Source organism: Schistocerca serialis, chromosome 5 (genome assembly GCF_023864345.2).
Source record: "Schistocerca serialis cubense isolate TAMUIC-IGC-003099 chromosome 5, iqSchSeri2.2, whole genome shotgun sequence".
Classification (NCBI taxonomy): domain Eukaryota; kingdom Metazoa; phylum Arthropoda; class Insecta; order Orthoptera; family Acrididae; genus Schistocerca; species Schistocerca serialis.
The window spans coordinates 827,932,571-828,004,659 of NC_064642.1; the positions used below are offsets into that span (position 1 = coordinate 827,932,571).

General features: G+C 45.3%; 1 protein-coding gene across 1 annotated transcript; it reads left to right on the top strand.

The window, feature by feature from the left end:
• Positions 1 to 1,548: 1,548 nt before the first annotated feature.
• On the top strand, positions 1,549 to 57,528 carry LOC126481616 (uncharacterized). The gene is made up of 4 exons (XM_050105495.1): positions 1,549 to 1,595; positions 20,245 to 20,478; positions 47,589 to 47,822; positions 57,345 to 57,528. The coding sequence occupies exons 2-4, from the start codon at positions 20,268 to 20,270 to the stop codon at positions 57,428 to 57,430; spliced, it is 531 nt and encodes a 176-aa protein (XP_049961452.1). The 5' UTR covers positions 1,549 to 1,595; positions 20,245 to 20,267; the 3' UTR covers positions 57,431 to 57,528.
• The last annotated feature ends 14,561 nt before the right edge of the window (positions 57,529 to 72,089 follow it).

Genomic DNA, 72,089 nt, shown 5'->3' on the forward strand with positions numbered 1-72,089 from the left:
TTCGAACCTGCGACCGGAGCGGTGTGACTGTAGCGCCTAGAACCGCTCGGCCACCCCGGCCGGCGAAGATTAAGGGACGCGTAACTTACAACAATCTAATTCCACGAAGAGGGAGATAAAATTTTATGAATTGTGTGAGTCGGCACTGCGATACTGCTAAAATTTTAAAACATGTAAGGGAAGCGATAAAACGGATCGTGAGTACAATACTGCTGAAACCTGTGATGGAGTTATCGAGGTCAATAATACATGAAGGATACACTTTGTATATGGATAATTGGTAGCATATTCCTCGTGAAAACTGTTTGTAAATTTAATTTAAAATGAAACAAATGTTGTTGGGACAATAAATTTAAAATATTTTGTTAATGTGAAATCTAAAAAAAATAGAATGCATAATGGGAAGTTGTAATGGTATGTAGCACTGAAGTGTAATAAAAGGGACGTTTATATTATTTCTACTTAGTACGAAACTGCAGAAGTAAGTAAAAAAGCGGAAGTCAACGAAATCCAACGTTCAAACCAGGATGTATTGTAGGGCAATCATTCCTATTTGCGCCAAGATTAGAGATTCGGGGGCTTCCCCGTTATTAGGAAACACCTTTCTTTGCATATTTATTATGACTGCAGTTTAGGGAACGGTGTCAGTTTCCGACGAGAGAACCGCTTAAGAATCTCATTGCTCGGCAATCGTGTCAGCTCAAGTAATTAATGAGGTGACAGCTACAAGGTACGACTGCAGTAGAACTGTGAAATCAGCCTTGCTGCCACCCAGACGACCCTCTTCTCAGAGAGTCTCTCTTCATTTCCTCGTGCACCGCACCACTGTCCGTGATTCAGTTTTGTAGCATTTGGACATGGTAAGCACGATTTGACACTCGTTTTTGTGCTATCACGTTCGCTTATGAAGTGAGCTTTTCCTTTCACTCATTCAGGATGCAGTACCGGTACGTCTGTTCCGTCGATTCTGCCAACGATTCTTATTTACATAGATTTTTAATCTCCCCACATATTCTTAATTTATGTTAGCAGACTGGCCATAATCGTAGCAATAAAGGGAGAGTCTACGTTTTCCTACGACGGTAAGTGCGAGAGCGAGCTGGCGCCTGTATCACGACCGGCGCAGGAAACTGCAAAGCTCATTGCAGCCAGAGCAGGCAGTATCAGTTATTGTAACACGTTCTCTGCATCAGAAAAATAGTTAGTTTGGTAATACAGGGAATTATGAGGGGGTGGGTAAAAATTGTAGAGCAAGTCCAAGTCTCGACTACAAGAAGCATGTTTAGTATATGTAGGTTCCAGTAGTTACGAAGACACGATGAGGCCTGTTAATGATAGACTAGTGTCTGAACAACGCCAGAAGCAGCTGGTACCGGGATTCATTAGATCTGTGGACAGAACTAGAGTGAGGGTCAGTTTTTGGATTGACGACGTAAGAGGAAGTTTTCGCTGTATTGCGCAATCGTGCGACAGGCGCCAGGCGCGCCCGGCGAAACCCGGCCGGCGTATAAGAGCGCCGTTGCCGCCGCCGCGTCACTACACTACACCGCACTCCGCTACACGGCCGTGCCGGTCCGCCGCTGGCGCAACCGCAAGTAAGTTCCGCTGCTCGCGCACTCACTGTGCCAAACTGCACCCTGTTCGCTAGCTCGCAAATTTGTCTCCTTTATTCGCACGTACGTGTGCAAAGTGCTTCATCGTTGCGGGAAAATCTGCGCTTTCGAAACGATAGTGCAAGTTATGTTTTAGGAGGTTACTTTAACAAATAAAAATAAAATAATGGCTCTGAGCACTATGGGACTCAACTGCTCAGGTCATTAGTCCCCTAGAACTTAGAACTAGTTAAACCTAACTAACCTAAGCACATCACACACATCCACGCCCGAGGCAGGATTCGAACCTGCGACCGTAGCGGTCTCGCGGTTCCAGACTGCAGCGCCTAGAACCGCACGACCACTTCGGCCGGCAAAAATAAAATAAACTAATAATATAATAATAATAATTATTATAAATCGTACTAATAGTAATTGTTTGGATAAGAAATTGAGAGATTAAAGTTTGTTTCGCTTTCAAGATTGGAATTGAATTTCTTAATGTTTCATAAAATCTTACGTAGCATTATTCATTGACGTCGCACAATAAAGTAAATGCAATTTACGCCGTGAATTTATCGAGCTTCGCACGTCCGAAGATGTACGGAACGTAGCCAGGGCTCATTATACATTTTTTGTAGACAAAGTCATATCTGACCTCAGCTTCAATCATGACAATGGAGTGACTAAAACTACTAAAGCAGAGAAAAGCGTACGATTAAATAAAACATGTATTCATTTCAACATATACATTACGATATGAATGACAGTTACGTAAAATTCTAGGTAGATAATTGCAGATAATTCTCAAATGAGAGCGACTTGTTAATTCTGCGCCTCTTTTCTGCAAATAAGTATCAGTATGGCTAACTGTGGAGACACACAAAATATTACGTCCTTCTAGGACAACGAATGACATAAGAGTGCCGATGACTACTGGCTGCGACAAGAGAGCAGTGTTAATTCCTTTGCTTTGCTTTGCTTTTTCTTGTCTTAAAAAATCGATACATATAACCTAAGTTCAGTAAATTAAATATTCTCTGTGCTCGAGTGCAAATGGTTCCTTAAATTACCTACCAGCAAAACCCCCGACTCAAACGCGTTGGTTGCCGGCGGCCACAACAATCAGTCGCGCTCTTCAGTACATACACATTCTCGCGCCATGCAACGCTCATAACGTTGAAGAAGGTATTGTACCTGATTTCCTGTCCACCGACGTCAGCTCAATCGAGAAATACAAATGAACGCATAGTACTGCAGTACGCTGTGTATTAAGTAGAACGGCACGCTTTTTATTAAAGAATCCAACTCCCATGCGTAAAATATCTCCAAAACGTCGGATTACTTTACAGATTAATTAATCTCTCGGATATCTGACTTTATACGTTTGAAATTGTGTTTAAACTCCGCTGCACGTCGCTAAGTGCTCACATTCTCACAAATACTGGACCACTAAAGTGAAAGTATTTCCGAGATGTCCGCTAAGCTGCCCCCACACAACACGCTGATTCTAACTGTAGTACTTCTCCTTACTTGTTAAACTTCGTGTTATAACATTATATCCCTTAATGAGCAGATTGTGACAACATTTAAAATTTCTTGATTTGATCAATAACTACGCGAAATACTTAGAATCAGATTTTTGTTGCTTCCGGAAGCCGTTAGTTAACTGGTATCAGGACGGCTGCTTAGTGATACACTACAGTACACTACTGTGTCGATCTCTCCCAGAAAGTAACGCAAATGGAGTTACCGAACAGTGGAACAGTGGTGTAGAGGCGAAAAAAGGTGATGGCAGCAGCGAGTCACCGATACGCAACCTAGTGATCGGCGATCATAGTCTAAAGTTTTAACGAGAATTAAAGAAAAAGTAAGTGTGCCATAAATCAAGATGCGCGGTTACCAGCCTGTAAACAGATTCCAACCAATCTGATTTGTCTTCTGAAGAAACGTGCCCCGTGTTTCTTACAGGTATTTCTTGCGTGATTTCGACTGAATTAAACGCCGCATTGTTTGAAACGACGTGTGTCAAACAGGCTAACTTGACAGCACAAGAGGAAGATATACAAGCCGGCCTCCCGTGGCCGTTATCGGAAACACACGGTGACGTCACAGCAAACAAGTACAGCGGTGACTAAGGAAGGCTCATCGCACTGTGAATGATTTCGAGACACATATTTGGTGTCTCCGGAAGGGTACGGAGGAACAGGCAAGACTTATGTAACTGCGGCGAGGCTGGCCAGTGGTACCTTCATTGCAGATGCACACCACGCTCCGACTATTACGGGAATCGGCGAAACGCTGCGAGTAACGGGGGTAACGGGAAAGGGGCACTACGTCAGCAAGTTGAGAATTTTGGTCTGGCGGGAGGTGTTCCAGGGTAGGCCGGGCAGCTGCCAAGACCACTGTGTCTGGACGGCTCGGTAGTCACAGTGTCTGCCTTGTAAGCAGGAAGCACGGTTTCTAATTCTGGTGCGACACAAATTTTCATTTTCCCAATTGACGTTAATGAATGACCACTAGCAGCTACATTGTATTTTCATTTCAAGAAAGTTGTGCACATACGATCAAGCGGTTCAGCATGTCGTCGGAAAATATCGCGATAAAAAATCACGAAGCCGACCGCAGCGCCATCACGCCCAGGTGCAATAATGTTGTGGTCGTCCAATACTGGAAACGAAAATTTTATTTTTATTTGATCGTGTTTCCGAAACTCAATTAGTTAGGGAGCTAACATTCTAATCTTTGTCATTAAGGTATGCACTATGTACCATTACACCATATCATTCCAAGACAGAAACATTAGAGCATATGTTGACATATGCCGTTGAGCCAAATGCGATATACTGATACTACGCCACTAGCTTCAAAATAAATATATAAGTAAAAACAGAACTCGTTGCGCCGCTAAACGCCGGCATTCCCTTCCCGCGGTGTCACGTCCCTCTAAAGCAGAAACCTGACACGTTCCTGTGGCCTTCATTTCCTACTGGCAGTCGTAGCTCGCCCCAGACGTTTGTGTCGTCCACAGTGTGATTCAACCTACTGCCGAAATGCGTGCTGGTCTCTCGAAGACTGGCTTTCCTCAGCTCCTTTTCACACTGAAGCGCCAAAGAAACTGTTATATGCATGCGTATACAGATACAGAGACATGTAAACAGGCAAAATATGGCGCTGCGGTCGGCAACGCCTACATAAGACATCAAGTGTCTGGCGCAGTTGTTAGATCGGTTACTGCTGCTACAGTGGCAGGTTATCAAGATTTAAGTGAGTTTGAATGAGGTGTTACAGACGCCTCACGAAAGATGGGACACAGCATCTCACAAGAGTACCATGAATATTAGGAATCTGGAAAACATCAAATCTCCGACATCGCTGCGGCCGGAAAAACATCCTGCAACAACGGGACCAACAACGACTACTTAAGAGAATCCTTCAACATGACAGAATTCCAGCCCTTCCTCAAACTGCGCCGGCCGAAGTGGCCGTGCGGTTAAAGGCGCTGCAGTCTGGAACCGCAAGACCGCTACGGTCGCAGTTTCGAATCCTGCCTCGGGCATGGATGTTCGTGATATCCTTAGGTTAGTTAGGTTTAACTAGTTCAAAGTTCTAGGGGCCTAATGACCTCAGCAGTTGAGTCCCATAGTGCTCAGAGCCATTTGAACCTCAAACTGCTGCAGATTTCGATACTGGGCCATCAACAAGTGTCAGCGTGCGAACCAGTCAACGAAACATCATCGATATGGCCTTTCGGAGCCGAAGGCCCACTGGTGTACCCTTGGTGACTGCACGACACAAAGCTTTACGCCACGCATGTTTTTTAACACTGACATTGGATTGTTGATAGCTGGAAACATTTTGCCTGGTCGGACCAGTCTCGTTTCAAATTGCATCGAGCTGATAGACGCGTACGGGTATGGAGACAACCTCATGAATCCATGGATCCTGCATGTCAGCAGCGGACTGTTCAAGCTGGTGGAGGCTCTGTAATGGTGTGGGGCGTGTACAGTTGGAGTGATATGGGACTCCTGATATGTCTAGATACGACTCTGACAGGTGACACGTACGTAAGCATCCTGTCTGAAACCTGCATCCATTCATGTCCATTATGTATTCCGAAGGATTGGGCAGCTCCAGCAGGACAATGCGACACCCAACACGTCCAGAACTGCTACAAAGTGGCTCCAGGAACTCTCTTCTGAATTTAAACACTTCCGCTGGCTACCAAACTCCTCAGACACGAACATTATTCAGATTATCTTGGATGACTTACAACGTGCTGTTAGGAAGAGATCGCCGCACCCTCGTACTCTTACGGATTCATAGACAGCCCTGAGAGAGATTTATACTGTCAATTCTTTTCAGCGCCACTTCAGGCATTATTCCAGTCCATGCCACGTCGCACTGCAGCACTTCTGCGTGCACGCAGGAGCCGTACAAGATATTAGGCATGTGTACCCGTTTCTTTGGCTCTCCAGTGTAAAATGGCTCGTCCCGAGAAAAACAGTCAACTGACCAAAGTGCTACTACGTTTTATCACTAACCTACTACGTTTCGAAGTGACAGATGCGAGATGTTAGGTTTCCAGGCAATATATTAATGCCGTTACTTATCGACTCGCAAAAATTAAGGTAAAAATTTATTCCCACATCTGTGGAGCATGATGACACAGTGCAAGGCGGCTGAAAAGAGGGGGAAATTTTGGAATTGATATCAATGGATTAGCACAATTACTTTACACATATTTATTTATCTCAGTGTATAGTACAGTTTACGCCGTTATTGAAAGTCACAAGCATTTTTATTTTTTGAATATCACATCCGAAAAATGCGCTCCACATCGACGCAAACATTCCTGCAGCCTGAGAGGGATCTTGCATATGGCTCGATCCAACGTTTCAGTAGGAATCCTGAAGATATCCTCTCGTTCAAGTCCTTCACTTTTAGCAGGTCGAATACGGTAAACCGCGATCTTTGGGTGGCCCACAATAAAAAAATCATACGCTGTCGTGACAGGCGATCTCGTGCGCCGTGCAGGACACCTTGCCTTGGAGTTACACGGCTACCAAACAATCGTCGCACAGATCCCATTCATACCCGTGTCGCATATGCCGTTGCGCCGTCATGGTTAAACCAACTGTTGGCGGGACAACAAAATTTTCCATCGTGGCGAGCGCGCAGAAATGCCGCGACACGACGTGGCATGGACTCCTTGGAGGGAACTGACACCATGAACTCCGCGGGGCTGTTCATAAATCCGAAAGAGTACGAGGGGATGGAGATCTCTTCTGAACAGCATATGATCAATAATTTTCACATCTGGGATGTTTGGTGGCCAGGGGAGGTGTCTAAACTCAGAAGAGTGTTCCTGGAGCCACTCTGTAGCAATTCTGGACGTGTGGGTTGTCCTATTCTCCTACTGAAATAGCTTAAACCCGTCGGGATGCACAATGGACATGAATGGATGCAGGTGATCAGACAGAATGCTTACGTACGTGTCACCTGTCAGAATCGTATCTGGGCAAATCAGGGGTCTCGTATCACTTCAAGTGCACACGCCCCACGCCATTACAGAGCCTCCACCAGTTTGAACAGTCCCCTGCTGACCTGCAGGGTCCATGGATTCATGAGGTTGTCTTCATACCCGGACACGTCCATCCGCTCGATACAATTTGAAATGAGACTCGTCCGACCAGGCAACATGTGTCCAGTCATCAGCAGTTCAATGTCGGCGCTGAGAGCAGGCGAGGCGTAAAGCTTTGTGTCGTGCAGTCATCAAGGTTACACCAGTGGGCATTCGGCTCCGAAAGCCCATATCGACTATGTTTTGTTGAATGGTTCGCACGCTGACACTTGTTGATGGCCTAGCACTGAAATCTTCAGTGATTTGAGGAAGGGTTTCACTTCTGTCACACTGAACGATTCTCTTCAGTCGTCGTTGGTCCCGTTCTTGCAGTATCATTTTCCGGTCGCAACGTAGTCGGAAATTGGATATTTTACCGGATTCCTGATATTCACGGTACACTCGTGAAACGGTCGTACGGGAAAATCCCCACTTCACCGCTACCTCGAAGATGCTGTGTCCCGTAGATCGTGCGCCGACTATAACACCACGTTCAGACTCACCTAAATCTTGATAATCTGCCATTGTGGCAACAGTAACCGATTTGCGCCGGACACATCTTGTCTTAAATAGAAGTTGCCGACCGAAGGTCAACCTTTTTTTTATGTGATGTTATAGTTTGGTACTTTATTTTCTTATAGCGGCTATCGAGACGAATCCAATGATGTATAAGGTCTTTGAATGTCAAGAAGGTCACAAAGGTGGTATGAACGTCCGTTTACAGAAGGTGTTCGAAGTCATGACCATTGGTATCAATGCAGTGCTGCAATCTTCTTATTATGGATTGAGTGGTATTCCTTACCCCTTCGGCACTTATAAAAGCACATGCTCTGACAAATCTCTCTCGTATATCATGAAAATAGCAAATATTCTCAGAATGCGGCGTATCCATCTAACGTACCATTGACATGTAAATACCATTCGGCGGTTTCGCAATACAACACTGACAGGAACAGTAAGACTAGTAACGTCGAATCAAGCGAATGTGAATGATGTATTCCTTCGAAGAACAAGTTGATATGCTTCTCATTTAAGGAGAATGCCAAATAAAATCAGTGGGAGCTAGAGACTTAAACGCTGAAAGATATCCTCAACGCACTCTCTCTACACTTCGTACATTTAAAAATATGTATGATAAATTGAGAACAACTGGATCTTTAATGCATCGGAAACACATCCAGCAAAGGAAAGTTACTAACGAGGAAACGGAAACTGGTAGTCTTGCCACTGTTGTTCGAGATCCTTGTGTGAGTTAACGTCAAATCGTAAGGGGATCTGGCATGAGCCACAGTAGTGTTGTTCGTGTTCTGCGTCGCCATAAATATCATCCTTGCCATAGCAATCTCCACCAAGAATTTGAATTCTGCCGATGGGCTCAACTTCAGATTCAGAGGGATGACACATTTATTAATTTGATTTTATTTACTGACGAGGCTACATTCTCGAACTATGGAAATGTTAGTTTGCATAACATGCATTATTGGGGAACTGAAAATCCATATTGGCTGCGGCAGATTGCACACCAAACACCGTGGTCGGTGAATGTATGGTGTGGGATGCTAGAGGACAAAATTATAGACCGCTATGTCATCGAAGGAAATGTTAATGAGACAAAGTACACCACATCCTGCAAGAAACATTAGGTCTGTTATTGGAAGAAATACCTTTAGGCAGAAGGAACAGAATGTGGTATCAACACGATGGGTGTCCGGGACATTTTTCGCTGATTGCTATACAATTCCCAAATCGTGGGACTGGATGCGGACGAGATTTGTCGTGGCCGGCTCGTTCGCCAGACTTGACGCCTCTGGATTTTTCTTGTGGGGATTAGTAAAAGACATTGTTTATCACGACGTTGCAAGATATGCGTGAGAGAATTATCAGAGCATGTTCTTCGATAAGTGCCGATGTGATAAGGAATACCATTCAATCCATGATAAGAAGATTGCAGCACTTCGAACACCTTCTGTGAATGGAGGTTCATGCAACCTTTTTGACCTTCGTTGACCTTCAAAGACCTTACTGTTACACATCATTGGATTCATCTCGATAGCCGCTGTCAGAAAGTAAGTACCAAACTAAAGCATCCCATTAAAAAAAAATAATAAGTTTACCTTCATATCTCTGAAGCGCCCCCACCTAGCAACAAAAAACAACCGTCATATTATATCCCCCATTATTCCATGCAACTTTTGTCCCACAACCTTTCCCGCTCCTATCATACTTTCGGAGTTATTCCAGGTTTACAAGTTTCTTTGGTGCTTCAGTTTATATCATCATATGGCTGAAGAGGATACGTATAACAGCTAACAAGTGTTTCTAGGCAGATAAAATTTCTGGGGGTGGATTTGTTCCTGTGAGGATGTCATCACACATAATGTTACTTTACTTGAAACTATGCATTGCATTACATGACATGTACTAATATTAACAAGTAAAAGAGAGTGAATATCTCACGATATTTTGATTTAAATGTCATTGAAGCTGCTATAAAAGTCGAAAAGCTAGTTCCCTTATTTCACATCGCTTCTCTTTTTTGTGCTCTGCCCAATTTTTGATTCTTGTTAAAATAGAGGGATAATCTGTCTGCAACTGAGCTGTCGCTCTTTCGTCTGAAAATGTGGCGCAGAGTGATCTGGTCCGTAACATCGAGACTACACGATGGTTAACCAATCGCTCCAAGGACTTTCCTACAAAGTTCGTTAAGGCGATATCTTGCGGTAACTACTGGGACACATTCGATCTCTTCGTACTCCCGCTAAGCAGACTATCAAAATGGCCTCTCACCATGACTTGGAAAGAGGCCTGCCTGCCATACAAATTCAGCCCTTAATTGTCCGAATAGATTTTGTCTTTGAAAAAAAAATGTTTTTATTACTTATTCAATGTATACATGAGTTAAATAAAACAGCAAAATGGTTTTCAAATTTTTCTGGTTTACGTATTGTTTAGAGTACGGTGTTGTCATTACATTACCTGTTTAGTCATGTTAATTATTCAATTTCTCGCGGGAATGTATATGAACACTGCACACGTAAACAAGATACACACGCACAAATCAGGAGAAATGTACGCAAAATAGCCGTTCCGGTGTGACGAAATAAAAGTATTTTCAGAAATTTGCTACATCTACATCTACAACTACATCGATACTCAGCGCTGCACGTTACTGCGAATGGCGGAGGGTATCCCGTAGCACTGCTAGCCATTTCCTTTCCTGTAAAACTCTCATTCGAGGGCAGGATGGAGGCCTGTTGTGTTTTCTGATGAAAGCTGGTTCTGCCTCGATACAAGGCTATCGATAAAATATTGATATATTATTATTTCCGAAAGGAGGTATGGATTGATATCGGCGACAAGTTATTCCAGTTTTTGTCGATATATGGAAATCATAATGGCAATATCAAGTAATGGTATTTTTTTATATTATATTTTTTTCGCAATTTTCATTAAATATTTGAAACTATTTCTTTTGAAATTGTAGTACAACTTTACTTTCACTTTGTGAAGAAGTCTTGGTACTTTTTGAGCTTTCGTCACGTCCAGTATTTCATTTTGACTACGAGAGGCAAGTATGGGTACCACAAAAGAAGAATTCCGATTGCGCAGGGAGATGCCGGTGTGAGTGGCACAACAAACTTGCTGGAAATTATGACCAAACATTTAATGACGAGACTGGTCTTTGGCACAAGTGGATACGTGCGAGGGGAAATGCTGACGTAATCGGCTCTCGGCGCTGCCAACAGAAACTGCAACGTTTAGATTCACCCGACAGTTTTCCTAAATCAGAATGAGAAAAGGCTTATTTCGCCATGTTGTCCATGACAGGTGACTGGTGAAAGGTTGACTGGACTGAATTGCATTGCAAACCACCATGTACACAGTTGTTAACTAACATCAAAACAGTCGGCCATAACAGTACTGTAATACAAACTTTTCATCTGCACAGAGACCCATTATTAACTAATAAATTTTCAAATCAAGTGTTTTTCCTTCAGTTATTGAGCTAAGGGATATAATCAGGCTGCTGTCTTGTTGATGTACAGAATATCAAATAATAAATCAGTACTTAAATATACAACTATAAAACTGGCAGTATATTTACATTGTGGAACCGATATTTTTATAGGCCAATACGTTGATACATGTAAATATAGTGATACTCTTCGTCGATATCCATGGGCGTACCCAGCTTGGGGCAGGGGGTGGGGGGTGCGGGCAGCTGCCCCCCCCCCCCCCCCCCAGAAGTTATTCGAACTCGTTCGCGCAGATCCGGGAGTAATTTATCCGTCTTTGGCACGTTACTGTCGGCAGGGAAGTTTATAGAAATAATAAATTTAGCAATAAGCAATCCGCTCTGCTATTCGCAGGCATGTTACGACGCCGAGGAACAGCGTATTCACTAGTAGGCAGTAAGGGATCATGACTATGTGAAGTTTCTAACGAACAATATCGTTTCTCCTACCATATTTAAATGTAAAATGCTTTTCTGCTCCTAAACTATTAATTTTTTCGTTACAGCTGACGCTAACTATAGATTAATAGCAGTTGACGTGCAGGTTATGACAAGCAGTAGATGGCGAGACATTTAGTGCAAGTGATGGTGTACAAGCCATTTTAATAAAGAAATATTATCGAGCATCATACGTTCATTGCTCAAGCCACAAACACAACCTTTGCGGTAAACGATGCAAACTAGAAATACCGCTGCCACTGTGGAAGACACTATAAACTTTTTTAGAGAGTCGAGTACACGTCGGAAATACGCTCCGAATTTAACAAGAATGTGTGAGACGAGATGGTCTGAAAAATATAAATGCAACAGACTGTTTTCTCAAAATTTCCCAGAGATTGTGAGAGCTCTAGAAAAATTGTCTGCTGAGCGAAATTACGCAACGAGGAAATCTCCGTATCAGTTGCATTCAGCCATTACCAAACCAGTCTTCATCTTATCTTTACAAACAATAGCCAAATACTCAGCAGCTTTGCAACCAGTAGCTACTGTCCTGCAGTCTAAGTCTGTAGATATGATCGCGGTGTGGGAACACGTCAGAGGAATCCTTGACGTGCTCAGTAATGATCGAAAGGAAGCAGGCAGAGTAACTAGCGAATTACTCGCAAAACCACAAGTTATAGCAGAGGAACTGGAAATAGAAATTACTGTTCCACGTTTTGCTTGCAAACAAAAATTCAGAAACAATCCACCATCCCAAAATGACAACGAATACTGGCGACGTTCGTTTATTAATACCATACATCGAATCATTCATGTCATAATTAAATATACGATTTTCACCAGAAAATACACCAGCTTTTGCTCTAAATAAGCTACATGCCTTGAATATGAGCAATTCTAGTGTAACAGACTTCCTTAAAAGCGCAGAATTGTTTAAAACATTTTATGGATTGGATGATATTGCCGGAGAACTGGAACTATGGTACAATTTGTGGAGGAAAAAGAATATAACTGAAGGTAAATTAAAGGATATGGAAGTCGTTGACCTGTTTAACGAGACCAATATTTTTCCCTAGCATGAAAGAAGCACTAAAAATTTTGAGCACTATTCCATGCACAACAGCGACTGTGAAACGATCCTTCAGCACACTTCGAAGAGTGAAGACGTGGCTAAGAAGCACTGTGGGAGAAGAATGGCTCACAGGACTATGTCTGATGAGCGTACGCCGCAATTACGTAAAAGAAAACTGCCAGATGTTAGGGAAGAAAGTAACTGAGAAATTTGCGGCAAATCCTAGAAAATTATTACTGAATTTTTATTTAATAAGAAGTGCTGTATGTTGTCTCGAGTCCTTGTTTCCTGAGACTAGTTATGACCTCCCCCCCCCCCCCCCCCTCCCCAGTTCAGATCCTGGGTAGGCCCTTGTCGATATGTTGAGGACCGATAATGATATTTTTTAAATATCGTCATATCGGGTTTCCAGTATTTTAAAAAGTATCAGTAGTGCTATTCAGTACCAGTGACGGCTGTGTGTTGATTAGAAAGAGCCCGGTTGAGGCCCTGCAACCAGCCTGTCAGCATGTTGGACACACTGGATCCATGCCTGGAGTCATGGCCTCGGGTGCGATTTCGTACGCCGGCGTGGTTATTCCAGCCACCTTAATTGCGAATTTCTACGTCAATCTGCTGATGCGACCTGTTGTGCTGCTATTCATACGCAGCATTCCATGGGTTGTTTCTAGTAGATTAACGCACGTCACGTGGCAGCATCCGAAACTTTTTTTTTAAAGAAGCAACTCGCCAAACCATTAAAGGTCAAACCATTGAAGGTCTTAAATTTTTCGGAAAAGTCACTTCAGCACAAACCCGCACACTTGCCACAACGACGTCATGAGAGAAACAAGTGTACATCATGTGAAATCAGGATTTTGCTTCGCTCTGCACAATTAAACTGGGTGATTCCATGATGATGTAACGAACTTTAAGGGATTGCTACTGTCAAACACAACTCTTCTACTCAAAACGTGCTCACAGCTCTTAAGATATGCACTTTATAACCCATCTTTAATGCACAGCCAGCAATGGTGGCCGAGCGGTTCTAGGGGCTACAGTCTGGATCCGCGCTACCGCTACGGTCGCAGGTTCGAATCCTGCCTCGGGCATGGATGTGTGTGATGTCCTTAGGTTAGTTAGGTTTAAGTAGTTCTAAGTTATAGGGGACTGATGACCTCAGAAGTTAAGTCCCATAGTGCTAAGAGCCATTTTAATGGACATTTTTGTCTTGTTTTGGTCCACACAGTCTCCTCCCTAAATACAGACAAAGACTTTGTGTTAGTGGACAGCGTGTTTTAAAATTTGAGTTATATAAATTGGCCCAGTTAATCTGACAGATCTGTATATCGTAGCCCATCCAAAATGATGACTAAAGAATTCGTTAGCTACAATATTAAACAAGAATTACCATTAATTCAGTTTATTGCATTAAAGAGCACATTACATCAGCTAAAAAACATTGACAGTATCAAACTATTACCTTCGCAAATGTGTGTAAAGGGTTTGCGATCTGAATCTAGTAACTGCATGTCAATATAAAACATTGATACTAGTGATTACTCTGATTGCTGAAATGTTAGTATTAAAAGGCAGTTAGTTGTGTAGAAGGAGATGTGTGTGCATCTGTAGCCGGAGATGAAAGCATATTGACCGTAAAAATCTGCAAGTAAGTCTTCAGAGAGAGGCTTTAAGAGTTACCGAAACTCAGTGCAAATGGATTTGATTCTTGCAAACTATATCTCACCATGTTAATCTGCAGGTGGAGGATATCGCTGAAAAATCAGTCATTGGCTTTGCACTAACAACTTGCACCGGCAGCCAAGTCCAACTTTGTCTGAAAAATTTCGCAGCACTTCCGTTCTGCTGCTCAAACGGACACTCGGCTGGCGAGATCGGCTCCACGCAGTGAAGAAGTCTGCTGGAGAATGAGTCTAGTGGAAGGGTAGTCTGCTGGATAAGAAGTGATTTTGCTCCGCCTGCTTCCGAAAAGGAAGACTCAGGTTTTTGATCCTTACATAATTTTGATTGGCTGGGCTACAGATATTTCGAATGCCAAACAGGAAAAAGATGCCTTAAAAAGCTTTGGTCCACTTGCTGACTGACTGTAGGTGGTTAACCAGTAATACATTTCCTAGCATTTTGTACTAAAAAATAGTGTCCTGCTCTCCCTCGCTCTGTCTTTTTCTATGGCCAATGAGGTGGGTCCTTGACAACACGAGCCGTGTTTGCCTTTCTAGCTCCTAATTTATCCAAATGATAGCCAATACTGGCAGCTCTCACATCCTGTTAAGTGTTCCCCGTTTTTAGTGCCTGGGTCTGGTGGCGTCCCACGTGCTCAGCTGTTCTGATATGGCTTCTCACTCCACGTCTCGTACGGGCTAAGTATATCGAAGAAAGTCTTATTTTCCACGATTTGTTCACAAAAGCGTCCTTGTGGACCTCGCTAAAAACGGAATTTCTCCCCTTTCCTCCTATGAGTTGTACAACATACTCTGCTGGCTGTCCTGTACAGCAGGAGGTCGTATCTTTGTTGCAACTTCGACGACCGGCGTCCCCAAAAAGAAAGGCCACGTGACCGAGTGGCACTGACCTCAACTAGCGCTTTGTGGAGACTCTCCCTGGGATGGGTCCCTCCCCACCCCTCCCTGTGGGCATACGGGGCTCTCGTACATCCCCTTTGGGGATTGATTATTCTAACGATTTTCACATTGGTTCTACATTACTTGTGGGACACTTTTGGGAAAGAGGATCGCATAACACTTGCAGCACCAGAGGTCCACTGTGAGAGGCGTCAGAACGATTTCCACTCATAACTTTTGACTCAGATATCTCCCGACTAGAGTGCCTTGCCCTAAATTATACATTTACGCTTTCCTTCAATCATGGCAGTCTGTAACATCATCATGGAATTACTCGGTATATGGCTCCATTAGGCGGACAGTGATGAAGCAAAAGTGGAAACTTCGCAGTGAAAGCTGACGTGTGGGAGAGAGCATTACTTGTTTATCCTACCTTCACGATTCGCAACGTTTCTGCACCGAGACACTCCTGTTGATAGGTCAGTGTAGCTTAAAATACGTCAGACAGAGTATTCATACTACACATATTGTAAGTAGTGCCTGCTAATGGCAGGAACCGTATCAGAATAGAGCTTGAGAAAAATGAGGCAACATATCGGTTAGCACTGGAAAAAAAGATTTTAAAAAAATGTTTGTATCAGTGTTCATAGTCCCACACACATGGCTAACATAGAAAGACGGAGCGAGATGACGCAGTGGTTGGCGCACTGGACTCGCATTCGGAAGGACGACGGTCAAACCCGGGTCCGGCCTTCCACACTTATGGTTTCAATGATTTTCTTAAATCGCTCCAGGCAAATGCCGGGATGATTCCTTGCCCGTCCTTGACACAATCCGAGCTCGTACTCCATCTATAATGACCTCAACGTCAATGCAACGTTCGTACCTTATTGTAACAAACAAGAAATAATCAGGATGTTGAAATTTCGGTAAGCGGAGAAGAGATACTGGATGTAATTGTTATGGAATATATAGTTATGTAGGTGTGAAGGTTTCGAAAGTGAGATATGCAGAATGGAGTTCGAATGATCTGAAACATCAAACTTGTTTGTTAACGTTTGACTCGCAAACTTTAACGACATTTGTATATATTCTTGGAATGAGGTGCTCTGTAGAGCCATACACGTCTCCTGGAGACAATGTTCACGGCTCAGCTACGTTAGCAATCTGTGCAATGACCAGGCAATATTTGAAAGGTGTGGTGGAGAGCACATATCACACATTCATTTTCTGTATTGTAGTGCCAAGAAAATCGTTTAGCCATGAAAGAAGACGCCATAAATTTACCAGAAGGAAACAAATACAAAAACATAACCAGCGCAACATATCTTACAATAAAACATGCAACTTTTTAAATTCGCGCAGCCATGCACCAGTAACCTGGCATTCATTAGGACAGAAAAACCAGAACATTTCGAAAAATACGACTCTGATGCAAAGCTGAAGATCAGCGGGGCAGAATTTTCTTTGTTTTTGTTTAGTTTTGTAGTGTTCCGACCCGACGGCCTTTACGGCCGGTCAAAAAAGTACTGTGTGTAACTAGTATACGAGGGGTAAACCAAGAACCGAAATTATTTTTTTTTAAAGCTAAATATTTTCACTTTATTTAAAGCAATCTCATCCCCTTCAAAATACTCTCCGTTGCACCTAATACATTTGTCACACTGGTGCTTCCAGTGTTTGAAACATTTTTTTGTAGTCATGTATAGAAACAGGTGACAGTTACTACCTCGTTTTTTTCTTCACTTGCCGGCCGCGGTGGCCGTGCGGTTCTGGCGCTGCAGTCTGGAACCGCGGGACTGTTACGGTCGCAGGTTCGAATCCTGCCTCGGGCATGGATGTGTGTGATGTCCTTAGGTTAGTTAGGTTTAAGTAGTTCTAAGTTCTAGGGGACTGATGACCTAAGATGTGTAAGCCCCATAGTGCTCAGAGCCATTTGAACCATTTTTTCTTCACTTCTTCAATGTTGTCAAATCGGTGTCTATTCGTGCCCCTTGGAAATAGGTAGAAATAAAAAAAAAGTCTCTCGGACCCAGGTCAGACGAGGAAGGTGCGTGGGGCAGCGACACAGTGCCACTTTTAGACAAAAGCTAACAGAGACGGCTGTGCGTGCAGGTGGGTTGTTGTGGCGGAGCGGTCAGCCTCCGGCCTGCCACAGATCGGGTCTTTCTTGACGAACACTGTTTCGCAATCTTCTTAAAACTTCCAAATGAAAGGCTTGACTGACTGTCTGTAGGCACAAGTTCTCGAATTTTTTCACTATTGGCGTCGATTCGAGTAGTTGATGGACGTCGAGAGCAAGGTTTGTCATCAACCGATATGTCGCTATTTTTAAATCGAGCAAACAACTCATACACTTGCGGTTTTCGCATAGCGTCATCTTGGTGAGCTGTGTTCAACATTAAAACGGTTTCAGCAGCATATTTACCGAGTAGAAAACAAAATTTCAATAAATTATAGGTTAACAGGTATCCATACACGTTGGACAACATGGCAACGTTATTATAGAAAAGAGCAAAATGTTATTCACAGTGATGTTTAACGTGTAACATACGTGAATATGTAATTATAGTGTTTATGGCGATGCATGTCGGCTTCATTTTGTATTACTGACATGATAACAGTGCCTACTTTGAATGTTTATCTTTGTGCTGGTCATGGATATCAAAACCTGGATAACTTACGAATAAGTGTGTTGGCTAAGTAACGAAGTTTGCTGTAAAAGCTATCAGATATAGAGTGGATCTCTTCTGTAACAATTTTGATTTTTAAGTAATTGTGGGTTGTTGAGCTTCGAACGAATCTGGGGCGTTAAATATTGTTCACAAAATCTTATTTTGACCAACCTGCAGTTCTTTAGTAAGCTTTCATGCAACGTGCCCGATATGAAATTTGCATACAACATTAATGGTGATGCTAACGATCTGAAAAGTAGACCACTTTTTTCTGTTTAGAGACGCCGTTCCCTTTATTAAGGGATATGTAGCAGCAAAAACTGCTTTCTTTAATCTCGACGTCTGTTACATGTTCCGTAGACGTAAGGTGTTTTTCCAAGTGAACTCCAAGATATTTCGCATATTGTCTCAGGAATGATTTCATTTAATAACAGCAGGAGCGTTTGTAAACTCCTGTCTTTTTCTCCTATAGAGGCTTGCTTGGCTTTTTCCATTTCTTTTAACCCACCAACCTGTAAACCGTTTTTTAAGTGGTAAATAGCCCGTTCGAGTTCTCCTGAGTGTTCCCGCTGTAATTTATCGCATTATCATCATTGAAGAAGCCATTTTAATTGGATGGAAGACTGGTACAGCTGGTAAATATATGTTAAACAGTATCGGTCCCCAAAAGTGAATATGTTGGTACCCGGCGCTCATAGGGTAGCCATCAGAAGCATTGCCAAAAATAAGTACACTACACGCAGCCATTAAAATATGAACTAATTTATCTTACAGTATGCTTTGGCAACCTTAATTTGTTTTCTTATACAATAACCATTTGCCAAATTCTGTCAAAGGCTTACATACTGTGCAAGTTTCTGACACTTGTTGATTTAGCATCATTATAGCCACCTTTGACTCCATCAACTTGCCACAACATCTGCAGTGGAAATGAACGTTTCGGACGAAATACGCCTCCGGAAAACGTGGAAGACAAGTCAGTTCTACCAAATACGTAGTTCTAAGAAGTGTGATGTGTTCAGCTGCTTTCGAAATTAGAGACATGAGGCTGACTGCTCCGTAATTTTTTGGATGTCTATGTTATTTGTTTGGTTTTAGTATACTAATTACCGTGGCATATTTCGACTAACTGGGAAAATGCCATAATTTCAGTATCGCATTAATTATGGTGGAAAAGCAATCTTCAGGGACTTGGAGACAAGGCTTCTTTACGTGACTTCAGTTGGAACACAATTTTGTTAATTTTCCATAGAAGACTCAAATCGATGCGCTTATTGTCATGGAACTGGTTGCTGACAGTGCTGTTAGCAGTAAAATTGTTGTAGAGATCGATGGATGCAGTATTTGGAGTAACGGATGATGTGAATTCTTTCCCCAAAGCCTGTGTTTTCTCTTGCGCCCATTTCCAGAGATTCCGTGTACGTATAATTATTAGATTATTTTAACAGTTGAAACTCAGGAGGATTCAGGTGTTATTTGTTCCACGGGAGTGGGGTGCTTGGACTCCAAGCAGACTCTAAACTGTTGCTGGTCTCGATCCGCTATTAACAGCCGAGTCCCGACAGCCACTATACTCCGCAATGCTCTTTTGTTTTTCAGAGTTGCCACTGACGTTTCGTGAAAAGCCAATTCTCTCAGCATCTCCAAACTCTGGTGGACGTGATGACCAGCGAGATCTTTAATAAACTGAGTGCCATACTTCCAGCGTTATTTAACCTGAAACAGCTGTGCCAGTTTATAACATTTTCTGACATCTTCACTTCGAAACAATCCTTAATTATGCTACCCCGGATAAACGGTGTTCGGTTCACAGTACTCGTCACATTGTATTTCATTTCTTGCTTGTAATCGAGGCAGTGTTCAGCAACAGCTGACTCTCATGTCGAGTGTGTCGCTGACGTTCCTTTCATCTCTCATCCTCTGTTCTGATAGAACTGCCGCACGTACGCATGGAATGCGATAAACGGGTAGCTGCCGCATATCGTTTTTAACATTACAAGCGATGTCCGTTACATTATTTGAACGGGACGAAATACATAGGATGCCAATTAATACTTTTGGATGAACAAATTGCACCCTTTCTGTCTCAGCAAGGTGTTAGAGTGCCTGCTCAACAACACAGATTCTGTACCTGGACTCACCTGTACAGTTATTAGTGATAACCAATGTACAATTATTAGTGACAATCAGTGTAAAACACTGACTGTCGTTTGGCCTTATCTGCTTGAAATACTAAACCCGTGCTCTGTTCTGTCACGCTAACAGAGGAAGCTGATTCAGTGAATAAAATGGATACAGACGACACGGCATCGGGAAGTGGCGCCCAGAAGCGGCGAACCGTTCCCGATGACGACAGAATAATCGAACGCAAGATTCCGAGAACAACAGAGCGGGATTCGGCGGAGCAGCGGTTCTTTGACCGGCTGTTCGGGCCTCCTCCCGAGGAGATGCAGCAGGAGGCGATGGAAGCCGCGCCTTGCAGGACAGCACTGTCTGCAGGTAGGTCCAGGTGGCGGCAGCAGCAGCAGGCGTTCATCACCTGTGCGGATCTGGCCTCAGTGGTGTACTTACAAGGGGAACTCCACGTCGCACCTACTCTGTCCCTCAGATTTACTGGATAGCCCGTCAAAAAGTGAAAACAGGAAAAAGATTTACCGAACTGTGAAAAAAGAAGCAAAATAGAAACAGTGATCAGTCTAAGTTCAAGATGTACAAGCAAATCTGAATACCTACAGCGATATGGTTATGTGGCCACACTGTTGGTCTGTGATGGGAGAGGTCCGAGTTCAAAACTCCACATTATGAACTGTCCACCCAGTCACTGACGTGTGTGTTCGCTGTATCCAAATGTATGTGTGTGTCATGTTGTAACGTCCGTTTTCAACAGCAAGGTGTAAGGAAAGGACCTCGGGACGCACGTACCTCCTATTTGTTCTACACAAGTACCACATGTTATGACTCTTGAGTTCCTTTGTTGTAATAGCAGTTGACACCCGATTATTTGTTATTTTCATTTGTGTGCGAGGTCTACGCGGCATCTCACATTTACATGCGACTGTGATAAACTTTTACTACATGTCACATATTCTGTATCTAATGTATAGTATGACAACTGCCAAGACTGCAGAAGGAGAACAGTCGTGTCAATGACCACACAACCACATTGCTGTGGTTCTTCCAGTTTGCTTGAGGTTGTGTGTCTTGAACTTGGACCACTCCCTGTATCTATTTTGCTTCTTTTTTCATCTGTACACATTCTTCCTGTTTTCATGCTTGATATGATGGGGTATCCACTTGGCCATTTTACCACTAAATCTGAATAGGGTGTGTTAGGGAGTTTCCCTTCTTAGAAGCGAAACGAGGACAGACTGAGTTTAGTCGATAAAGTCAAACTGTCACACAAAAAGAGACTAGAAATCAACTGATTCACGAGTAAAAAAACGACCAGGTTCTTTACTGGTATTCTGCCGACCTGTTGTCTTCATTTTCTGCACATCATTTCGTCGGCCGATGCAGCTGTCCTGTTGATGTGCTGCGAGTTTTCGTCTTTGTGTACTCGCTGCCTGGACTCCAACGAGGCTCGAAGCCGTTTTAGGTATCGATCCGCAGTTTAAAGCCGAGTTCGCGTCGCTTCGCCCAATACACACTAGCACTAATTTTTCGTGAATAGAAAATTCTCCCAGCATCTTCCAACTTGGTGGACGTAGTTACCGCCGAGATTTTAATAAACTGAGTGCCGCATCTCCAGCGTTATTTAAACTGAAGCAGCCGTCTTAGTTTATTAGTTTTTGTGACGTCTTCGTTTAGCCACACTCTTTAATGTGGATACACAGAAACTTGGTGACCGTTCATGATACCTCGTCGCATCGTATTTCATTTCATGCTTATAATCGAGGCAGTATTCAGCAACAGCTGAGTTGCATATCGGTTGTGTCACTGGTGTTCCTTTCATCTCTCATCCACTGTTCTGGTAGTATTGCCGCGCGTTCGTATGAAGTGCGATACATGCTAGCTGTCAGAGACTTAGGTCGTTTGTGACATTACAAGCAATACGTTTTACCTTAGTTGAAGAGAGCAAAATAACAGGATACCATCTTTCTCTACGAGTTTACCGGTCTTTCTACATCTACATACATGCTCCACAGGCCCCATGGACACTAAAAACGCTATATTCAATCATTACAGGTTTCTTTCTCCTACTCATCTTCATCAACTTACATTTTCTACCTCCCATTCATCAGACCAACTAGAAATTTTGTTCAAGTCATGTTGTATCCTCCTACAGTCACTCAACTTCGACACTTTACCATTCACCACAGCATCTTCAGCAAACAACCGTAGCTTGCTGCCCACCCTGGCGCCAAATCTTTTGTGTACGTACATAATAATAGCGGTCCTGTGACACTTCCCCGAGGCCCTCCTGGTGACACCCTTGAACACACACCATCGAGACGAGCATACTGGGTTCTCTAACTCTGGCTTCACATACCTGTCAACTATTCCATACGCTCGTACCTTACGCCTGATATGCGGCACCGTGTCAAACGTTTTCTAGAAATCTAGAAACATCTAATCTGCTTGTTGCCCTTCATCCATTCTTCATATTGTATCATGTGAGAAAAAAGTAAGCTGAGTTTCGCACGAGCAATGCCTTCTAAAACTATGCTGATTTGTTGACATAAACTTTTCGGTCTCAAGGAAATTTATTATATTCCAATTGAGAATATGTTCAAGGATTCTGCAGCAGACCGATGTTGGGGATGTTGGTCTCCAATTTTGCAGGTCCGTGCTTTTGCCCATCTTATACACAGCAGTCACTTGCGCTTTTTTCCAGTCTCTTCAGACTTTGTGCTGGGCAAGAGATTCACAGTAAATACAGGTTATTTAAGGGTCTGGTACCGTAGCTAACACAGCTGCGTGGACTACACTAGACCAGTGCTCTCCCGAACACCAACTTCAATTCATATCTTCAGTTTATTTCCCCGTTCTTGTGTCGTCACTATGGCCAAGGCTCTCCAGTACTGGAACAGCATCCCAGCATTGGATGTAAAGGGGAAATCCTGCCTGTGCCTCAGGCGTAGGTGATGTATAGGTCTTATACAGTGAAATTTTTCATGAGGCATTTGAGTCTCATCTATAGGTTACGTACGCCTGAGGTACGGGTAGGATTTCCGCATTATGTCCGATGCTGGGGTGCTATTCCAGTGCTGGAGAGCATTGGCAAGAGTGACGATCTAAGAAGGGGAAGACAAGCTGAAGATGTGAATTGAAGTTTGTGTTTGGGAGGGCACTGGACTAGGCTAGTCCATGTAGCTGTGTTAGCTTGCTGTGGTGGTGTAGTGGCCAGTGCACCTACGTAGTAAGCAAGGAAACCTGGGTTCAAGTCCTGGCCTTGGCACAAATTTTAATTCATTTCTTCAGCTTCCATCGTTTCTTGTTAAGAAGTATTTCATGTGGCTGTCTCTGCTCCCCCGCCCCCCCCCCCACCCCCTCTTACCTGCAGTAAATCCATATACATCTCAGTCTACACACGGTAGGTGTCTGCATTATATTTCATGGAATGGCAGACATTATTCCACACATAGCTCAACATTACATTTTGCACATATAGTACGGATGACTCATTTTCATGATTGACCTGCAAATCTCGTATTTTTATTATCTTCTGTCTTCTTTATAAGATGGTGCATTCTGTCAGCGAATTTCGTTCAAGACTCAGGTGGTTGTTTGGAAGCCATGAGACCGCCCAGAACTTTTGGTTCGGACCTGTAACCAGTAAGATATCTCAAACCTATTCCTCTACTGCATTCGAGTTGTGGCATATCTTGCCTTAAGTTCTTGTACAGCATCCAAGTACTGTGGTTGCAGACATCTACTAGTCACGAGAAAACAGGCAAGTGTCACTTATTGTTACGTACTCTTCGTCCATTTGGTCAGAACCACCCATGAAATTGTTATGAAGCCCAGTCACTTATGGACATGGTTCTGTGACTTCTTTCTTGTAGCTCTGTGAATACCATTTCCCTGAATCTGAAGGTTCTTCACCATGAATGTTTGAGGCCACAGTAACTACTGAATTGTGCATCCATGTACTTAGGAACACACCATCCTCCTTCGAAATTATTGTCTCTGAGTATCCTCTGTTTTTTTTTTTCATCATGCTACTCTTCTCTAGAATAGTGTAGTTTTGGGAAATTCTATTTTGCCTAATGATTCCTGTTGCTACAAAATCTCTCGAATAACTGGAAAGGTTATGTCTTATGAATAAATTGTCATTATAAAATCGAGAAGGTGGTTGCTCTAGGTTGTCTGACATTTTTACTAGGGGACCAGCAGCTTGTCCGAAATATGACATGTACTCCTTTAAGTTCTTCGTCTCGGTATACTTCAAAATCTACAAGATATCCCTGCACAGGTTTCAAACACCAAACTTTGCAACCGAATCTAATCAGTTTGACACGTATGCACTCTTTAAAAAGAATGTCTGCTGTAATCTTTGCCATGCATTTATCGTATGACAGTTAATATTCTGGTTCGACGTATTTTATACAGATATTTTGGACAAAGGAAAGGTCTTGTTTTCTACAACTTATCACTTCAATTTCTTGACTGTTTACGAATTTGAGAATTTGTTCAAATCTATTTCTCCTCATAGAACTTACAACTGACGTGTTTCTTGTGTCTTCACAGGTATCACAGAAAAATCATTTCCCTGGCGGTCCATTGAACCCTCTCAAAATCGCAATAAAAACCGAATCTGTTTTGTTACTTTAGAACGAGGACAATTGTGGAAAAGTGAATACTCCCCTCCACCTGAAACTGAAAAATATATTTGTCCATAAATAGTTCAAAGATTTCAGCCGGTGTCGTAATCGAAATATCAGAATACTTTGGTTAAGGAAATGAGTCACATAGGAAAGTCGTAAATTCCCCGTCAGGCCACCTGAATGTTTCTCAGGCAATGCGCGTCCTTCTTGTCTGACTACTGAATTAATATACCTCATTTCTGCAGGAACCAAAAGTTGGTTCCACCCAGATTGTCTGGACTTACTCCAAGATCTTCGTCTGCAGAACCTTCATCAAGCGTGCCAGGTTCCATAGTTTGTCGACTCTTATTCCGGAACAGTAGATGAAGAACTTCTCTCAGCATTCTATCGCAGCCAAGACATTTCGTAAAATCACTACGAAAAATAAGAGCCACTGAAAATAGGATTGCTACACATAATAGATAATGAAATGTCTCAGCATCAACAGGTGACAAAAGTGAAATACTGAAAGCGGTGAAAACTAATTGCTATGCTGTAACCAGTTTCTTTAATGTTGTCACAAAATATTAAACAGTAATCTAAGATACAGAATCTTAGGATTGCACGCAAAATGTTATACACGGTGGTCCATTGATAGTAACCGGGCCAAATATCTCACGAAATAAGCATCAAACGAAGAAACTACAAAGAACCAAACTCGTCTAGCTTGAAGGGGAAAACCAGTTGGACCGCTAGGTGGCGCTGCCATAGGTCAAACGGATATCAACTGCGTTTTTTAAAAAATAGGAACCCTCATTGTTTATTACATATTCGTGTAGTACGTAAAGAAATATGAATGTTTTAGCTGCACCACTTTTTTCGCTTTGTGATAGATGGTGCTGTAATAGTCACAAACGTATAAGCACGTGGTATCACGTAAAATTCCGCCAGTGCGGACGGTATTTGCTTCGTGATACATTACTCGTGTTAAAATGGACCGTTTACCAATTGCGGAAAAGTTGATGTATGGCTATTGTGATCAAAATGCCCAACGGGCGTGTGCTATGTATGCTGCTCGGTATCCTGGACGACATCAGCCAAGTGTCCGAACCGTTCGCGGGATAGTTACGTTATTTAAGGAAACAGGAAGTATTCAGCCACATGTGAAACGTCAACCACGACCTGCAACAAATGATGACGCCCAAACAGGTGTTTCAGCTGCTGTCGCGGCTGATCTGCACATCAGTAGCAGACAAATTGCGCGAGAATCGGGAATTTCAAAAGCGTCGGTGTTGAGAATGCTACATCAACATCGATTGCAACCGTACCATATTTCTATGCACCAGGAATTGCATGGCGACGACTTTGAACGTCGTGTACAGTTCTGTCACAGGGCACAAGAGAAATTACGGGACGATGACAGATTTTTTGCACGCGTTCTATTTAGCGACGAAGCGTCATTCACCAACAGCGGTAACGTAAACCTACATAACATGCACTTTTGGGCAACGGAAAATCAACTATGGCTGCGACAAGTGGAACATCAGCGACCTCGGCGGGTTAATGTATTATGCGGCATTATGGTAGGAAGGATAATTGGCCTCCATTTTATCGACGGCAATCTAAATGGTGCAATGTATGCTGATTTTCTACGCAATGTTTTACCGATGTTACTACAAGATATTTCACTGCATGACAGAATGGCGATGTACTTCCAACATGATGGATGTCACGCACATAGCTCGCGTGCGGTTGAAGTGGTATTGAATAGCATATTTCATGACAGGTGGATTGGTCGTCGAAAATACACTCCTGGAAATGGAAAAAAGAACACATTGACACCGGTGTGTCAGACCCACCATACTTGCTCCGGACACTGCGAGAGGGCTGTACAAGCAATGATCACACGCACGGCACAGCGGACACACCAGGAACCGCGGTGTTGGCCGTCGAATGGCGCCAGCTGCGCAGCATTTGTGCACCGCCGCCGTCAGTGTCAGCCAGTTTGCCGTGGCATACGGAGCTCCATCGCAGTCTTTAACACTGGTAGCATGCCGCGACAGCGTGGACGTGAACCGTATGTGCAGTTGACGGACTTTGAGCGAGGACGTATAGTGGGCATGCGGGAGGCCGGGTGGACGTACCGCCGAATTGCTCAACACGTGGGGCGTGAGGTCTCCACAGTACATCGATGTTGTCGCCAGTGGTCGGCGGAAGGTGCACGTGCCCGTCGACCTGGGACCGGACCGCAGCGACGCACGGATGCACGCCAAGACCGTAGGATCCTACGCAGTGCCGTAGGGGACCGTACCGCCACTTCCCAGCAAATTAGGGACACTGTTGCTCCTGGGGTATCGGCGAGGACCATTCGCAACCGTCTCCATGAAGCTGGGCTACGGTCCCGCACACCGTTAGGCCGTCTTCCGCTCACGCCCCAACATCGTGCAGCCCGCCTCCAGTGGTGTCGCGACAGGCGTGAATGGAGGGACGAATGGAGACGTGTCGTCTTCAGCGATGAGAGTCGCTTCTGCCTTGGTGCCAATGATGGTCGTATGCGTGTTTGGCGCCGTGCAGGTGAGCGCCACAGTCAGGACTGCATACGACCGAGGCACACAGGGCCAACACCCGGCATCATGGTGTGGGGAGCGATCTCCTACACTGGCCGTACACCACTGGTGATCGTCGAGGGGACACTGAATAGTGCACGGTACATCCAAACCGTCATCGAACCCATCGTTCTACCATTCCTAGACCGGCAAGGGAACTTGCTGTTCCAACAGGACAATGCACGTCCGCATGTATCCCGTGCCACCCAACGTGCTCTAGAAGGTGTAAGTCAACTACCCTGGCCAGCAAGATCTCCGGATCTGTCCCCCATTGACCATGTTTGGGACTGGATGAAGCGTCGTCTCACGCGGTCTGCACGTCCAGCACGAACGCTGGTCCAACTGAGGCGCCAGGTGGAAATGGCATGGCAAGCCGTTCCACAGGACTACATCCAGCATCTCTACGATCGTCTCCATGGGAGAATAGCAGCCTGCATTGCTGCGAAAGGTGGATATACACTGTACTAGTGCCGACATTGTGCATGCTCTGTTGCCTGTGTCTATATGCCTGTGGTTCTGTCAGTGTGATCATGTGATGTATCTGACCCCAGGAATGTGTCAATAAAGTTTCCCCTTCCTGGGACAATGAATTCACGGTGTTCTTATTTCAATTTCCAGGAGTGTATTTCCATGGCCTGCACGTTCACGGAATCTGACGTCCCCGGATTTCTTTCTGTGGGGAAAGTTGATCCACCGACAACGCCTGACAACATGCGTCGGCGCACTGTCAATGCGTGGGCGAACAGTACGGAAGGCGAACTACTCGCTCTTGAGAGGAATGTCGTTACACGTACTGCCAAATGCAGAGGTTGACGTACATGATTTTGAGCATTTATTGCATTAATGTGGTATTTACAGGTAATCACGCTGTAACAGCATGCGTTCTGAGAAATGATAAGTTCACAAAGGTACATGTATCACATTGGAACAACCAAAATAAAATGTTCAAACGTACCTACGTCCTGTATTTTAATTTAAAACACCTACCTGTTACCAACTGCTCGTCTAAAATTTTGAGCCATATGTTTGTGACTATTACAGTGAGAGGCAGCCACATGCCTTGCTCATACTGTGGCATCAAGCAGTCAGGCCTGCAAGATGAGTGGTCTGCCAAGCGAGTGGATTTATTCTTATTTCTCGTCTAACATCAATGATTGATTATGAGCTCTAATACCCACAATTATGCTACGAATTATTCTCCTGTTTGAATATTACGCAACGGAAAGGGATAACGCACAACTGACTATTAGAAATTTACACAACTCTGATTGTTCACTACTCTCTGGCAATACCACATTTTCATTCTTACTCAAAGGCTTTGATCAACACGTGGCCATCGCACTGAATATGAATGGTGCACACATTATAAATTCTGGATATCATGACTGCACACTATTCGAAGAACAAGGCCACCAATCTTTTTCTTTTCACTATCTTTTTTATTCCGATAAATTCTATTATGATTCAAAGATAACCTAAACACACCATTACATTTTATATAACAATAACACATGAGAAACTGCGCCCAGTGGGCATGGCTTTACATTGGTGATTCTCTATCTTGCGGTCTCGTAATTATCTAACGCTACAGTGCACTTTCTGGATAGGATGGTGGATCTTTTGCTATTTCTCACACTTCGACTCCCACACGCATCATCACGAAAATTGACTCCAGACCGAGCGGTACAAAAAGGAACCTATCTTGCTACTCTCCCATGCAAACCATACATACTTAAATTACATGAAATACTTCACACTGGCAACATAGAATACATCACAAAGAATCGTCACAACGTTAGAATCACTTCACTTTCAGCTTCCCCACTTCAAGTAGTATTCATCCCAGTTTCACACGATACTGCGCCACTTCCAACTTTTCTTTCCTACTAAGAACTCTGGAGGATGTATGCACGTCTTCCCGTGCAATGCAAGCCAGGTGGCGTTGCTGGATGGACGGCTGACTCACTTTGCTTCTCTCTCGGAGTATTAGAGTTTGAATCTAGCGTCACGCGGAAACATAACACGCAAAGATCATATTCGTCACAAACGCGAGTCCTCAGCTGATACCTTGGACGAGTACATCTCTTTATCCTTTGTCTCATACACGGATTGAGACTCACACAGTTCTCACCACGTGGAAGTGCTCGTCTCTAATTTCGAGTCCTGCGCACGCCATTTCTTGAATATTTCCAACTTATAGTACACACGCCAGTAATGCCGCTTAACTTTAGCGCTATATATAAATACAGCAGTTCATGACAAATTTCAAAACTCCGCCATCTCTCTCCCCACATCCACCACTGCTGGCGGCTCACCTCCAACTGCGCAACGCTACGCGCTGTTCACAGCCAGCTGCCTAACACTACAATGGCGAGTATTACAACAATGCAAAGCAGCCACAGACTGCACACAGCACAGCCAGTGATTTTCATACAGAGGTACTACACGAATATGTAATAAAAAATCGGGGTTCCTATTTAAGAAAACGCAGTTGATATCCGTTTGACCTATGGCAGCGCCATCTAGCGGCCCAACCATAGCGCCATCTGGTTTCCCCCTTCAAGCTAGACGAGTTTCGTTCTTTGTAGTTTTTCCGTTTGACGCTTATTTCGTGAGGTATTTGGCCCGGTCACGATCAGCGGACCACCCTGTATAACGTAAAAGTATATTACCTTACCTTCTTACGAGATGTGACATATCTTTGGAGAATATTTACGTGTTAACTCTGAGGCAGAGGAATGCAGTCTAACTGAGATTCAATTGAAAACTGTGTTGTCGTTGTCAGCGAAACAATGCCGTGAAAAGCGCGCAGACGACAATTAAAGCCAGTCTTGCCTTATGACAACGTTAGGTTATAAAGGGTTACAGCATTTGAGCAGGACTTGCTTTGACACTACTGGGAAGTGTCGAAGCATGCTGTCCTGTATTTGCTCCTGACCGGGTGCAGTGTAGCCGACACGGCAAAAAGGGCAGCTGTGGGACTCAGAATTGTTGGCTCTGAAGTCCAGCTTGCCCCTATCTACAGTCACACATCACTGGCGGAACGCCAGGTCCTTGCTGACTTTGTCATTAGTCGTTGTAAATGCACTGCTATCGCTCGAACGATGTCTCCGTGAGTTATTTGGGGACACCCATTTCAGCGCTACTGTTATTGTTGAACAACCATCCTTACGGTATTCCACAATTGTGGACGGTAAATGAAATTGTTCATAGAGTAGTTGTAGGTACACTTTCGCACTGCGCAACTTATCCTTGCTCCTTTAAACCTTCGTTCCAGTCAGTGTTATCAAAAGTTTTCTCTAAAAAGTCTGTTTGCCTCTCGGTGGTCCAATTCCACAGTTTGAGATACAGGCACGTTTTGCTCCCCGTGCGGCGCGGCCGCCAGCGGTTCGACGCTTTCACAGTCCAGTGGGGCTCCCGGCAGGAGGCGAGCGTGCCTGATGACGCCTCTACCGGGTGGCGTCACCGGCATGGCCGCAGCAGGCAGCGCCGGCCCCTGGCAGTTGCACAACGGCTGGCAACTCTGCCGCGCCGCGCTGAACTCGTCACAGCACGAGCAGCCGCGTCACACTCTTTTGTTTCAAGTAAATGTTTGCAGTGTTTTGCTCCCACGGTAGTTACTTTCGATGTCCGTGTATATTTTAGCGAACTGTCGGTTTTTTTCTTCTTTATTAAAATCATTGTATACCGAACGAGCATTGACGAAGTGGAGGATCGGCGACTGTTTCAGGGGCTGGCATGGATAGAAGTGACGCAGAACGTTTAAACGTCCCGAAAGCTGCGTTGTTGCCTGGACAAACGGCTCTCCGCCAACGCCCCCTCCCGGCGCTGGCGCTGAGGGCGCAGGGGCGAGTGCGGCAGAAGGCGGAGGCTGCGGCCGGACGCCGCTAGGGGGACGCTGTGTCGCCTTTTGACATGTCTGTTACGTTAGACTTACGTTCTGCAGTAGCAATACTCTGCTGCTCACGCAATTGTCCGAAAAGGAAAAGTCGAGAGCCACCTCATTCAATGCGGAATGGGAACTGCTTTATTTGTTTCGTCTCGTTTGAAATCCGTGTCACGCCATCGCATTATTATGAGATGGACAAACAATCACTGGAACCTCTTTATGACACAGCCACAAAGACGATAGATGTACAAAAAAACTAAAAACCCGCCTCGATTGCGAAAAAAGCACCTAGTGTTGAGTGTTAACCCAGGTTGTGGCGTAGATAACTACACCTTCTTCAGAACAACAATAAAACCCACAAGTGCCTAAGAATACCTTTGTCAATAATTAAAAGAACACCATAGCTATACACTTATAAACGAAAAAGAAAAGGAAAACACAAACAGTACACATGTACAAAGTCAAAACCACTACTTAACTTAATGGCTGTACGTTCCACCGCACACCGGCCTATGTTCGATGGGCCATGACCCGCCATAAACTGCAGCTAGGCTGTTTGTGTTTTCCTTTTCTTTTTCGTTTATAAATGTATAACTATGGTGTTCTTTTAATCATTGACAAAGGTCTTCGTAGGCACTTGCGGGTTTTATTGTTGTTCTGAAGAAGGTGTAGTTATCTACGCCGAAACCTGGGTTAACACTTAACACTAGCTGCTTTTTTCACAATCGAGGCGGGTTTTTAGTTTTTTAACCCTAGGACTCACTCTGCTAAAATTTCCCTAGTACTCCATCTGGGGTCATACATGAACCCCAATCAATATACAATTGACTGTGTGTACTAATCATTCAGAGAACAACGTACTGTCGTTTAATACTGTTTGTTTACATTTTATTTATTATTTAGACACATTTCACAGCTTTTTTAACAGGTATGTACATAGTAGAATTAAATTACATATGGCACAGTAATTACATATCAGAAGTTACAATATTACTCTAAGTCATAATTTGTTTCACTCATAAATGTTTCACAATGGCTTCAAATTTACAGAAAATGTGATGAACAACTCAACAGGAAACATAATTCTAACCGGAATCCGTACCATAGTCATTTGCACATATTTTGCAAGTAGTAACTATTTCAGAATGTTCCTTGCAAACAAATTTGTTACACTTTTTGCATGTTGAACTGTATTTTGTGTCCTTTGATCGGGGCCAAATGGAGCATCTGCCTCGCTTTCTCTTCTGGTTGTCAGGTATTACGTCTGGATGTCCATTGTCTAACAGATCATCAAATCCACACCGTTTGATACTGCTAATAATATCCTTGTTCCTTGCTTGTGGTAAACTCAAATGACGTTCCACTTGGGGCTTTGCCATTTCTTTGGCCAACTTCATTAGAAAAAGACGTCTCTCTGTTTTTTCAACAGCAACACAGAAGAGTCTGTAGGCATTGAGTGCAGCTAGATCGACAAGATCATAAAATACTGCTAATGGCCAACGTTTTGTACCCTTTTTCACAGAATAGTTAGAGCTCATTTGATCTAGCGTATCAACACCTGATTTTGTTGAGTTGTAATACAACACTACTTCTGGTTTTCGTTTAAAGTTGTTTTCTTTGGGCACTTCAAATGATTGATGTTGTGTTGACAGGAGTAGCACAGCCTTATTTCTTTTTGGAACATACGAAACTAATAGGGTTTTACCACTGTATGCAAATCTGGTAGTGCATTCTTCCCTAGTTTTCAAAGGCAAAAACTCTTTTGGGACTTCTTTTCTTGTAGAACGTAGAGTACCTACAAGTGTCAACTTCATTTTCAACAATTCTTGGCCAAGTCATAGCTCGTGAAAAAATTGTCAGTGGTGATATTCCTACCCCTGCCAGCCAGATGACGCACTAAATCTAAGACCACTCTCTTGCCTTGATTCACTTCTCTCACATCACCACTCCTTCCAGTGTACATTTGAAGATTTGTCAGATAACCATGTTCACAGTCTACTGCGCACCATATCTTGATGCCATACTTTCCTGGCTTTGAAGGAATGTAGACCTTGAAACTGCACCGACCTCTGTATACGCAAAGATGTTCATCAACAGTAATGTTGCTGGAAGGTATAAATGATGTTTGACATTGCACGGCAAACAAATCAGATATTTCCTGTACATCTACAGCCTTATTTCCAGTCCTCTCTTTCCTTTCAAGTCTTGTGATGCGGTCGTCAAAACGAAGTGAACGCAGAATGCCCTGATATCGCCTCCTCGACATAGTAGCACGGAATAGAGGAGTGCCATATTCAGAGTCCCAAAATTCGTCAATAGGTTTCCCCCGGCTCTTCTGTACGCCATACAGAATCAGCAAGCCTAAAAATGAAAGAAGCTCGCATCTGTCTGTATCACGCCAGTCAACTAATTTTCCAGACACTTTCAATTCATTTCCTCACTGAACTATTATATCCAGCAATCCATTAGTAATAAACTGCCTGAAACAGTCAACAGCTGAGCTAACACTAACTGTACTAGGAATACCTGCTGAAAATGGTTGTATGTTGCTGATTGGAAATCTACGAATTGATGGTTCTTTTGTACTCCATGCAATATCCCGACCCCTGCTTACCAGTACTGCTCTTTCATCTTCTCCACTGTAATCATTTTGAGCAAGAATATCATTTTCTTCTAATTCATGTAAACAAATTTCATCACTTTGGTCTACCTGTGTCTCTGTTCCATCATCTTCGGTGTCACTACCTTCTGAATCACTACTGGTACGAAATAAGTCTTCCATAGCTTGTTCTACACTATAGCCAGGAGCACAACGTATTCCATCCATGCTGAAATTACACTGCAACAACAAACGTACAAACGAACTTCCAGTTTGAGGTTAGTTCTGAGTAACACCTGAATAACACCTGAATTCAGTGTTACCAACTCAAAATACCTAAGAAAGAGATTGAAAGTTGATAATCTATACGTTCTATGAATGTTACATATAATCTATCTGGAGTCATAATTGACCCCAACAGTAGTTTTTGTTAATTATTGATTTAAATGTTGCGTCAAGGGCTCTAAAAATTTTTGTGAGAGAACTACAATACTGTGTGGTAAAAGTAATGAAATTCTGGATTTTTACAAGAAATAGAAATATTATTTTATCCATAGTAAAGATGATTGGGGTCACCTATGACCCCAGAGTGAGTCCTAGGGTTAATATATTAACCAACGATTGCTGACGCGCTGCGATGTTGAAGACGATAGATGTGTTTGTATTCTGACGAACGAGAATGAATGCTGGATGAATAGAAGGCATTATGGGGAAAAAACGAGTAAAGGGTATATAGAGCAGCAACAGATCTTTTCTGGACGACGTCACGAAATTATTTGAACTCATTACATCTTGTAAGACAAAGGGAGAATCAATTCGTAACAGTTACGCTGGACAAGACTCACGCTATCGACCAAAAATTAATCCTGTAAAATATCAACTTCGAGTTCGTGAAACACTGCCCGTAACTCGAGGCAGTCATTTGTCGACAAGACGTGACTTACTACATTTCAGTAACGCAAGTATTTCATCACGACTTCTCAAAGAGATTCCAAGAATTGGCACGACTGAAGACTGATTTCGATTTATCTCTCAGACCATTCCCGCTTTTGACTGCTCATGCACTTCATTGCTTGCAACTTGACCTGATAGATGTACAGTGTAGCTAGCGCCTGGACCAACGATCTCTTTGTCTAATCCAGGAATTTCCTACACTTCTACAAAACATTGACTCACAAGCAGTATCCTCGACGGCGCAGCTGAGCCACTCAAGTTAATTCGGTGTGTGGTTCAGTACATATGTGAAAAAAAATTTTTTTCGTTTATTAAATTGACAAACCTCAGCCAATGTTCGAGTTCCACAGCTTTTAATCAGCGTAACTCGTTGTGTATGACTGTATTATGAATCACAGTTCCAGATACATTACGTATTCTAAAATCGAAATGTGTATAAATTATATAAACACAAGTGCTTCATGTTAAACGTCTGTGTGGAAAGCTTGATGTACTTCATCTCATGATATTAGCACTGTCTAATTGTACTTCTTTAATTAAATAATTAAGTACTTCCTTTGGCAGTAAACTAAAAAAGTCAAAAATAAATACACACGATAAAATCCTACTTAGAAAACTATTCTGCAACTGTTCTGCAATATTCGCCTCTTAGAAGTAGTCGCACTGTGTTGCAAACTTGTCTTCCTAGTAGCCATCTCATTCACACACCTTCTCGTATTTCCGTGGTGTGGGAAGCGTGAAGGCTGAGCTCAGTCAGTTACTGCTGCTAGCGCGGGCATGCTCACGGAGTGCAGATCTTGGCCAGGTCTGCATTACACTACCGACGGTAAAGCGCTGGATACAGTCAGTGACACCTGTAAAATAGGTAGGATTAATTGTGCACAATGACCTAAAGTAGACTGTCCATCTTGATTGCATACAGGTATGTAATTCACAATGAGTGGCTTCAGCTTATTGCCATCATCAGCTACTTGACGTCGATACTTGTATCAAAACGCTGTAACGATCTGCAGACGTCGGTAAGCAAACACCAGCCTTAATGAATTATACAGTCATGTTCAACGAAGATGGACGTTTTTGAATAAAGTACCAAACATGATCGTAGACTTCATGCCTTTTATCGATAAAACAAGCTGATCACATAAACTAATACTAGAAAATACTGATGCCACGCTCAGACCTGTCGCTAGAAGTTTAAGGAAATGTAATTCATTTACAACAGAAATGGCTTAAAAATATTTTTCGACCTATTCTGTAAAAAGTACAGTATTGGACCATTGCCATATCGGAGAGATAGAGGCGGTCAATATGACAGTTCGTCACAGGATGGTTTCGTAGGCGCGAGAGCGTTATGGAGATGCTCAACAAATTCTGGTGGCAGAGGCTTCAACAGACGTGTTGTCCATGATGGAGAGATTTACTGTTGAAATTGAGACAGTGCACTTTCCGGCGAGAGTCGGGCAGCTTTGCTTCCTCTCACGTACGTCTGCGAAACTACCACCCAACGGAAGATGAAAAGTATTACACACGGGTGTTTAACGATGTTCGTTCTTCCCATACACCATTTTCGAGCGGAACAAGTCAGAGAGGTACGACAGTGTTACCAAAAGTACCCTCTGCCACGCAACATAACGTTGTTTGCGGAGTATGGATGTAGATAAAAATAAGCTGTTTCGACATTGGCGTTTCCGTGCATAAACGTCTATCTTTGTCCATGTTATGTTGAAGTGCGACTTTAGGTCGCAGTGAGAAGAAATAATTATCTGGACCGGAAGGACAAATTCTCTACAAAATTCTTCCTTTAATTACTTTTATTTACTCAATGAAATGTGATTAAGTTAAGTACTTCGAAATATTATATAAATACATTCAACTCGAGCGTGAGGACGCCAGAGGAGACCGTGCTGTCACGAATTAAGAACGAGCTACTAGTAGTCTTTGAAAATATAGGTAATCTGTGAGCTGAGCTCCCATCGTTGTGGTTGTTGAGCCCCCCGGCAGATGTCACGAACTGTCAGTCATAAAAAAAAAAAAAAATACTCTGTGGGAAGTCAGTTTAACTACACTGCGATTGGAAACTACATGATGATATTGTAGGACTGTCTCAACATATTTAAATATAGACGTATACTCTCGTTTATGTAATTAAATAACGTCTCATTATTATTGAATTTTTAAAATTTAACTATAATTTTATCAGATCTTGCTACAATATGGAATGTTTTCAGGATGGCGATTCTGTTGTAAATTTATGAAATGATATCAAGTGCTTCAGTGACAATTTGCTGACATTTCGTTAGTACGACGTGTTTCGGCAGCAGGTTCATGCCAGATGCATGTTCATAACGTGTACTTGAAATGTGATTAGGCTCATTTACTGTGTGTGCGAGTTTGTTCGTGTGCCAAAATACAGTCGTATGTAGAAAGATACGTACTTTTTAGCGTGTACGTTAAGTGATTTGCGTGTGTAGATCATTTCCTTAGCACCCTTACGTACATTTTGCAGCACATGGCTATGGACACACACTTGCTGACAACGTCACACAGGAAAGAAGAAACAATAACAGATCAACTGCCACACAGCAAACGAAAAAGAAATCCTCTGCTTGGCTACAACTCACAGGAAAACTCTCCTACAAAATAGCAAACATTTCTCAGGCCGCACAAGATTAACATTGCCTTCAAACACATAAGAACCTGCACCGAGACACAACATACACTGATGTGACAAATTCGTGGGATATGACATATACAGGTGGTGGTAGTACCACGTGCAACAAGCATAAAAGAGCACTACGTTGGTGGAGTTATCATTTGTACCCAGTTGCCTCATGTGAAAAGGTTTCTTGCGTGGTTATGGCCGCACGAAGGAATAGTAGTTGGAAATGTACTCAATGGGATATTCCATTTCGTAACTGAATTTATCCGTTAGGACAGTGCAGCGAAATATGGCGTTAATGGGCTATGGCAGCATGTAACCTCCCCCTTACTAATCGGCCTATCCTGCTTATGATTTAAAATACGACTGTGGATCGCGTGTATGCCTAATGGAGTTCTACTAATTGGATAAGGCTATTTCTCCCGAGGAAGTAATACAGATAAGTAGGAAGAAAGTGTACAACCGACCCTTCTGACAGAAAAGTCTACAAAAAAAAATAAAAAGGAATTAAACCGAACAGGGCTATAATTAGGAAAAAATGAAAGGGCATTCACTCACGAACAACACTGGACAGAAAAGGGGTACCATGGTCATGAATCCAAAAGTTACACTAATGAAAGAAAAAGAAATAATTAACGGTCGCCAACCCACTAGGACAATTTACATCCAAATTCCTGTACAAGATGGTGGGAAAGGAAAGACAGTGACGTGGCAACTGAAAGTTGTCACTTTTTTTTTTTTTACACATATTTTAAGTGAGTACGTAATGATAAAGAAAACTGAGAAGTCACTGTTACGTTTAGCATTAAATTTTGAAAAAGGCAGTCGAGTAATGATTTGAAAATATTCACTTAAACTCTATGTTAGTACTGAACTTCGTTACGTGAAAAATGACTTTCAGTGACCTCAACATAACGTCATCAAAGAAATTTAGAAAAAAAGCAAGCACTTTTTACTTTGCAGTTACTTATTTTGTAAATTGGATTTCATATTATTGTCTGAGCAACTGAGCCTTTTTTACAGACTTGAATACGTACCAAACCAAACAGCTATGTGCTCCAAGCTATATGTAAAATAAATAAAATTTCCGCACTCTTAATTTGTGCATTTCTTTAGATTTGGATTTTTTCCAGTGATTGATTCTCAAACTTGAAAAATGAAATTGCTTTACTTTAGTCATATACTGAAGCCTCTGTTGTACAACAGTTAATTGATAGTAGACTGTGGCTAAAATTCTCAGAAGTGAAATTATCCATTAATAAACTGGCTATAACTATTCAGTTTGTTTCTTATGACAGCATATAAGGGAAAAAAAAGGAACAAGGTTCCTGCTTGGTAACAATGTCTGGAGGGAATGAGGACACAATCGCCCTGAGTTTAACTGATTATTATTTGAATAAATTTTATCCATCAAATCATATTCAGTTGTGCTGCTGGGTTAGCCGTTAACAGTTCCTACTAATGAACAGTCTTACTTCAGTGCTGTGCATACGACGAAACTCGGAGCTGACGACGAGACTGTGTTGCTGGAACTGCTGCTGTTGTTGAAGACGGTAGCGTCTTGTGGAGCCACGGCGAATTACAGGATTGGGCAATCGTTTTTAATACAGCCTCTTCCAGCCGGCCAGGGTGGCCGAGCGGTTCTACGCACTACAGTCTGGAACCGCGCGACCGCTACGGTCGCACGTTCGAATCCTGCCTCGGGCATGGATGTGCGTGATGTTCTTAGATTAGTTTGGTTTAACTAGTTCTAAGTTCTAGGGGACTTATGACCTCAGAGGTTGAGTCCCATAGTGCTCAGAGCCATTTTTTTAACAGCCTCTTCCGCCCGTCCTCTGCTATTAGACATCTGGCCGGCGCGCGTACATGTTGCCGCCGGAAATGGTACTCTCTACTGCGAGAGCGTTAACACCACACTTCCGCACACTACAAGCGCTGGAACCCGTCTCCCGCTCTCTCCGTGCGCTCCACGCAACAGCTCCCTATCCAAAGATTTTACAACGCACGAGCACTGCTATTATCGTTGTTAGTCGATGCAAATAACAATTCCTTTGTCTTATTCCCAGAGCTTACAAGTTTCACAGTAAGACACAGATAAATACAATTAAATGTCAACAGACTTCTACCTGAATTTACACATACAGCGAAGCAATGTCCTTACTTATTAAAAGAAAGCATTTAAATTACAAATATTTACATACACTTCAGCAAAAAATTTATATATCGGTAGCAGGTGCCATGCATCCTGCATTTTCGATGTTACAAGCAGACGACCGACGCGAGTGCCACTGGTGACATGACGACATCGCCTGCAGCGCCTCTCCAGGGCTAGCGGCCTTATCAGTCGGACCTGTGACACGGTCAGGAGAGTCCCAGTTGCAGCCGATAAGAACTTATGATGGGATTCGACTGTGGCACAGAACCCACGAAGGAACGCACCCAAGTTGTCGACGAGGCACTGTGCAAACTGGTGGTGGTTCTACAATTGTGTGCGCTGTGCTTACATGGATCGATTAGTTCCTCAGGTCCAAATGAACCGATCAGTAACTATAAATGGTTATGTTCAGCTGCTTGGAGACCATTTGCATTCGTGGACTCCAGTTCCCCAAGAACGATGAAATTTTTATGCATGACGCAGTTGTTCGTGATTCGTTTGAACATTCTGGACAGTTCGAGCGAATGATTCAGCTACGCGGATTGTCCGACATGAATCTCATTGAATATTTATGCAACATAATGGAGAGGTCAGTTCGTGCAGAAAATCCTGCACCGGCGGCACTTTCGCCATTATGGGCGGCTATAGAAGCGACATGGCTTAACATTTCTGCAGGGGACTCCCAGAGACTTATAAACGTAGGCTTTTTTCTGGATTTGTGACCGCATTGTCAGTATGTAAAACTACCGACGTTACAAGTGACCTTCTTCAGGGTGTTTTTGTTTACTGCTGATTTTTTTTCTTTATTGTGATTTCATTCCCCCGCCCCATATGGGCAGGGGAGGGCTGTCAGCGACACAATCCGCCGCTCTTCAGCCGAGTGACACGACAACTAAAACAAGAATAAAATGATACATACATAAGGAGATAAAAAAGGGGAACATAAAACAGAGTAAGGGGAGAAAATGGAGGTAAAATATACACTGACATGGAGACGTTCATGGGGGACAGTTAAAAAGTCACCAGAAAGTTAAAAAAACACAGTTGGCGATTCTTAAAACACAGACAAGACGCTGAATGCGCAGGCACAGGTTAAAAGTCGGCCACAGTATTAAAAACACTCCGGAACAACACACTTAAAACCCACTTGGAGCACACACGACGAAGAATAAAACTGCCAGGTGGGACCTGCCAAGGGAAAGGTCAGAGAGGATGGAAAAGGAGGGGAGAGCATGGGGCAGCTGGGAAGTGGCGGGATGAAGGGAGGAGGGGCATCAGTGGACACACGAAGAGGCAGGAGACACGTGGGGCGGGAGAGGAAGAGGGAAGACAGGGCAGAAGGGAGCGCAGAGACACGGAAAGAAGGCACAAGAGATGGAGGGGGATTAGGAGGGGGAAGCTCAGGAGGAGGGTGGGAGGGGGAGAGGGAGCCCTGAGGAGGAGGCAGGAAGATGGGGTTAGAGTTGGTAGGAAGGGTAGATGTCACGGAGTAGCTCATCATCCGGGAGGGGTTTGTTGTTGTGTTCTTCAGTCCTGAGACTGGTTTGATGCAGCTCTCCATGCTACTCTATCCTGTGCAAGCTTCTTCATCTCCCAGTACCTACTGCAGCCTACATCCTTCTGAATCTGCTTAGTGTATTCGTCTCTTGGTCTCCCTCTACGATTTTTACCCCCCACACTGCCCTCCAATACTAAATTTTTGATCCCTTGATGCCTCAAAACATGTCCTACCAACCGATCCCTTCTTCTAGTCAAGTTGTGCCACAAACTTCTCTTCTCACCAATCCTATTCAATACCTCCTCATTAGTTACGTGATCTACCCACCTTACCTTCAGCATTCTTCTGTAGCACCACATTTCGAAAGCTTCTATTCTCTTCTTGTCCAAACTAGTTATCGTCCACGTTTCACTTCCATGCATGGCTACACTCCTTACAAATACTTTCAGAAACGACTTCCTGACACTTAAATCTATACTCGATGTTAAGTTGGCGGGTCGCTTGCCTATTTCTATCGCCTCCTGAAAGTAAGAAACTGTTTCGCCAGTACGCGAGCCTCACCAAAATCAGTCTCTCTGCCGTACTCGTGCTGGTGTTGTGCCACCGTTGACTTGGTGTGTTGTCTTAGTCGGATATATTTTTCGTGTTCAGATATCCGTGTGTTGATGGATCGCCCCGTCTCGCCTACATGCACTAATCCACAATCGCATCTGATTTCGTAAACTCCAGCAGCATGTAGTTTGTCAACTGCATAATTCTATGTGCAAATAACATTTTTTATTCTGTTGCTGCTCTAGTAAATCGGCTCGATGCCTGCTCGGCGGAGCATTTTGTACACACGTTTAGCGACGCCTTGAACGTGTGGTAATAGAGTGATGTTTTGTGCTTCCTTCTGCTCTCTATTCATTCATTGCGCTAGGAAGACAGGTTGCATCACGTCAGCGTCCATCAGCTACACGCCAAGACTTGCGAGCAACTCTGCAGGAGGAATGGGCGTCATTGCCTCAACATGAGATTGATGGCATCACTCACAGCATGCACCGTCGTTGTCAGGCCTGTATTGTAGCCAGACGTTGTAACATCCCACGCTCAGCACATTAAACAGTTGTCGGAATGCGTGAGTAAATCAGTTAAGTTGGAATAAATGAAGAACATTTGTGTCTACCGTTATCTACGTCAGTCTGCTGCTGCGACCTGTTTTGCAGCTGTCCATGAACAGCATTCCGTGGGCTGTTTTCCAGTAGAAAAACGCTCGTTAAGTGGCAGTTCTGAAAACTGTTTAAGACAAGCGTTTCGCCAAACCATTTTCGGAAAAGTCGCTTCAGCACAAACCCGCACACTTGCCACAACGATGTGATGAGACAGACTAGCACATATTAAGTGAAAACGGGATTTTTCTTCGGTCTGCACAATTACACTGGCCGATTCCATGATGATGTAACAAACATTCAGGGATTGCTACTGTGAAACACAACTCTTCTACTGAACAAGTGCTCATAGCTCTTGGGATATGCAATTTAGAGCGTATATATAATGGAAATTTTCGTCTTTCTTTGGTCCATACAATCTCCTCTGAAAATATGAAAAGCAAAGCCTTTGTGCTAGTGTACAGTAGGTTATAAGCTTTTGAGGTATATAAATTAGCCCTGTTAATCTGACAAATATATCGGAGCCCCTCCAAAATGATGACTAGTACATTCGTTAGCCACAATATTAAACAATAATTACCATTAATTCATTTTATTGCATTAAATAGCACATTACATCAGCTAAAAAATATTGACAATATCAATCTATTACCTCCGGAAATCTGTGTGAATAGTTTGCGATCTGAATCTAATAATTGCATCTCAGTATGAAACAGTAATACTAGTGAAGTATTACTCTGATTGCTGAAATGTTAGTATCAAAAGGCAGTTAGCTATATAGAAGGGTGTGTGTATTCATCTGTAGCCGGAAATGAAAGCCTATTGATTGTAAAAATTTGCAAGTAAGTCTTTAGAGTGAGACCTGAAAATTATTGAAACTCAGTGCAAATGGATTTTACTGTCGCAACTAGATCTCAGCATGTTAATCTGCAGGTGGAGGATATCGCTGAAAATCAGTCATTGGCTTCACACTGACAACTTGCACCAGCAGCCAAGTCCAACTTAGCCTGAAACACTTCTCAGCACTTCGGCTCTGCCGCTCAAAGGAACGCTCGGCTGGCTAGATCGGCGCCTGGCAGTGAAGAAGTCTGCTGGAGAATTAGTCTGCTAGAGAAGAGTGTCTTTTTGTATGGCCAGTGAGGTGGGTCCTCGACAGCACCAGCCATATTCCTCTCTCCAACTCCTAATTTACCTAAATGATAGCCAATACTGTCAGCTCTCACATCCTGTTCAATGTGCCGCGTTTGTAGTGCCTGGACCGCCTGGCGTCCCACGTCCTCAACTACTCCGGTATGGGTTCTCACTCCGCATTTCGATCTTATCTCGCGTTGGCCAAGTGTTTCGAAGAAAGTCGTGTTTTCCAAGATTTGCTCACAAAACGTTCCTTCTGGACCTTGCTAAAAAGTGTGTTTCTCCTCTTTCCTCCTTTGAGTTCTAAAACAGACGATCTGTGTTGCGACTCCAATGACCGGCGCCCAGTGGTGTCCCCGCAAAGAAAGCCCAGATGACCGAGTGGCTAGCGGCGCTTTCTGGGAACCCTCCCTGGGGTCGGCCCCTCCTCTCCCGGTCGGCACACGTGACTTGATGCTCGCTCACTCACTTGCTGCTCAACTTAATATTCATGCAGAGTGGCCTCTTACTTACAGGAACCATACAATTCTGTATGAAATGTAAACAAAGTTAATTAGGTACTGGTAATTACTAATACTCCTATACACAGTCAGTGGGGATTTATTAGTCCAATACACTAGTTTTATACTAGCTGGCGGACAGTTTTGGGAAAGAAAGTCTCGTAACACTTGTAATAGTAGGGGTTCACTGTCACAGGTATCAGACGATTTCTGCCTGTAACCTTCTTTAATCCGAGCACTTAGTTGTTGGTCGTCCATTCTATTATTCCGTCTTGGCTCTTGCACATATTGTATGTTACCTATCTCTCCCTGTAGCTTACCCATATTTTTCTCAGAACTTGGAATATCTTGTACCACTTTACATTGTCAGGTCGACCAATCCTATGAACGTGTCTCGGTTTTTCTTTAGTGTTACTCCCATTATCAACAGCAACGTCAGATTTGACTCTCTGGTGCCTTTACCTTTCCCAAAGCCAAACTGATCGTTACCTAACACACCCTCAGATTTCTTATCCATTCTTCAGTCTTGTCAGCAACTTAGATACATGAGCCTTAAGCTTAGGCGCCCTGTCACGGTCCGCGCGGCTCCCCCCGTCGGAGGTTCGAGTCCTACCTCGGTCATGAGTATGTGTGTTGTCTTCGGCGTAAGTCAGTTTAAGTTAGATTAAGTAGTGTGTAAACTTAGAGACCGATGACCTCAGAGCCGGCCGGAGTGGCCGTGCGGTTCTAGGCGCTACTGTCTGGAGCCGAGCGACCGCTACGGTCGCAGGTTCGAATCCTGCCTCGGGCATGGATGTGTGTGATGTCCTTAGGTTGGTTAGGTATAATTAGTTCTAGGCGACTGATGACTTCAGAAGTTACGTCGCATAGTGCTCAGAGCCATTTGAACCATTTTGATGACCTCAACAGTTTGGTTCCATAGTCCTTATCATAAATTTCCAAATTTCCTGATTGTGTGATAATTCTCGCACTTGTCAGCTCTTGCAGTCTTCACCGCGCGAGGTGGCGCAGTGGTCACCACACTGGACTCGCATTCGGGAGCACGACGGTTCAATCCCGCGTCCGGTCATCCTGATTTAGATTTTCCGTGATTTCCCTAAATCGCTCCAGGCAAATACCGGGATGGTTCCTTTGAAAGGGCACGGCCGACTTCCTTCCCCGTCCTTCCCTAATCCGATGAGACCGATGCCTCGCTGTCTGGTCTCCTATACCAAACAACCCAACCAAACACTCTTGCAGTCTTTGAAATCGTGTGGATGATATTTTTCCGAAAGTTAGATGGTATTTCCCCAGGCACATACATTCTACGCACCAACGTGAATAGTCGTTTTGTTGCCACTGCACCCACTGATTTTAGAAATTCTATGAAATGTTATCTATCGCTACTGCCTCCAAAGTTTCAAATTGTGATTTTAATACTGGATCACCCGTCTCTTCTAAAGCGACTCCTGTTTTTTCTTCTATCACATTCTCCCTCGTAGCGTCCTTCAATGTAGTCGTTCCGCATACCCACTCTTTCCTCTGCATTTAACAGTGGAATACCCGTTGCACTCTAAATTTTACCACCCTTGCTTTTAATTTCACCGAAAATTGTTTTGACTTTCCTATATGGTGAGTCAGTCCCTCCGACAGTCTTCCTTTTTCGATTTTGTCACATTTTTCGTGCAGCATTTTGTCTTAGCTTCCCTGTACTTCCTGTTTATTTCATTCAAAAATGTGTGTGAAATCTTATGGGACTTAACTGCTAAGGTCATCAGTCCCTAAGCTTACACACTAGTTAACCTAAATTATCCTAAGGACAAATACACACACATACATGCCCGAGGGAGGACTCGAACCTCCGCCGGGACCAGCCGCACAGTCCGTGACTGCAGCGCCTTAGACCGCTCGGCTAATCCCTCGCGGCGTTTATTTCATTCCTCAGAAGCTTGTGTTTCTGTATTCCTGAACTTCTCTGAATATTTTTGTACTTCCTTCTTTCATCAATCAACTGAAGTATTCCTTCTGTTACCCAGGATTTCTTCGCACTTACCTTCTTTGTACCTAACGCTTTCTTTCCAGTTTCTGTGATTGCACTTCTTAGAGGTGTCCATCCCTGTTCGACCCACACAGCTATTCCTTATTTCTATGTCCGTGTTACCCTCCTGAACCCACCGATTCCATATTCTGCTAACAATCATTGGATCTTGACCAACGCGAGTAGCAATTTCGCGATACGATAAACCGCAATCGCGATAGGCTACAATCCGATCTTTATCAGAGTCGGAAACGTGATGGTGCGCATTTCTCCTCCTTACACGAGGCATCACAACAACGTTTCACCAGGCAGTGTCGGTCAACTGTTGTTTGTGTATGAGAAATCGGTTGGAAACATTCCTCATGTCAGCACGTTGTGGGTGTCTGAAAAAACTAATGATTTGCATATCACAGCAACTTCTTCCTGTCGGTAAAATTTCGCATCTGTAGCACGTCATCTACGTGGTGTAGCAATTTTAATGACCAGTAGTGTATTTTATTTCGGCTGAATTTTCTGTCTGACTTCGCGTTGCATCTCCTACTGCTAGTAAGAACGGAATATGATGAGAATTTTGGGGCAAAGATAATTTGCTTTGGTAAGGGCTGATACATTTTTACGCAGCATGACTACCAGAACGTCCTGTAAGAAAACCGTATTTCTGGGATAATAATTTGGTTTAATTGGTGAAAGAAGTGGAAGAATTATGGTAGGTGACTAATATATTCCTGTTAGGATTGGTTGTCCTTGAATTCCGCTTGGGATGTTGAAAATTCAGATCACCTACTGCTATTATTGGTTCGATACGTCCACCCAGGGTGTTAGTACACCAGCCGTAAGAAGTTTTCCTTGTGGTGGCTGGTTAAGTTGGTTCGCAGCACTGACACCACGGATCTGCAGAACTGAAGAAAGCCGCGCGAGTGGGAAAACGCCGCCCGCACAGGAATGCTAAGTAAGGTGTCGCGCTGAACCGAGCACTTCTGACAATTACCGAGCAAGGCCGACACACACCGCAATCGTGCTCGCGTGCTGTTCGCCTCGCCGTGGGCGTCCTTCGCATACACTATCAAATCGAGGTAAAATTCTCTATTTGAGACAACTGTAAGCTCAGGTACGTAGTTTTGATTACTGTCGAAAATACAAGCCTAGGAATGCGTCTAGTAATCCGTAATCTCGTTCCCCAAACCAACTCTTATTATCGCGCTTGTCACTCCAGTTAGCGACTTGGACAGCTAAGAAGCTAATTAAGCGACTTTCTCAAACGAAAAACTAATTTTGTAAACATCATCGCCCTTAAAATTGTTATGATTAATAGTTTTAAACGAATAAAAAAACTGGTTCAAATGGCTCTGAGCACTATGGGACTTACCCCTAAAACTTAGAACTACTTAAACCTAACTAACCTAAGGACATCACAAGCATCCATGCCCGAGGCAGGATTCGAACCTGCGACCGTAGCGGTCACACGGTTCCAGACTGTAGCGCCTAGAACCGCACGGCCACCCCGGCCGGCTTTAGATGAATAACTTGCACCCAATCTGTGTCATCAATGTGCTATAGTGTCTGGTCAACAACACTGATTCTGTACCTGGACTCACCTGTAGAATAATGAAAGTGACGCATTAGTGAAGTACATGTAAAGCACTGATCGTCGGTGAGCGTTATTTGCTTGGAATACTAAACCTATGTTCTGTTCTAATACGCTGACAGAGGCAGCTGATCCAGCAAAGAAAATGGATACAGACGAAACGGCGTCGGGAAGTGGAGCCAGGAACCGGCGAACTGTTCCCTGTGACGACAGAAAAATAGAGCGGAGGATTCCGAGAATAACAGAGCGGAATTCGCCAGAGGACCGAGGCTGCGACTGGATGATCGGGTTCGCTCCTGTGGAAGTACAGCCGGGGCGCTGGCCGCTCGTTCCTCGCACGGCTGCACCGGTCCCAGGTACGTCCACGTGGCGGCAGCAGCAGCGGCGGCCGTGCCGGCAGCAGTTTGTCACCTGTGCGAAAACCGACCGACCTCGGCGTCGTATTTAGATGCCAAATGAGGACAGACTGAGTCCAGTAGATAAAGAGACCAGAAACCAACCGATTATTAGTAAAAACGACAAACGGTACCTTCAGTGGTATTCTGACGAGCTGTTATTTCCATTTGCTGCACACCATTTCGACGACCGACGCAGTCGTCTTGTTGAGGTGCTCCGAGTTCTGCTCTTCGCTCTTGTTAGCAGTACCATGTTGTTGTGGTTGACGGATGCAGTATTTAGAGTAACGGTTGATGTAAATTCGTTCCCCAAAGTCCGTGGTCTCTCTCGCGGTCACTGCCAAATTTTCCGTGTATGTGCTGTTCTTAGATTACTTTGTTGAAACTCAGGAGAAAATTCGGGAGCTTAGTTCGTTCGACGGAAGTGGGGCGTTTGGACTCCAACCAGACCCTAAGCTGTTGTTGGTCTCTAACCTCTTTTCATAGCCGAATTCAAGTCCCGACACCCACAATGCCTGCGATGCTCTTTTGTTTCTCAGAGCTGGCACTGGTATTTCGTGAAAAGCAAATTCTTTCAGCATCTCCAAACAGCAGTGGACGTGCCGACCGCCGAGACTTTAATAAACTGAGTGTCACACTTCCAGCGCTATCTCCACTGAAACAGGCATCACAGTTTATTACGTTTTTGACACCTTCATTTCGATACAATCCTTAATTATGCTACCCCAGAAAAATGTTGTTCATAGCACGATACTCGCCACATCGTATTTTATTCATTGCTCGTAATCGAAGCAGTGTTCAACAACAGCTGATTTTCATGTGGGGTGTGTCGCTGAGCCGGCCGCGGTGGCCGTGCGGTTAAAGGCGCTGCAGTCTGGAACCGCAAGACCGCTACGGTCGCAGGTTCGAATCCTGCCTCGGGCATGGATGTTTGTGATGTCCTTAGGTTAGTTAGGTTTAACTAGTTCTAAGTTCTAGGGGACTAAGGACCTCAGCAGTTGAGTCCCATAGTGCTCAGAGCCATTTGAACCATTTGTGTCGCTGACGTTCTTCTCATCTCTCATCCCCTGTTTTGATAGAGCTGCCGCACGTTCGCATGAAATGCGATACACAGCTGGCTGTCCTATATGGATTTTAACATTACGAGCAATGCATTTTACCTTAGTTGAGAGGCCGAAATACATAGGATGCCACTTAGTACTTTAAGATGTACAGCTTGCGCCCTTTCTGTCTCAGCAAGGTGTCATAGTACCTTGTGAACAACACTGACTCTGTACCTGGACTCAGCGGTAGAATAATTTATCGCATTAGTGTAACGTAAATGTTCCTGTACTTGTAAAACACTGACTTTTGGATAGTCTTACTTGCTTAGAATACTAAACCAGTGCTCTGTTCTGTCACGCTAACGCAGCTGATTGCTTGGTTGGTTGTTTGGGGGAAGAGACCAAGCAGCGCGGTTATCGGTCTCATAGGATTAGGGAAGGATAGGGAAGAATGTCGGCCGTGCCCTTTCAAAGGAACCATCGCGGCATTTGCCTGGAGCGATTTAGGGAAATCACGGAAAACCTAAATCAGCATGGCCGGACGCGGGATTGAACGAGGCAGCTGATTCAGTGAATAAAATGGATACAGAAGACACGACGTCCGGAAGTGGCACCCAGAAGCGGCGAACCGTTCCCGATGACGACACAATAATCGAACGCAAGATTCAGAGAACAGCAGAGCGGGATTCGGCTGAGCAGCGAGTCTTTGACGGGCTGTTCGGGCCTCCTCCCGAGGAGATGCAGCAGGAGGCGATGGAAGCCGCGCCTTGCAGGACAGCACTGTCTGCAGGTAGGTCCAGGTGGCGGCAGCAGCAGCAGGCGTTCATCACCTGTGCGGATCTGGCCTCAGTGGTGTACTTACAAGGGGAAGTCCCCGTCGCACCTACTCTGCCCCTCAGATTTACTGGATAGCCCGTCAAAAAGTGAAAACAGATCAGGCATGAAAACAGGAAGGAGGTTTACTGAACTGTGAAAAAAAGAAGCAAAACAGAAACAGTGATCAGTCTAAGCTCAAGATGTGCAACATCGAGCGAAACTCAATAGCTAGAGCGACATGGTTATGTGGGCACGCTGTTGGTCTGTGATGGGGGAGGTCCGAGTTCAAATCTCCAAATTATGAACTGTCCACCCAGTGACTGACGTGTGTCTTCGCTGTATTCAAATTTATGTGTGTGTCATGTTGTTACGTCCGTTTTCAACAGCAAGGTGTAAGGAAAGGACCTCGAGACGTACGTACCTCCCATTTGTTCTACACAAGTACCACACATGATGACGTTCTGATGTCGATGATACCCTTTTATTTCTGTGAAAGATTTATGCGACATCTGGTGTTGGTGGATATATTTTTACTCATGAGTCATATTCTATAAGCAATGCAAAGTATAACAGATGCTATGGCTACAGAAGGAGAACAGACATGTCATTGACTGCATGGCCGAAGCCACCGCCTTGTTCAGGTGCTGCGAGTTTTCCTCTTACGTGTACTCGCTGCCTGGACGGCAACGAGACGCTAAGCCGTTGCTGCCCACTATGCACTGTGATTCTCTTTTGTTCAGAGTTGGCATTGGTACTTCCTGAAAAGCAAATTCTCTCAGTGTTTTCCAACTTAGTAGACGTAATGCCCGGCGAGATTTGGCAAACTGAGTGCCACACCCCCAGCGTTATTTAAATTAGTTTTACTGACATCTTCATTTCTGTACACTATTTAATTCTGCTACTCCAGGAGGTTGGTGTTCGCATCACGATACTCGTCTCATCATATTTCATTTCAGGTTTGAAATCAAATGGTTCAAATGGCTGTAAGCACTATGGGACTTAGCATCTGAAGTCATCAGTCCCCTAGAACTTAGAACTACTTAAACCTAACTAACATAAGGACATCAAACACATCCATGCCCGAGGCAGGATTCGAACCTGCGACCGTACCGGTCGCACAGTTCCACACGTAAGCACCTAGAACCGCTAGGCCACACCGGCCGGCCACTTGTAATCAAAGCAATGTTCAGCTTTTCATGTCGCATGTGTCTCTGATGTTCCTATCATCTCTCATTGACTGTTCAGATAAGTAGTAGGGCAAAGTCTGTACGACCGCACTTTGAATTCTTGCCAGATTTGTTCAAGATGGTGGATAGAAAATGGCTGCCATAGATGTGGCAACATCGCAGTGACGTCATGGCGGGAATTTCAAATTTTGACAGGAAAATAGATCAATTGGGCTGCTTCTACTAACCAAACCACTCCGCACTGTCTCCCTTCCTCCCTTCCTTCCCCCATCTGAAAATTGGCGGGAAAGGACTCAGTCTGTGCTGAGCATGAGGATAGGATGGACATAAGACTGCATAATTTATTTCGACAATTTGAGTTGTCATAGGCAGTAATTCCATCTAATATTTTCAGCATAAGGTCCGGAGTCCAACTGACCTTGTTCACAACGTTACCACCAGACAGCGCTGTCGACCCCCCCCCCCCCCTCCTTTGTCCCTGCCTTGATGTAATCCAAGATGGCTGTCTGGGGAAAAAATGGCGCGAAAACGACTCAGTCCGTGTTCAGCTGCTGGACTGGGAGGATAGGTGTAATTGTGACTTGGAGGAGTACGTTAGCATGTGAGGACTGTGTCGATACCAGTGATATTTTGTGAACACAAATACGCTTCATGAAATAATGAATATCAGCACGATGGTGCTAAGTTACACTTCACAACTCACATGTGCTGTAAATGTAGATCATTGGACAAAAGTACAGCCAGTCTTCTGAAACGCAAGACATTCACCTGCCCCAGTACGTGGCCTCTTCCAACGGGCCCAGACAGTAAGACAGGGAGTGATCCACGTCACGGCATGGCCACGCAGCAGTCGCAGGGCCGCTCGCTAATCTCCTCCTGCTGCGCTGGAAACAGTCGCGGCCCCCCTCCTCCTTCCCATCCCCCACACACGGATACCCGTTGTCACTGAACACGAACTGTTTCAGGAATTACTACATCTCGTGTTGTGGAATATTGTCATATATATGCCTTGAAGATGTCACAGGAACTAAATGTACCTTTGCACAAAGAGAGAGCGAGAGAGAGGGACAGCTTTGCAGATGACGTGAGAATATTTAAACAATTACACGTTTTATTCTGAGGAATATCACAATCACCACATTTGGACACAGACTCTAAAAGATCTCGACACACATGTAAAACATCCCTGTGACACTTCGCACGTTTTTGTGGGAAATACCATTGTCCTTGAGTACGAGCTACTTCAGGAGTTACTAAATCCAACTGAATATGTCCCTAAATGCAGTTTCAAGAAGATTGTTGCACAGTAGTTTGCTTCAGTTTTGCGATGTATACTGCCACAGTCGAAAATGGACTCTAAAAAAAGATTGCGATACAATTGTGAAACCTCCCAGAGACACTTGATATGCTTTTCTGGGAAACAGGCCTCGTAAACGATATCAGCTGCAAAATCTGATTTTGGGCGCCGAAACGATGATACTTGAAAGTCGAAATAAATAGCTCTGTAATAAACAGAACACTCACCACAAGAAGAGACAGAGAGAGCAAAGTTTGTGAGTCCTACAGCCTACAGCTCCTGTGGTGTTCATCACTTTTCTGCACTGGTGAGTGGGCTTCGCTTTATATTTGCTGCTGCTCAAGTCAGTGACATTTTTTCCTCACTTCCAGAAGCACACAATGGTGTCCAAGCACAAATGCAAAAATCACAACAATTCGAAGCACTGTCGTACAGACAAGAAAAATGGCTGGAATATTAGGGTAATTTTCGATGTCCTACAGCTTCTGGTCTGGAGATACTCTAAAGCCACAATGGCGGATGAGGTACAGCATCCTGCCAGAGATGGATGGTCTGCTTGGACATGTCTCAGAACACTCGAACGAAGAAGACATCACATTACTCTCACACATCACAGAACTTTCCATTGATTCCTTTCCCCTTCTTGTTCGAACCCCCCTGTAGAGGCTCCTATGCCCTGTACAAAGAATGTCTTGTGAATGGAGCATTCTAATTGGCTCTTACTGAATTAACCCGTCAAACAGCTGGTGCTGGTGTGGGAGCACTGTCCACCATTTTCTGCAGACGAGACTTTCAGCGAGAAAACTATTTTTTACAGATCCAAAAAAACATACAGCAGTCATATTGTACTGACAGGTTAAACCCTGAAAAATTGGTCTCCAAATCATGAAACATGGAAAGACACTTCTCAATTATACTGCTGTCCTACTGTCACGGGAAGCTTGATTTTTTTTCCCAGCTTGAAACCGATCTCTAACCGGACTGTTTCACCACATACTATGTTGATGTAGTAAACACAATTCATAACCTGTACCATACAAAATCATCACTTCTTCATCCTGCATATAGCTATCGACTACCAGGCGTACATATACCATGAGACTGACGGGTCCCAAAAACAAAAACAAAAAACATAAGTACATGTACCATACATAGTCGCGGCACTAGATGTTTCCCGTGAGATTCGGCGGTCATCCACCGTGGCCAACTGCCCCCACACACACCCTGGGCTGACGTGTGACCAGAGCGCCCTCAGCGGACTGCAGTCACTCTCCAAACTGGACCACAACGGCTAGGCTGGTTCCCCTGGGCCGGCCGCAGTGGCCGAGCCGTTCTAGGCGCTTCAGTCTGAAACCGCGCGAACGCTACGGTCGCAGGTTCGAATCCTGCCTCGGGCATGGATGTGTGTGATGTCCTTAGGTTAGTTAGGTTTAAGTAGTTCTAAGTTCTAGAGAACTGATGACCTCAGATGTTAAGTCCCATAGTGCTCAGAGCCATTTGGTTCCGTGACCTTCTTGTTTGCTTACTTTCCACACCCATCTCCATAGTCTGGGATTACAAGATCAAATGTATTGTTACATGGTTTGCCAGAACATCACACCATTTACGCGATAGTTCTCGATATCAAGCACATAGCAATATCGCATGCATAGCAGCATCATCTGCATAGTATAATTCCAAAGACAAAGAGTCGAATTATTTTTCTAGAAACCCGAAACTTTAGCGAGGTGCTGGGAGTTGGGACATGATGAAAACCACCGAGTAACTAGATACATCGTCTGAGAAGGTCTTTACGTGCAAATTCGCAAAAAAATATAGGAAACTGGTAGTTCCACTCATCAATACCGATGTCAGTGATATAACAGATTCCAAATCATCCTTCTACTTTACTTAGTCATCTAAGGTGTTTCTCGTGTCTAGAGAACCCGCAAACATCTCTTCCATCTGTCTTTCACCATCTACGTGCACACAACACGCACCACAATCGATGTTTCTACTAAATAATGATGGGAAGTATATAGAATCAGTCAATCGGACAATTTAGTTGGGAGGGAACAACTGTCCGGCGCAGACACACCCCCATATTGAATGTTCTCAAATTTACATGGGGAACACACGCAATCATGAAGCCCGCCAAACTCTACTGAGTAGTAGTTCGCTATTTACCCACCTAGAGGGCGACGGGGTTAGGTCAGCTGCATTCACATACACCGGCCAGCTTCTGCAGTTTGGACAGCCGCCACCGTAAGCCAGAAACGTCAATCGTTCTGGCGACAGACCACTGCCGCCGCGGCCTGCACCGCAGGCAGAACCTTCCTACGAATCGCTGTGCTTACAACTACATAGTATGACTGCAGTCTCAATCTGATGACATTTGTCAATGAGCGAAGGATTGGAAATACCCCCACCTGATGGCTGTGGCTCTGGAAGTATAAACATCTACCATTCTTATGACTGGACTTAATTTTCCGCATAATGGAATCTTTCATTCCCCTTATGGCTATCATAGTTTTCAACGTCAAATCCATACCTTCCTTATAACAGGCCAAAGCCATTTTCTTTGCACATGTCGGAACAGACACATACTACATAAGCCTGCAGATCACAGCGAATCTATCACACATCCCCTATGACTAACTATAGGGTGATTGTAAATAAAGTTAAACCTTCAAAACGCTGTATAAATAACACCACTTCTCAGAATGACGTCAAATTCCAACAGAATAGTACCAGAGAAGGGGGAAAACGTATGGCAGGACAAAAAAATAGTGTGAAAATTGATCAATAGATGGCGCTGGATGTGTCAGAATACGTAAACGAAAACTCCTGTCCTGCACATAACCCACTGAAGTTGATATAAATACGCCGGGTACACGGCTTTTCCTCTTTCGCGTCTGCGACGTTGGCCATGACTGTCTCAATGCAGGATCGCGCTACGCTTGTAAAGCTGTATTACAAGAATGATGTCTGTGCGCACGTCTTCAGAAATTACGGGCACTGAAGGGTTTGGAAAAGGGCGTTGGTCCGATGACTGCCATGGATCTGGAGAAAATTATTCGGGAGTTCGAAAAGACGGATTCTTTTGGTGTACAACCTGGTAGAGGGAGGAAACGAATTGATTCGACGTCAGTTGAAGCAGTGCAGGAGGAGACGAGTGGTGGTGTGCAAGAATTTCTTGCTCGCATGGAAGTGGACAATGATTGGCCACGGAAGATTTTGTGGACAGACGAAGTCCACTTCAGTCTGACAGGATATGCCAATACACAGAATTGTCGAATACGGGCAACAGAAAATCCACACGCAAATCAACCAGCACCACTTCATCCTGGAAAGGCCACTGTGTGGCGCGGGTTTACGGCACCATTTATCATAGCGCCATATTTTTTCGAAGACACAGATGCTTCTGGTCCTGTTACTTGTACCATCACTGGTAAACACTATGAGTGTTTTTTTGCGCAACCACGTCATTCCAACTCTCCAACAGCGTGGATGTGTGGTTGGGATCATTTTTTATGGAAGATGGCGCACCTCCCCACATCGCAAATCCATTTAAGCAGGTGCTGAAGCGCCATTTCAGAAATGCTAGAATTATCAGCCGCCATTTACCGACAGCCAGGCCGTCCCGATCACCGGATCTTGATCCGTGTGACTTCTGGCTGTGGGGCTGTTTGAAAGATGATGTGTTCAGTGTTCCGATTGCAAACTTAGCTACATTGAAGGCACGCATTGTGCAAAACATTCTGAACGTGACTCTGGAAGCACTTCGATCAGCTGTGGAACATGGTGTTTTCCGATTTCAACTTGTTGTAGAAAACGGTGGTCAGCATATTGAACATGTTTTTCGCCAGTCAGACTGAAATTAATAATCAGATCTGACTTTTATTCATTATGCTGTTTTTAGCCTCAGGAAAATTAAAAACCGATGTGATTGGTGCCTTTTATGCGGTTTTTGTCCCGAGGATAATTAAAAACCATGTGATTGATCGTTTTTATTGCGGTTTTTGGCCTCAGGACATTAAAAACAGATTTTTCCAATCCAGTGTGAAATGACCTTGGTGTGGTGGATGGGCTTACGTAACTAACAGCACACCAAGTTTAGAAAGCGATTCGGCTGACGAACGTGGTATGAAACTGCTATCTGCTACTCCCTCATGCCGCCACTAAATATTTCTCCAATGTTTGTAATGAATTCTCTCTCAGTGGCATGCCACAGGTTCTGCGATATATACACTACGTTATAGGCGATTGAGAATGATCACGTAAAATAGATGGTGTGCTACGCGACGAATCACTTTAAAAGAACGCAACGCTCGGTTGTGGTCATAAAAAATGTAGAAAATCCTATGACCAATACACTGGCTTTTCAGATCTACAGTGTTATGCTTTCTAGTACAAATGCTGTCTGCGATTTGGAATCAAGTCTCTCCATTGAATCATATACCTGCGTTCGATCCTATGAAGAAGTCTTTTAATGATTACAGCCACTAGTGAATCATATTAATGGCACTCTCATCTCTTGAAATAAGTCTCCTTTTTCGAACCTATTGGCTCCAGTAAAACTACGACGTGGCTTTTTAGGCAGCCCCTACGCCTCTTGTAACTGTTCCTCAGTATCGACAGCTTTGTCCAAGTGATCATTCCAGCTCAAGCTGGAACTGAGCAGAAGTCAGAGAGCACTGTACCTACCACCTTCTGCAACCTGTGTAGAAGCAGAGTTAGTGCGACTGGACCGAGTTTTGACCATTCGGTGGAAATGGTAACACGTCATAGCTCCGCTAATAGTGTACGATGTGTAAGGCCAACACGAGATGAAACATTCTTATACAACAGACACACTGGGTGAGTTTAAATAATCGTTTTCAACATTACTAGCAATGACTTTTATCTCAGCTGAAGGGTGCGAAATACATAGGATGCCAATTAGTACTTTTAGAAGAACAGCTTACGCCCATCTTGTCTCAGCACCGTATTAGAGTGCCTGATCAACAGTAATGATTCTGTACCTGCACTCACCTGTAGGAGAATTTAAGTGGTCGCATTAATGTAGTGTCAGTATTCCTGTACATGTAAAAAACTGACTTCTGAATAGTGTTATTTGCTTAGAATACTAAACCCGTGCTCTGTTCTGTCACGCTAACAGAGGAAGCTGATTCAGTGAATAAAATGGATACAGACGACACGGCGTCTGGAAGTGGCGCCCAGGAAGCGGCGAACCGTTCCCGATGACGACAGAATAATCGAAAGCAACATTCCGCCGAGAACATCAGAGCGGGATTCGGCTGAGCAGCGGTTCTTTGACCGGCTGTTCGGGCCTCCTCCCGAGGAGATGCAGCAGGAGGCGATGGAAGCCGCGCCTTGCAGGACAGCAGTGTCTGCAGGTAGGTCCAGGTGGCGGCAGCAGCAGCAGGCGTTCATCACCTGTGCGGATCTGGCCTCAGTGGTGTACTTACAAGGGGAACTCCACGTCGCACCTACTCTGCCCCTCAGATTTACTGGATAGCCCGTCAAAAAGTGAAAACAGATCAGGCATGAAAACAGGAAGGAGGTTTACTGAACTGTGAAAAAAAGAAGCAAAATACAAACAGTGATCAGTCTAAGCTCAAGATGTGCAACCTCGAGCGAAACTCAATAGCTACGGCATCGTGGTTATGTAGTCACACTGTTGGTCTGAGGTCCGTGCTCAAATCTTCAAATTATGGACTGTCTGTACGGTCACTGACGTGTCTCTTGTCATGTTGTGACGTCCGTTTCCAACATCAAGGTCTAAGGAAGGGACATCGAGTCATACGTACCTCCCATTTGTTCTACACAAAACCACATGTTCCCAGTTTTCTCTCTGTTGCATGTCTCGACCTTGGATCACTCCCTCTTTCTGTTTTGCTTCTTTGTTCACTGTTCAGAACACATTCGTCCTGTTTTCATGCTTGACCTCATTTCAGTTTTTGACGTGCTGTCTACTGGACCATTCTAGCAATAATTCCGCGTGGGGTGTGTTACGGGGCTTCCCTTCTTAGAAGCGAAATGAGGACAGAATCAGTCTAGTGCATGAAGCCAAACCATTACACAAAAGAGACCAGAAATCAGTTGATTAACGAGTAAAAGCAACGACCGGTCCCTTTAAGGGTAGTCCGCCGAGCTGTCGTTTCCATTTTCTGCACAACATTTCGTCGGCCGTCTTGTGGAGGTGCTGCGAGTTTTCGCCTTACGCCTACTCGCTGCCTGGACTCCAACGAGACTCTAAGCCCTTGTCGGTCTCGATCCGCAATTTATAGCCGAGTTCGCGTTCCGACGTCCGGTACACACTGTGATACTCTTTTGATTTTAACAGCTGAAAACCAAATTCTCTCAGCGCCTTCTAACTTTGTGGACGTAATGACCGGTGAGATTTTAATAAACTGAGTGCCTCACATCCAGCGTTATTTCAATTGAAAAAGCCGTCCCAGTTTATTAGGTTTTCTGACATCTTCATTTCGATACACTCTTTAATTATGCTGCTCCACAAACTTGGTGTTCGCATCAGCATACTCGTCAGATAGTACACTACTGGTCATTAAAATTGCTACACCACGAATATGACATGCTACAGACGCGAAATTTAACCGACGGGAAGAAGATGCTGTGATATGCAAATGATTAGCTTTTCAAAGCATTCACATAAGGTTGGTGCCGGTGGCGACACCTACAACGTGCTGACATGAGGAAAGTCTCCAACCGATTTCTCATACACAAACAGCAGTTGACCGGCATTGCCTGGTGAAACGTTCTTGTGATGCCTCGTGTAAGGAGGAGACATGCGTACCATCACGTTTCCAACTTTGATAAAGGTCGGATTGTAGCCTGTCGCGATTGCGGTTTATCGCATCTCGACGTTGCTGCTCGCGTTGGTCGAGAACAAATGACTGTTAGCAGAATATGGAATCGGTGGGTTCAGGAGGGTAATACGGAACGCCGTGCTGGATCCCAACGGCCTCGTATCACTAGCAGTCGAGATGACAGGCATCTTATCCGCGTGCCTGTAACGGATCGTGCAGCAACGTCTCGGTCCCTGAGTCAACACATGCGGACGTTTGCAAGACAACAACCATCTGCACGAACAGTTCCACGACGTTTGCAGCAGCATGGACTATCAGCTCGGAGACCATGGCTGCGGTTACCCTCGACGCTGTTCACAGACAGGAGCGCCTGCGATGGTGTACTCAACGACGAACCTGGGTGCACGAATGGCAAAACGTCATTTTTTCGGATGAATCCAGGTTCTGTTTACAGCATCATGATGGTCGCATCCGTGCTTGGCGACATTGCGTTGAACGCACATGAGAAGCGTGTATTCGTCATCGCCATACTGGCATATCACCCGGCTGATGGTATGGGGTGCCATTGGTTACACGTCTCGGTCACCTCTTGTTCGCATTGACGGCACTTTGAACAGTGGACGTTACATTTCAGATGTGTTACGACCCGTGCCACTACCCTTCATTCGATCCCTGCGACTCCCAGAAGGATAATGCACGACCGCATGTTGTAGGTTCTGTGCGGGTCTTTCTGGATACAGAAAATGTTCAACTGCTGCCCTGGCCAGCACATTCTCCAGATCTCTCACCAACTGAAAACGTCTGGTCAATGGTGGCCGAGCAACTGGCTCGTCACAATACGCCAGTCACTACTCTTGATGAATGTGGTACCGTGTTGAGTCTGCATGGGCAGCTGTACCTGTACACACCATCCAAGCTCTGTTTGACTCAATGCCTAGGCGTATCAAGGCCGTTATTACGGCCATAGGTGGTTGTTCTGGGTACTGATTTCTCAGAATCTATGCACCGAAGTTGCGTGAAAATGTAATCACATGTCAGTTCTAGTATAATATATTTGTCCAATGAATACCCGTCTATCATCTGCATTTCTTCTTGGTGTAGCAATTTTAATGGCCAGTAGCGTATTTCATTTCATGATCATTATGGAGACAGTGTTCTGCAACAGCTGATTTTCTCGTCGGGTGTGTCACAGGTACTCGTTCCACCTTCTGATAGTCCTGTGCCCTGTTCACGTGGACTCTGCATACAGCCGGCTGAAGGTGACCTAGGTCGTTTTTAACATTACAAGCAATACGTCTTTTCTTAGTATGAGGGAGCGAAATACACAGGATACCATGTTTCTCTAGAAGTCTGCCAATCTTCCTACATCTTCATCCTCATAGATACTCCGCAAGCGACCGTACGGTGCGTGGCGGAGGGTACTCTGTACCACTACTAGTCATTTCCCCTCCCGTACCACTCGCAAACAGAACGAGGGAGAAACGGCTGTCAACTTGCCTCCTCAAGAGCCCTAATCTCTGTAACCTCATGGTCCTCGCGCGAAATGTATGTTCGTGGCAATAGAATCGTTCTGCAGTCAGCTTCAAATGTCGTTTCTCTAAATTGTCTCGCTGCTGCTTCTCCGGAAAAATGTCGCCTTTCCTCCAGTGATCCTTATCCGTAAGACTTGCCAGTTGTTAGAACTTACCGGTAATAAATCTAGCAGTCCACCTTTGAAAACTTCGAAGTCTTCCTTTAGTCCGAACAGATGCAGACTCCAAACACTTGAACAATACTCGACAATGAGTCGGACTAGTGCCCCATGAGCGGATTCCTCTACAGACGAATCACACTTTCCTAAAATTCTCCCCAACAATTCGCATTCCCTACTACAGCCCTTACACACTCGTTCCGTTTCGCTTCGCTTTGGAACGTTAGCCCACATATTTAAATGGCGAGAACTGGAAGACGCTTAGAGAAGATGCGTTTTACGGAAAATGAGTGCCGGCTCTGAACATCAAAAGAGCATCATAGGGCGCAGTGGGCGTCGGGATTCGAACTCGCCTGTAAATAGCGGTGCAAGACCAGCAGCCTGTTGGACTCCAGGCAGCGAGTGAAAAAGACCGAAAGTGGCATACCTGAAGAAGACGCCTGGATAAGTCGACGAAATATTGTGCAGAAAACGGGAAGAACAACTCTGCAGGACACCTTGGAGATGAGTATTAATCAGACGCTGCGAGTGAACCTGTGAGAGCAAGATCAGTTTATAACAGCGCCGACTTCGGGCGACCAAGCTTAGTTTCCTGCAATAACAACAAAATATTTCATTGAAATTTCGCAAAGTTATCGGAGCTGGAGATGTCTGATACATTAAGGGATGGTTGGACATACAAAAATATGACAGAATACGGTTGACCTGTTGTGATGTCTAAAAAGTACCAGCGCGACTGAGACCTCAAAGAAGTTAGCAATCCAGAGCGACCAAAGACGTGTTTGCCACTTGGTTTAATGAGAAGGAGACCTATCAAGCATCAGTAGATGCGGCCTGTACAGTTATGAATGAATTGAAAAATTGGCTGTCTACTCTCACCATTTTGAAGGATCTACAGCAATACCGGGTAAATACATAATTTAAAGCATCAAGCACCATAAGAGGCTGATAGATGTAGCCGCGGAGATAAGCTACGTCGTGCTGTCACAGGGTGTGACAAGTAAGAGAGGCCAATCTTTCTGTATGCTCTTCTTCTTCTTCTTTTTGTTGGCCTTAATATCCAGTATCCACAAGGGCCAGCACGTTATTTTTGTATTTGTCAGTTTACTAGTAGAGGTGGCCAAATGTCCTTGCTGTCGCCACTTGTCTGCGCCTAGTGTTACCCTCGTTAAAGTTTTCTAAATTTTGTAAAAGAGGCTGGACGTGGATACCAGCCCAGTATTCAGCTACTGGTATGGGCGAAACCGCCTGAAAACCACTTCCAGGGTTGCCGAAGGACTGGCCCTCGTCGTTAGTTCGCGTGCCTCGCGGAATTCCAGAAGCTGCGTGCTAACACGTGCTGCTACCCAGAGGGTCAAAGCTTCACTGTACGTTACTGCCAAACAGAACAGAATTAATTATGTTGGTGTGTACCCTGAAACGCCTTATATGTGTGTTAGACTTAGCCCTACTAGTAGGTGGGTAGTATACAGAAACAGGGAATATGGTAGCCGACCATGTGAAAAGGCTCATAGTACCCTGCATGCAGGAGAGGACTGTTCCTCATTTCAGCGTTGACGCCACTGCGCTCTAAACGACAGATTCCCTGGTGTCCACGTTCCCCAGACCGCAACCATCCGGATAATTATTTGAAAGCTCCCGTGTACTGAACCCCGGAACAAGACGCAGGGAGCCCCAGAGGCGGTACTGCAGGGCGCCACTCTGCTCTATACAGTGTCGCACTGTTCGCCAGCGCTTTCCGGTTCAGTGCGACCGCGCGCTGGTGCTGACGGAGAGCATTTTGAACGTTTCGAGTAAATAAACTTTGTGTGGTGTGCTGGTACATTCCCTTCCTCTGCGCTTCCCGTGATCGTGGCTGTCTCCCCATTATCTGATGCTAAACCAACATTAAGGATTCCATCCGGCTACCATTACGCTGCAGCTGGGTAAGGACTTCCGTTAACACAAGCCGCTTCCCATCCAGAAAACGGAACAGCTCTGCACCTTTAAAGTGGCCGCCCTAGTCCACGTAATGAGATGCCGTGGCATTAGGCTTCCAAGATGTCCGCCCAGTCGCTCGTAGCGTTGGGTGGCTCCGTATTCGCACGCAGTTTTTCCAAGTAAAATTATGATGACGGACAGCGATATTTACTTTCACGGGAATCGGGTGTGTTCCTTTACAGAATGCGTTAACTTTACCCATTAGGTACCGTAAATAAAGCAGAGAGAGTCACTAAAGTCCGCGGACACCTGCGGTGCTCCCCGCTGTCGACAAAAAACCGCCTGCCTACGCTCGGCCCTGGAATCCAGCAGACGAAGCAGCGACACACCACACCAGAGGCCGACGGACGAAGAGAGGTAGCACGGGGTAGACGCTAGCTCAGGCCGTCACCCTCACAGCCGGAATGGAATACGTAGAGGAAGAACTCACGTGTATGTCCGCCAGTTAAAAGATCGCAACCGTACACAAAATACCGAGCGAAATAGGAGTGGAATTAAAAGCTAAGCATGCTTCATCGACTCTGCTAACCGTTAATAGCGACAGAGTGTTCCCATAAGCTTTCCAGATAACTACCCTTGAAGCTGAACAGGCCTGGCTAAATCACGAAAACAGTCGATTAACATTTGAGCTACAGAGAGCATCTAATCCAGTTAAAGACTTACAAATACAAACTCTGCAGGGGATGGCTGAAGAATTAGAGGACGAAAATACGGAACTCAGTGTAGTGAACCAAGACTTCCAAAAACAAATCAGAGAATTAATTCATAATATCAGAGAACAAACCCAAAGGCAAGCACGGACAATGACATATGCCGCCGCCTTAACAATACAGCCCAAAACCAAAGAGGCACGGAAAACAGAAGAGGCCACAACAATATACATCAAATCGACAGAAAATCAAGACCCCTAAAGCTGTACGACGGAGTATTACAAATAACATACACCACAGGAAACAGAATTTACATATCAAATCAATCAGAACCGCTTAAACTGCAGTTTTAGTAGAAATAGCATAGCAGGGGGATTGTAGAAAAATAATAAAAAGACGAAAGACCTGCACACCATTGTCTCTGAAGGACCGCGAACGTGCAAACCACATGTGGCGGTGAATCACGTGCCCGATACAGTTACCGAAGAGTAATTTCTAGGAAGCCTTCATGAGCAGAATCTAAGTGGTGACATCATTAAAAGAAGACTTCGAAAGAAAAGTCAAAAGAAGGTTTCAAATGGAACCTAAGGGAAGGCATCTGAATCATGCATCACATACTGGAGGTCAGCCACCGCCTGTACAGAGTCCTGACACAAAGACGGAGAGTTTACATAGACTTGGAATCACAGTCTGCGAAACGCTATACAGTAGTAAATCAGCGTGTCAAGCGCTGTGACCTTGGACGTACGACTGAAACGTTACGTGGGGTGGGGCGAGTGTCGCGACCCAGCATAGAAGCGCACTGACTGCCACGGACACCGAGGCGAGGCCGCGTCTGCGACAAACCACGAGCAGGTGGCTGTCAAACCCACGAACAATTACACGACCGCCTCCTGCACAGCATGGACCGTGGCCACTAGAATCAGTACCCACCCAACGGACGTGAACATCCAAGGCCAATCACCCAAAACACATAAATACAAATCACTATCAACAATACAGAGAAATTACCGAAGAGCAGTTTCCTGCAGAAGATAAATGAGTCTTCTGCCAGAGAATTATGACGAAAGTGAACTCATCCCGCCCTTAATACACTCAAAGAGTTTAAATAATGTCTGCATTAATGCGGTAGAATATACAGGGTGAGTCACTAACTATTCCCACCAAGTATAACGCCGAAAGTACGATAGAAGTTGAAAAGTTTGTAGGACAAATGATGCATGGGACAACGGGGGCCATAATATGACGCTGGTTTTTTTGTTGCTACAGAGATATGAAGGTCAACTTTGTTTTTTTAAATGGGATGCTATAGTCTGATACTTATTTTCTGATAGCGATTATGGAAACGAATCCAGTGATGTTTAACAGTAGGGTATGATGGCTAGAAATGAGTTGCAGAGACAATTCCCAAATCGTTGGATTGGACGTGGTGGTGGTTGTTGGGATGTTTAAGGGGGACTAAACAGCTAAGCTCATCAGTCCCCCATTCCAAAAACAGGCGAGACGAAAATTTGCGGAGCAGGTAAAACCCCAAGGGGAGGGAGACTCCCCCCAGGCACTGAAAGAACACAGATGCGGCAACGAACACTACAGACAAGTAGAGTACAGATGAACACCAGACAGAAAGAAACAGAAGAAAAGAAGATGGCTGGAGACTGGTTGACTGACCACGAGAACAAAAAAAAGGGAAAGAGTCAACCATCCGACTACACACCAAAATCTGCAACCAATTATGAGAGACTCGAGGACAAGAGACACAGAAAGGGAAAGGTGCAGGACCTCCTTAAATGGAACCATAAAAAGGGCTACCACGGATAAAATTTAAAATGGCGTCAGCCATTGAGGCATCGTCGCATAAAACCAAAGGCAAAGTGCCCGGGAGATTAAAAGACTGCCGGAGGGTGCACAGTCGGGGACACTCCAACAAAATGGGGGATTTTCCTGACGCAAAAGATGGCCGTGCGTCAGGTAGGTATCGCCGATGCGGAGCCGACACAGGACGACAGAGTCCCTGCGAGAAGCCCGCAGGGAGGACTGCCACACATCTGTCGTCTCCTTAACAGCTCGCAGTTTATTCAGGGATATCAGGCCATGCCACTCATCATTCCACATCCCAAGCACCTTACGGCGCAACACCAACTGCAGATCACGAGCCGGGAGGCCGATCTCCAAAGCTGGGGCGTCGACCGCCCCTTTGGCCAGCCTGTCGACATGTTCGTTCCCCGGGATGCCAACGTGACCACCGAACGACCAGAGTGGGTAATGGCAGAAACAGACTCCTGAATAAATGATACCAGAGGAGAAGAGGTATATCAACGGTCGATAGCCTGGAGGCTGCTCAGGGAGTCACTGCAGATGACGATGGACCTACCTGAGCAGGAACGCATATGCTCAAGAGCGCGCAATATGGCCACCAGCTCTGCAGTAAAAATACTGCAGCCAGCCAGCAAGAAGCGCTGTTCAACATGGGCAGTGTGAGCAAAAGCGTAGGCAGTACGACCATCAACCAGGGAACCATCAGTGTAGACAGTCTCACAGCCCGAAAATGAGGCGAGGAGCGCAAGAAAACGGCGACGGAGGGCCACAGGCGGAACCGAGTCCTTGGGTCCGAGTGCCAAGTCGCGACGGACGGACAGCCGGGGCATACTCCAGGGAGGCGTAGGTGCATGGACCCAGAAGGAAGGCAGAAGAGGGAATGACCCCAGTTCCGACAGCAGGGACTGGACGCGGACAGCAATGGAAAGCCCAGACCTAGGTCGCCATTCGGGCAGATGGAGGACCATGGCAGGGAAAAGCAGGCGACGATTGGGATGGCCCGGCGAGCAATGCATGTGGACAGCATAGTCGGCGAGCAGTCGATGGCGGCGAATCCGCAGCGGGGGAACCCCGGCCTCCACCAGTTGACTATCCACGGGGCTCGTATGGAAAGTGCCAGTCACAAGCCGAACCCCACAGTGGTGTATGGGGTCCAACAACGTCCACACTGAGGGGGATGCATACCCATAGGCCAGGTTCCCATAATCAAGCCTGGACTGCACAAGGGCTCTGTACAATCTCAACAGCGTGCAGTGATCTGCACCCCAAGACGTGTGGCTCAGGCAGCAGAGGGCGTTGAGGTGCCGCCAGCACTTTTGCTTCAGCTGAGTAATATGAGGAACCCAAGTGAGCTGGGCATCAAAGATGAGTCCTAAGAAGCGGCTAGTGTCCACCACTTCAAGTGGGTGGCCGTCGAGGTAAAGTTCAGGATGAGGGTGGACCGTCTGACGCCTGCAGAAGTGCATAGCTCGAGACTTGGCTGCAGAGAACTGAAAACCATGAGTCAGAGCCCATGATGCTGTCTTGTGAATGGCTTCTTGCAGCCTGCGTTCGGCGACCCCCGTAGTTGATGAGATGCAGAAGTCGTCGGCATACAAAGAAGGAGACACCAACGACCCCACGGCTGCAGCCAGACCATTAATGGCCACTAGAAATAAGGAGATGCTCAACATCGAGCCCTGCAGGACCCCATTTTCCTGTATATAAGATGAACTAGAGGCGGCACCGGCTTGCACCTGGAAAGAGCGGCGCAATAAAAAGGTTTGAAGAAAAGCCGAGAGCTGACTACGAAGACCCCACTCATGCAATGTAGCAAGGATGTGATGCCTCCATGTGGTGTCATACGCCTTCCTCAGATCAAAAAATACAGCAACGAGATGCTGACGTCGGGCAAAGGCCATACGGATAGCAGATTCCAGCCACACCAAATTGTCCGCAGCGGACCGGCCCCAACGGAAGCCACCCTGGGATGGAGCGAGGAGACCGCGCGACTCAAGGACCCAACACAAACGCCGCCCCACCATACGTTCGAGCAATTTGCACAAAACGTTGGTGAGGGTTATGGGACGACGATAGCTGTCCACTGCCAGTGTGTCCGCACTGGGCTTCAAGATGGGGACAATAACACCCTCTCGCCACTGCGACGGGAACACGCCTTCGCTCCAAATGCGGTTAAAGATGGTGAGGATGTGTCTCTGGCAGTCCCTGGAGAGATGCTTCAGCATCTGCGCGTGGATGCAGTCTGGTCCTGGTGCTGTATCAGGGCAATCGGCGAGGGCAGCGAGGAATTCCCTCTTGCTGAAAGGAGCATTGTATTTTTCACAACGACGCGTGTGGAATGAGAACGGCGTCCGCTCGGCTCGCTCCTTTAGAGAGCGAAAGGCGGGGGGATAAGATGCAGTCGCAGAGCTCTGAGCAAAGTGCGCGGCAAGGTGTTCAGCAATGGCGGCAGCGTCTGTGCAGACAGTGCCGTCCAGGGATATACCAGGGAAACCAATAGGGGTCTGGTATACATAAATCCGCCGGATCTGGGACCACACGAGCGAGGGGGAGACACGGGAGCCCAAGGATACCTCTCCCAGCACTCCTGCTTACCCCATGCAATAAGACGACAGGCCAAGGCACAGAGCCTCTTAAAGGCGATGAAGGTCTCCAGAGACGGGTGCCACCTATGACGCTAGAGAGCCCGCCTACGGTTGCGAATAGCCTCAGCAATCTCCAGCGACCACCAGGGTACAGCCTTCCTCTGAGGGAGTCCAGAAGAGTGGGGGATGGCAGCCTCGGCCACAGAAATGATTGATGTGGTCAAGACACGGACCACCTCATCAATGTCACCCTGTGGGGGAAACTCAATGGTGGCAGCAGAAGTAAAAGCTGGCCAGTCAGCCCTGTTGAGAGCCCAGCGGGGCAGGCGCCCAGAAGAATGACACTGGGGCAGTGACAAATAGATGGGAAAATGGTCACTACCACACAGGTCAGGATGCACTCTCCAGTGGAGGGTTGGGACAAGTCCGGGGCTGCAAAGAGAGAGATCGATGGCTGAGAACGAGCCATGGGCCACACTGAAATGCGTGAAAGCACCGGTGTTCAAGAGGCTAAGGTCGAGCTGAGCCAACACATGCTCCACGGCACGACCGCAGTCATCGGAGGCAGTCCCACCCCATAGAGGGTTGCGGGCATTGAAATCGCCCAGAAGCAGCAATGGTGGCGGGAGTTGAGCCAGCAGCGCAGCCAAGACATGTCGGGGGAGCTCCCCATCCGGAGGAATGTAAACAGAGCAAACAGTAATAGCCGGCGAGAGCTCAACCCTGACAGCGACTGTCTCTAAAGGCATCAGAAGGGGTACTGGCGAGCTACAGACAGAGTGGTGAACAAAGAGGCAAACTCCACCTGACGCTCGTTGACAGGCAGCGCGGTTCTTATAGTATCCCTGTTAACCGTGAAGGGCGGGGGTCCGCATTGCTGGAAACCGAGTTTCCTGAAGAGCAATGCAGAGAACAGGGGAAACACTCAGAAGCATCCGGAGCTCAGGCAGGTGGCGGAAATAACTGCCGCAGTTCCACTGGAGAATGGAAGCAGTAAGGGACTGGGAGGGCGTGAAGGCGACTAAGAGGCAGACGGCGCCTCAGAGCCAACTGCCGCCACCGGGGGAGACTCAGCTGTGTCCATAGGAAAGGCCCCCGAGGGTTCCGTGAGGGAGAGATCCGCGGCAGAGGCGAGGATCTCCACCTCATCCCCGGAGCCAGAACTATTTACAGCAGGCGGTATTGAAACCGCCGGAACGTCCTTCTTCTTGGACACAGACCGTTCCTTCTTCTCGCGCCTGTCCTTAGTGTTAGAGGGCTGGGAGAGCTTCTCTGAAAGAGCGTCGGAGGCTGACGACGACGCAGAAGCCCTACGACCAGCAGGTGGCGGAACCTTCAGCCACTGGCTGACATCCAGCTGGGTAGGAGAAGAAACGGAGGAAGGGAGAGCCCTGAGGGATCCCTTCCGTGAGAGAGGAACCGGCAGAGGCAACGCCGGCGGAGAAGGAGGGGGAGGGATCGAGCTCCCCGGTTTTGGAGCAGATGTCACTCCCGAAGTAAACGTAGAGGGAGCGAGAGAAGAGGGGTTGCCCCCAACTGCCAAGGGGGCAACAGAGGAAGGCTTGCCCCCAGACATGAGGAGGGCAGACAGAGATGCACGGCCCTGAGGGCCCACTGAAGGTGGCACAGATGAGGCGACAACTGCCACTCGCGAGGGCGGCGATAACGTGGCTGCAGCATAAGATGTTCGAAGGAAAACAGGATACAACTTTTCAAATAAGCAAGCCAGTCCAGGGTCTTAAATTCCATTATCTTCCACTCCTTATGAAGAACGGGACAATCCAGCGAGCATGGAGAGTGGTGCTCCCCACAGTTGACACATACAGGCGGAGGCGCACATGGAGAATCGGGATGAGAGGGGTGTCCACAATCTCGACATGTGGTGCTGGTTGGGCAACGGGAGGACACATGCCCAAACTTCCAGCACTGGAAGCACCGCATCGGGGGAGGGATGTATGGCTTGACGTCACAATAGTAAACCATTACCTTGACCTTCTCAGGCAATACAGCACCCTCGAAGGCCAAGATAAAGGCACCGGTGGCCACCCAGTTAGTCTTGGGTCTTCTATGTACACGACGGACAAAATGTACACCATGTCGTTCCAAGTCGGCTCTCAGCTCGTCGTCGGATAGTAACAATAGGTCACGATGGTAAATAATCCCCTGAACCATATTTAAGCTACTGTGGGGTGTGATGGTAACAGGGACGTCACCCAGCTTATCACACAAGAGCAACGCTCGTGACTGGGCTGGTGAGGATGTCTTGAGGAGGATGGACCCATTCCTCAGTTTAGACAACCCCGCCACTTCCCCAAACTTATCCTCCAGGTGTTCCACAAAAAACAGAGGCTTTGTCGTAAGAAAGGAGTCACCATCAGTCCTGCTGCAGACTAGGTATTGTGGCACGTAAGGCTCCCGCTTGGCCCTAGATCCGCATCCCTCCCACGGCGCAGCCAACGAGGGGAACGACTGAGGGTCATATTGCGCAGCATCAAAGTCAACTCTGCCTCGCTTAGAGACGCTGGTGGCTGTGCGACCACCAGCTTGGTGTGATTTATTGCGCTTCATTGCGCCACATCCGCCCAGATGCCACCTACTCCGAACGAGGGCTCTCCCCAAGGGCGCCACCCAGCCAAAGCAACGGGCACCTGGCCGATATCCCGTTGCCCGGAGTCCCTGTGCCCCAGACAAGATGGGCACATACTCCTTGGCATGCATGGGGAGGAAACAGCTCTGGCATCTGTAGTGCGATCCCTGCGTGGTCAGGGGGCTACCACCAAGAGGGTACATGACGACCCCACCACAACGGACTGGCTACCGTGCTGGATTTTAGGTGTTGAAAGGGTCCACAGTTGCTTTGGGCGCTAAGAAGGGGGGTGTGCACAAGACGAGAAGGAGGCAACCCAGAAGACGTTGGGTGTAAATCCCGCCACACGACAATAGGTAGCATGCAAGATGGTGGTGCATGATGGACCAATAGAAAAGCACCACGTAAGGCGTCCTTCCCCAAATGGCACGCACTAACAACGGAAATTTGGAAAAATGGAGGTCAAACCCAAGAGGGGACCATCACATAAGGCCGAAACGTTTGAGACTCCTTTTAGTCGCCTCTTACGACAGGCAGGAATACCGCGGGCCTATTCTTACCCCCGAATCCGCAGGGGGAGATTGGACGTGGAGGAGATGTGTCGTGGCCGGCTCGTTCGCCAGACTTACACCTCTGGATTTTTTCTTGTGGGGATTCGTAAAAAACATTGTTTATGAAAACGTTCAAACTACACCTGAAGGTATGCGAGAGAGAACTGTCAGAGCATGTGCTTCGGTAAGTACCGACGTGATACGGAATACCACTCAACGCATGAGAAGAAGATTGCAGCAGTGCATTGATAGCAGTGGTCATCACGTCGAACACCTTCTGTAGATGGACGTTCATGCCACCTTTGTGACCTTCGTTGACTTTCAAAGACCTTACTGTTACACATCACTGGATTCGTCTCGAAATGAAGTACCAAATTATAGCATCCCTTTTAAAAAACAAAGTTGATCTTAATATCTCAGACGCAACCCCAACTAGCAACAAAAAACCAAAGTCATTTTATGGCCCCCCGCTGTCCCATGCAACTTTAGTCCCACAAACTTTTCAGCTACTATCATACTTTCGGAGTTATTCTTGGTGGAAATAATTAGTGACTCACCCTGTATAGACGACATGAGAATCGATGGCTGCATCCAGTACAAGGTGGTAGAACAAATCAAAAGACAAATACGCAACTGGATAAACTTCCAAATAAGATTAAAGCACAGATGGCAGGAAGATGAGCTCCCATACATTGCACTTAAGAAAATGTTGAAACATAAGCAACACACACATAGGCAATTTCACCCGACCGAAGTGCATCACATTACGTGCACACAAGACGCACACAAACCGCAATCACCATCATATAGAAAACCCAATGACACACGTGAATGTGACCAATATATCGAACCACTCGAATTTGTCTCTGGAGGCACTCTCCGCCTCGGACAAAAGAAATAAGGAATAGACAGATACAGAGAGCCTGAGCCAACAGAGGCCGAGACAATCAGACCACAAACCAATGCTAGACCCAGAGCTACCAAATCCAGGCTTATAAAAGTAGACGAAGAAGATGACGACGAATTTGAGGGAGACACGAGTGACATTTGCAGCGATATAAAAGCAACCACCATCGCAAACATCAACCGTGACGCTACAACACATACAGTCAGTCCAACACAAGCCACCACCATTGCTAACACCACACCAGCAAGTGCCAACAACATCAGTGAAAGACGTAAGAAGGCAAGAAGTATTGAAAAAGCGTGTGAGAA

Bases quoted from the DNA above. Each gene is read 5' to 3' on its own strand.
- LOC126481616 (XM_050105495.1), top strand. From the start codon at position 20,268: ATGGATACAGACGACACGGCATCGGGAAGTGGCGCCCAGAAGCGGCGA. The intron at 20,479-47,588 runs GTAGGTCCAGGT...ATACGCTGACAG, and splicing joins CAGGACAGCACTGTCTGCAG to AGGCAGCTGATCCAGCAAAG. The intron at 47,823-57,344 runs GTACGTCCACGT...TCACGCTAACAG, and splicing joins CACGGCTGCACCGGTCCCAG to AGGAAGCTGATTCAGTGAAT.